The 72,089-nt window shown below is 40.3% G+C and overlaps 2 protein-coding genes and 2 non-coding genes across 5 annotated transcripts; 2 read left to right on the top strand and 2 right to left on the bottom strand.

Moving 5' to 3' along the window:
* Nucleotides 1-23,776: 23,776 nt before the first annotated feature.
* Nucleotides 23,777-23,849, top strand: TRNAR-UCG (transfer RNA arginine (anticodon UCG)). The gene has a single exon. It is a non-coding gene; the product is annotated as a tRNA-Arg (tRNA).
* A 5,458-nt stretch (nt 23,850-29,307) lies between these two features.
* TRNAI-UAU (transfer RNA isoleucine (anticodon UAU)) lies at nt 29,308-29,401 on the bottom strand. The gene is made up of 2 exons: nt 29,364-29,401; nt 29,308-29,343 (listed from the first exon to the last, which is right to left on the bottom strand). It is a non-coding gene; the product is annotated as a tRNA-Ile (tRNA).
* Nucleotides 29,402-31,694: 2,293 nt separating this feature from the next.
* GPX5 (glutathione peroxidase 5) lies at nt 31,695-41,102 on the bottom strand. Of its 2 annotated transcripts, XM_007973342.3 has the most exons (5): nt 40,883-41,102; nt 37,472-37,625; nt 35,096-35,213; nt 34,574-34,673; nt 31,695-33,028 (listed from the first exon to the last, which is right to left on the bottom strand). In XM_007973342.3, exons 1-5 carry the CDS (start codon nt 40,967-40,969, stop codon nt 32,822-32,824), a joined length of 666 nt encoding a protein of 221 aa, XP_007971533.2. In that variant the 5' UTR covers nt 40,970-41,102; the 3' UTR covers nt 31,695-32,821. The 2 variants fall into 2 exon arrangements, with proteins under 2 accessions (XP_007971533.2, XP_037861609.1); XM_038005681.2 differs by lacking the exon at nt 35,096-35,213 and having other exon boundaries at nt 40,883-40,971.
* A 10,309-nt stretch (nt 41,103-51,411) lies between these two features.
* Nucleotides 51,412-62,489, top strand: GPX6 (glutathione peroxidase 6). Its single transcript, XM_007973344.3, has 5 exons — nt 51,412-51,673; nt 55,084-55,237; nt 59,550-59,667; nt 60,163-60,262; nt 61,470-62,489. Exons 1-5 carry the CDS (start codon nt 51,479-51,481, stop codon nt 61,674-61,676), a joined length of 774 nt encoding a protein of 257 aa, XP_007971535.2. The 5' UTR covers nt 51,412-51,478; the 3' UTR covers nt 61,677-62,489.
* Nucleotides 62,490-72,089: the final 9,600 nt, after the last annotated feature.

The raw sequence follows: 72,089 nt of genomic DNA, 5'->3' as shown, positions 1-72,089 counted from the left end.
CCCTGAAGAAAACGTTCCTGGCCTTTTTAAGGGCTTACAACTCGAAGGGGTCCAAGTGAAAGGTTCGTGGTAGATTATGCAAGCATGGGCTATGTGACTGAGGGCTACATGCATCAGTGGTGGGGGCTAGCAGAACAGAACAGAAAGTTTCACAATGCTTCTCCATACAATGTCTGGAATCAACCAGCACTTAACTGCACAAGCAGTTAGGGTGGGGGTTAGTCTTTTACCTTCAGGCCTGGTCAGTAGCGTCAGTCAGTCTGGCCACTGACACTACTTCTATTATTTTTCAGCTTTTACTTCCTCCTTTGCAACTCTACCATAGGAGGCAGAGGGAAAATCCACGAAAAATGGTCTCTTTCCTCAAATACACCAATAGAGGTTTCACACAATGCTACAACTGTGTCTAAAATAAGAGCAAAGGTCAATACTTGCTTAGAGGCATTTAAAAACAAAAACAGGAGAAATTTGCATTATCAGATAACAAAACTTATTATAAAACTATAGTGCTTAAGATGTGATATTAAGACAGCAATCGATAAACCATTAGAACAGAGTAGGGAATCCAGAAACAATCTTGTGGATATAAGGAAACTTGGTATATAACAGAACTTTGCTCCTCAGTGAGGAAGAGGAAAAATTGATGGTCCATTTGGAAGAAAATGAAATTGGATCCCTGCATTCTAAATATTTTAGGTTTAAATGTGAAAGGCAAAGAGAATGCGTTTTTGAACCTGAAGAAGGAAATAGTTTCTTATGATGCAGAAACACAAACTATAAAAAAGAAATCTAGCTGTATTAAAATGATTAACTTCTGCCTACCATAAGACACCATCAAATGTGAAACCATTAATTAAAACTGGAGCGTATATCTGCAACATGTGCTTGACAAAGGATTATCATTCAGAATATAAGAATTACTATAAATCAATGAGAAAAAACAAGCAACTAAATAGAAAAATTAGCAAAATAGGCACTTCAGAAAAGAAAAAGTCTGAATGCCCAACGACATATAAAAAGATATTCGTAACCAGGTTGGGTGTGGTGGCTCATGCCTGTAATCCCAGCACTTTGGGAAGCTGAGGAGGGTGGATCACCTGAGGTCAGGAGTTCGAGACCAGCCTGGCCAACATGGTGAAACCCCGTTTCTACTAGAAATACAAAAATTAGCCGGGCATGGTGGTGCAAGCTTGTAGTCCCAGCTACTCGGGAGGCTGAGGCAGGAGAATCGCTTGAACCCAGGAGGTGGAGGTTGCAGTAAGCCTGGGCAATAGAGTAAGACTCTGTCTCAAAAAAAAAAAAAGATAGTCAAAATAATTGGTAATCATATAAATACATATTTAAATTACAATTAACACTCACCAGACTGGCCAAAATTAAAGTATCAAGTGTTGGCCAGAATGTGAATCAAACTCAAGCTCTTATACTCTGCATTTTATGTACACGTTGGTACAAGCATTTTAGGAAACCATATGACATTTTCTAGTAAAGTCGAAGATGTGCATGCGCTGCAATCTTACAAATCCACTCTTATTTACATGCATTGTGAGGAGCCATGTCTTTGAGTGCTTATAACATCAATATAGAAACCCATACTGGGAACAACCCAAATGTCCATTCACAGGACAGTTGTAATATATTTATTCAACAACTAAAATTTGTACTATATTCAACAACTAGAATACAGTAGTAAAAATGAATGCTTACTGAGAATTTTGGGGGTAATGAAATAGACTATATCTTGATTAAGTAGTGGGTATATATATATATGTAAATGCATATATGTCAAAAATCATCATATTATATAGTTAAAATGGGTGCATTTATTCTATGTAAATTACACATCAATAAAGTCAACTTTAAAAATAAATGACCTACATTTACATGCATCAACGTGGATTAAATTTAACAATACAATATTGGAAAAGAAAACCAAGTTGCAGAAGAATACACAAACATTGTACCATTTATGTTAAAAAAAAACTTTATAAAAAGTTTTATGTATGTGAAGAGACTAAACAGCATAAACTAGAGATGCTATGTGGTAAAACTATAAAGCAAGAGAAAGTCCACAAAATACAAAGAATTTTGGATAGGGATGATCTCTCTTGGGTGACAGAAGAAGGGAGGGATTGTGATTTTGGCAGAGCTACTAAGGTCATATGGTTTCTTAACATGGGTGGGGAACAAGGATATTCAGCTTATTATTTTTTGTAAATGGCTTGTGAATATGTTATAAATATTATTTTATCTGTTTTGGAAGTTTTAAATATAAAGGAATTAGTTAAATATAAATCTGACAAAATTATGCTGAAAGCAGAATAGAAAGATTAAAAAATAATGAAAGAAGCAGAGTTATCAAGGAGAAACCAAAGAGTTCCAATATCTACTCCTAAGGAGAGAACAGGGAGAAGTAATTGTCAAGATAAAGGATAAGAATATTCTAGAATTGATCAAAGTAGTTTAAACCATAAACACATATTTTATGTCACAGGATAAAGTGGTCTAAACATTATTTCAATGGCCCAGAAATGTATGTCACCAGGGACAGAGTGTTTTTGTCCTATTTTCTCTTCCTTCCTCCATCTGTTGGCCTTTGCACTCAGGTTCATCATCGGAGGTCACAAGTGGACTTTGTCACCCTCAATGTTAGCTACTCATAAAAAATCATTTAAGAATGGCAATGTCATAAGGCAAAAGAGCTTTTTCTTGGAACTCTCTTCCATCAATAAGGAAAAGTCTTTAAAAAAAAATCTCTAGTAGATTCCCCCTTCAACTAAGTTCCCATAATTGGCTCACATAATTTACCCTACACATCTTTACTTAAGGGCAATAGGATTGCCATAAAAAAAAACCTTAGAAAAATCATGATTCACCCCCTATGCCAGGGGGTGAATTTTATCATGCAGTAGGAATCCTGTTACCAAGAAAAGCAGAAAATAGCTCTCATGTTGGCAATCCTCCATGTCTGTCAACATTGATAAATATGAGGGCAAACATTTTCTGGATACTTGCTGGAAAGAGTAAATTTTTACAGCCTTTCAGGAGGATGATTTAGAAATAAGCATAGAAGAGTTTAAAAACAGTTGACCAAGTACAATTGTTAGAATTATATAATATAGGCCGGGCGCGGTGGCTCACGCCTGTAATCCCAGCACTTTGGGAGGCCGAGACGGGCGGATCACGAGGTCAGGAGATCGAGACCATCCTGGCTAACACGGTGAAACCCCGTCTCTACTAAAAATACAAAAAACTAGCCGGGCGAGGTGGCGGGCGCTTGTAGTCCCAGCTACCCGGGAGGCTGAGGCGGGAGAATGGCGTAAACCCGGGAGGCGGAGCTTGCAGTGAGCTGAGATCCGGCCACTGCACTCCAGCCTGGGCGACAGAGCGAGACTCCGTCTCAAAAAAAAAAAAAAAAAAAAAAAAAAAAAAGAATTATATAATATATATACAAATCTAATTATGACATTAAAACGTTAGGATAGTTTATGTTAGTCTAATCTAAGACAGAGAAGGAAACCATCTACACAGGCCAACTTTAGAGGAACTGCTTACTGAAGTAGTGTTTCTTTCATGTATTTAAATATTAAGCAATCCTAATAATAAAGATTAAGATACATTTTCTTCCATGAGAAGCTGGTCAAAATATTGTGTTGACTGGGAAAAGAAGATTATAAAACAGTTTACATAGTACAGTCTTAATTTGGAAATAGTATTCTATGTGTATTAAGAATATCTGAAAAATTATTTCCCAAAAATGTCAACAGTGCAAATCGAGACAGAGATACTAGAGTTTGCAAAATCATTAAGTGATGGATGAGTCTAATGAATATACATTTATAGGCTTAAAATACTCTAATTCAGCCAGGTGCTGTGGCTCACATCTGTAATCCCAGAACTTTGGGAGGCTGAGGTGGGCAGATCACGAGGTCAGGAAATCAAGACCATCCTGGGCAACATGGTGAGACCCTGTCTCTACTAAAAATACAAAAATTGACTAGGTGTGGTGTTGTACGCTTGTAGTCCCGGCTACTCAGGAGGCTGAGGCGGGAGAATTGCTTGAACCCAAGGTGGAGGCTACAGTGAGTCCAGATCACACCACTGCACTCCAGCCTGGGCGACAAAGTGAGACTCAGTCTCAAACAAACAATCAAACAAACAAACAAAATCTGTAATTCAACTTTGATTAAAATAAAATTTACTTTTAAAACTATAATTACAAGTTTAAAAATCTTGAAAGTGAAAGATGATTGTTGACTCAAGTGCTTTTGAAAAAACAGTCATTACTCTTTGTTATAAAGAAAGGGGAGAAGTTTGGAAAATGTTTGTATACTAATTGCCATAAAAGTATAGTGCATTTACCAGGTGAGGTTAAAGTCATACTTAAGTTTTATATATATAGTCCTCATGAAATTTAATTTCTGGCTAATTTATTTACTGAGATGAACAAGAAATTTTTCTGTAAAATTTAAAGATTTTAATATTAATTGCCTTCAGTATTTGTTAGTAAAATGTTTTATCACAGGAAACTGTGTTTGTTAAGGATACATGTTAAAGAATTTTTAGATTTTTCCTTAAAGTCATAAATTATGCTTTTTTCATGAATTTCCATGTTAATCCTGGTTAACTAACCCTCTGACTATGAACTTACTGATAGTAATATAATTAATTTTACTATATACAAAACCAAAAATTATCTTGTGGGTTAGGAAAAGTATACTGTCTAAACCCTTGACACAAATACATACCTTTCATTTTTTAAAGGAGAAGAAAATTTTCTTTGTGTTGAAAGAGAATAAGCTGAAGCAACTGTCACAGAGATGAAAATCTACTTCACAAAGAAAATAACTGTCATTATATGTGTAAGTGGTCTCTTAAAAAACCTCAAAATATCTGCCTTTTTTTTTTCTTTTTAACATGGATACTTCCATCATACCAGCATAAGAATTTTGCCTTGCCCTTATGATGGCCTATATTTTACCTCAGTGCAGTTATAGTTGCTATTTCACTGATTTGGGATCAGAGAACAAGGGAGGAATTGATAGACAAAAGAAGGTAATCTTGGCTGGGCACAGTGGCTTACGCCTGTAATCCCAGCACTTTGGGAGGCTGAGGCAGGTGGACCACGAGGTCAGGAGTTCAAGACCAGCCTGGCCAAGATGGTGAAACCCCGTCTCTATTAAAACTACAAAAATTAGCTGGGCCGGGTGGTGGGTGCCTGTAATCCCAGCTACTCGGGAGGTTGAGGCAGAGGATTGGAATTGCTTGAACCTGGGAGGAGGAGTTTGCAGTGAGCTGAGATCACACCATTGCATTCCAGTCTGGGCGACAGAGCAAGAGAGCAAAACTCCATCTCGGAAAAAAAAAAAAAAAAAAAAAGAGAAGGTAACCTTTCTCTGACTTGATGAGTTTGGAGTGTTTCCTGGGAAATTCAGGTCTCCAACCAGAGTCTGCATCATGAGTTTGGAGCTAGGGTGAAAATTTTTGGCTAGCATGAAACTGAATAAAATAATCTAAGAGAGAAAGTATGAAGTGATAGGAGAAATATTTCTAGGGCCAAACACTTGGTAACACCACATATAAGGTTCAGACAGAAAAACAGTACTCAAAAAAAGAAAAAAAAAGATATGGAGAAGAAAATGGTAAGAAGTCAGAAGACAGCTGGGAAGTAATAATTTAATGGTAGCCATGAAATGAGAGATATGCATGTGAGTAATTGTCAACCATACAAAATCCTTGGTAAGATAAAGTCTTGGTAAGATGGATCTAAAGTGAACTTGGATCAGTAATTCAGTAATTCTCCTGCCCTTCTGGGAACCCTTATTTTCTCCTATGTACCCCACCCACATCCTCTTGGATACTTTGGCAAGTACCTTGATCTTACACAAATCTACAGACCTGACCAGAATTGATTGTTTCATGTTGCACAGCTGATATAAGCTAGGCTTGTGATGGACTTTCAAGGATTTTGGATGTGAGAGCAAATAAAAGGATCAGGATACATTCTGTCTCTTGGCTTAAGCCAAGATGTAAAGCTTGAGAGTTTCTCTTTCATGTTAAGACAGTGATTCCGTAGAGAGTACAGAATAGAGATAATACAAGAGACAGAGTAAAGCCAACTTGCAGAAGGAAGTAGATATAATAGAAAGCCCTTGACATCACTAGAGTTCCAGGTTTCAATTGTCACCAAGAATCAGCTATATTCTTGTCCTTTCCAAAGTTCAATTGTTTGAATTTTCCTTGGATTCTATTAATAGGAGCTAGTAAATTCTCCTTTTTGCTTAGGTTAGTTTAGGATTTGTGCCATTTGACACCATAAGTTTTAATTAATACAGTTTATTAATTTGGTAAAAACAGAGGTCATTGATTACTCTGTTTAATTCAAAGTGGTTTCAGTGGAGTAGTAGAAAAGAAAACATTACAGTGAGTCGAATTATTAAGAAGTAAGAAAGAGGTAACAGCTAGTGTAGACAGATTTTAGCTTTGTTCATTTCCTTAATAAATATTTATTGAGGGCTTACTATATGACTTTACCAGGGACTCAGAATCAAAAAAGATGAGTATGATATAGTCCTCTATTCAAGAAACTCTCAGCTTTTTGAAGGAAGCTGATAAGATGGTATTTTCAATGCAGTGCCTAAGACTATGACTCAGAGAGGAAGGGGAGAGAGAGACAATGACAGGAAGAGACTGGAGACGGAAATGGGGATTACCGATGGATTTAGACTTCAAGGAGGCAAGTAAAAATAGAATTAAAATCACAGGTGGACAGATTTACCTAGATGATGAAAAAGGACCTTCTTTTGAAAAAGGAAGTCTGAGTCTAAGATGGCCTTTAAAAAAAAAAAAGGAAAAAAGAAAAAGGAGGGAAGCAAGGATACTTGGAATCCACTGAAGATCACTTTAGAGACTATATTCTCTGCAAAAGTTGCTGTGGTAATTCATCCTACTTTTATGTCTTATGAAATGGCTGTTCTGCTTCCTAAATAGACTGTCCTCATTCTTGTGAGCACTTCTACTCAGGTAGTTTGCCTCCTTATGTGCAAAGGGAAGGAGAGAGCGGAAAACACATATTGCCTAATATTCCAATACTGAAAACCAGGAATAACTTTTTCATATTCATATGACAGTATATTGTCAGCAAGAGTAGGATCTCATACTTTCCTCTACACCATCTATCACATTAGTAGCAATACCATTCAGTAAGCACTCAACAAAAATTTAATCTAGTGATATCCTGTGGATTAAAAAAATTTAAATAATACTGGTGGAATGAATGCCCCTTCTCGGAAATCTTTGTCTTTGCTGCCAACTTCCTATCCAGATGTTAGACTCAATTATCTGTGTGGAAATGGGTAGAGACCAGGGAATGGGGTGACGAGGGTCACAAATACACTGTTTCAATAGGATCATGGTTCTCAAAGGGTGATCCCAGATCAGTAGCACTTGGAAATTTGTTACAGATACAAATTCTTGGGCCCCACTCCAGGACCTAATGAATCAGAAACTGCAGCATCTGTTTTTAAAAGCCCTCCAGGTAATTCTGCAGCATACTGCCTTGTCTGTTCTGGCTGGTATAACAAAATATTTTTGGGTAATTTATGAACAACAGGAATTTATTGCTCATATTCTGGAGGCTGGGAAGTCCAAGATCAGGAGGCCAGCAGATTTGGTGTTTGGTGAGAGGCTGTTCCTCATAGATGACACTTCCTATGTGTCCTCATATGATGGAAGAAGCAAACAAGCTCCCTCAGGCCTCTTTTATAAGGGCACAAATCCCATTTATGAGAGTGGAGCGATCATGACCTAATCACTTCCCAAAAGCCCCATCTCATAATACTGCCACATTGGGCATTAGATTTCAATATATGAATTTTGTGGGAATGCCAAAATTCAAACTATAGCACATACCAAAATTTGAGAACCACTGGTTTTGGGCAGTGATTCTTAACTGTAATGGGTGTATGAATCACCTGGGAGTTGTTGAAATGCACATTCTGATTCTTTTGGTCGGGATAGAATTCAAGATTTTGCATTTCTAACTAAAGTACTCAAATGGTGTCGACATTTATTTTCCACAAACCATGCATTGAGTAGCAAGACATGAGGATCCCGAAGTGGGGAGGGCAGTTCAAAGCCAGGAGTAGTGACAAGGCAGCTGCTCAGCAGCAGCTGAGCTACCTATTGGCTTTATGCAAAGTTGTCTAGCAAGGTCTCAGATGGGGATGCAGCTGGGTGTACAAGGGGACAGCTGCCAAAACAACCTTGTTTTTATTCCTGTTAGTTAACTGCAATTCTGTTTATTATCCTTTCTTCTACTCCTCATCCAAGACACATATCAACAATAATGTTGACTGAATTTCCACAGTACCTGCACTAGCCCAGTTTATCAGTTTGCAAAACTGACACTCATATTTTCCAAACTACAAGCTTAAAAGCCCCAAAATTGAGTATTTTTAAACACAGGGAGATGAAAAATGGTAAAAAGAGTCTGGGTGCAGTGGCTCATGCCTGTAACCAAAGCTCCACTCACGAACAAAAAGGCCATCATTTCTTTTCAAACATTTCTACCCTGGAGTATGTTGGTAAGAATTAATTATTTTGAGAACTGCCTGTGGAGAAATTTCCTAGAACCCAATTTTAATAAATGTCATGTTGCTATTCAAGGACTTGTGTTTTCAATGACAAATCGCAGTGTTGGAAAAGAGCCCCAGATCCTGTGTTTCAAAAATGGATTTAGATTTATTTGAGCATCTCTGAGCTCACTGTGTTTGCATGGCTTTGCCCAGCTGCTGTAGTTCTTGGGCCAACTATGGTTTAGTAGTATTTTTTATTTATTTTATTTCTTTTTTTTTGTGAGACGGAGTCTCGCTCTGTTGTTGCCCAGGATGGAGTGCAGTGGCGCAATTTCGGCTCACTGCAAGCTCCTCCTCCTGGGTTCACACCATTCTCCTGCCTCAGCCTCCAGAGTAGCTGGGACTACAGACGCCCTCCACCAAGCCCGGCAATTTTTTTTTTTTTTTTTCGTTTTTGTGTTTTCAGTAGAGACGGAGTTTCACTGTGTTAGCCAGGGTGGTCTCGATCACCTCACCTCAAGTGATCCGCCCGCCTCGGCCTTCCAAAGTGCTGGGATTACAGGCGTGAACCACCCGCGCATGGCCTTCATTTCATTTTTGAGATGAAGTCTCCCACTGTCGCTCGGGCTGGAGTGCAGTTGTGCGATCTCGGATCACTGCAACCTCCTCTTCCTGGATTAAAGTGATTTTCCTGCCTCAGCCTCCTGAGTAGCTGGGATTACTTGTGGGTGCCACCATGCTTGGCTAATTTTTTCCAGTTTTTAGTAGAGATGGGGTTTCACTATGTTGGCCAGGCTGGTTTCAAACTCCTGACCTTCTGATCTGCCCGCCTTGGCCTCCCAAAGTGCTGGGATTACAGGCGTGAGCCATCACTCCTAGCCAGTAGTATTTTTAAAATTATCTTCTAAGAGGCCATTGATAATATTCAGTCCTATCCTGTACCTCATTTGGGTATCCAGGTGGCTGTTGTCAAATCAGATTTTAGCATTTTCCCCCAAATCTTCCATGTCATGTTCTATCAATAAAAATAGGAACCACAATGCCACTACCATTTGTATTGGCATCTGTGATTCTAGAGTATTATAACAAGATCTGAGTGAAGAAGAGTTTTTGTAAAGAAAATCCTAAACATACTATAGGATCTGGGCCTCTTTATTTCTCTGATTTCATTTTCTACCCTCCTAATTTATTTCACCCCAAACTCATTGTCCCTTTGGGGTTCCTTGAACACTGCAGGCTCATTCCTACTTCAGAGCATCCTCACTTTTCCTCCCTCTGCCTAGAATGCTCTTTTCTTAGATATCTTCATGACTGGCTCCTCTATTTTTTTCAGTCTTTATTCAAAAAATCATCTAAATGAGGCTTTTCCTCAATCACACTAGATAAAATTTCAAACCTCTCAACATATCTTGTCCCTCTTTTCTGCCTTTTCTCGTTAGAATTTATTACTATTTAACATAATATATTTCATTTTTATCTGATTTGTTTATGGTGTCCTCTCCACTAGAATATTAGCTCCATGAAGGCAGGAAATATATCATTCACTTCACCCTACTATTGTATCTTTACTGTCTAGAAAAATGTCTAGCACATAGTTGGTGCTCAATAACACTTACTACTGAATGAATATATTAACTGAAAAAGTAAGGTACAGAGAAGTGTAAATAGCACTCTATCATTTGTGTCAATGTGGGGAAAATAATATACACATTTGAATTTATATGCCAAAAATTGCCCTGTAAGGAGACACCTGAACCTGATACTAGTCATCTGAGGTCTTAAGAACCCGGGACTGGCAAGGGCACTGGGGTAGGGGTGAGAGGAAGACATTTTACTGAATATTGTTTTACATTAGAAAAATTGTAAACTATATCATATTATCTATTCAAAACATTGAAGTTAAAAACAGTAAGAAAGAAAATAATTTCCCTGGCCAGGTGTGGTGGCTCATGCCTGTAATTCCAGCACTTTGGGAGGCCAAAGCAGGAAGATCACTTGAGCCCAGGAATTTGAGAGCAGCCTAGACAATGCAGTGAGACTCTGTCTCAACACAAAATTTAAAAATTAGCCCAGTGTGTGTAATCCCAGCACTTTGTGAGGGCGAGGCAGGTGGATTGCTTGAGGTTAGGAGTTCAAGACCAGCCTGACCAACCTGGTGAAACCTCATGTCTACTAAAAATGCAAAAATTAGCCCGGCGCAGTGGCGGGTGCCTGTAATCCCAGCTACCTGGGAGACTGAGGCAGGAGAATCGCTTGAACTCAGGAGGCGGAGATTGCAGTGAGCCGAGATCGCGCCACTGTACTCTAGCCTGGATGACAGAGCGAGACTCTGTCTAAAAAAAAAAATTAGCCCAACATGGTGGTGAGTGCCTGTGGTTCCACCTACTCAGGAGGCTGTGGTGGGAGGATCGCCAGTGCACTCCTGCCTGGGAGACAGAGCAAGACTCTGTCAAAAAAAAATAGATAAATAAGACAGAAAGAAAGAAAGACAGAAAGACAGAAAGACAGAAAGAAAGAAGGAAAGAAGGAAAGAAAGAAAGAAAGAAAGAAAGAGAGAGAGAGAGAGAGAGAGAGAGAGAGAGAGAAGAAAGAAAGAAAGAAAGAAAGAAAGAAAGAAAGAAAGAGAAAGAAAGAAAGAAAGAAAGAAAGAAAGAGAAAGAAGGAAAGAAAGAAACAAAGAAAGAGAGAGAGAAGGAAGGAAGGAAGGAAGGAAGGAAGGAAGGAAGGAAGGAAGGAAGGAAGGAAAGAAAATTTCCCTTTGGACTCAATATACTACCCTTTGATATGTAAGAGAAGAAGAGATTGTAATAGATTATTTCCCCTTTACTTTTTTTACTTTAAATTTTTAAATTTTATACATAATAGATACCCCTGTTTTCAGGATATATGTGATAATTTAATACCATTCATATAATTAATAAAGATCAAATCAGTGTATCAATTAATTATTTTACAAAATGTGTTCCAGAAAACTTTTTAGTAATCTCATAGCAATAAGAGTGCCAGGACCAGCACAAATGAGAAGATAAGTCTCAGCAACCACATCACCTCACCTTCTATGTCTCAGATAAGCCTCAGTTCCTGAGACATTGGCTGAAGGCTGTGGTGGGAACCTCTTTGACAGTCCTGTTTATTTACTCCCAGAGTGTGGGAGAACTAGGGTTATGCTTTCTCAGGAGGAAAAAGAACAGCACATTATTCTCATAGGGCAGGGCAGCTGATTCAGAGGTGGTTTTTGCCAGCTCCTCTGTGTTTCATCTGAAAAGGGGGTGGCATATCAACTGACTTCAGCAAGACAACTCTCTTTCATAAGCTACTTTCATTTCGCTCCAAAATTACTGATCACCTGTTATGCACAAGAAGAGGACTTCATCTCCACAGGCATCAAATAAAAGGGAAAATGATCCTACCCTTTGTAGAGTTAGGGAGCTGAACTAAGATAACTCAGATTCACACACTGTGGCTGTATTCTCAGAAGGAGGCTGAAAGACTCCTCCTACAGACTTGATTCTGATCCAAAGTCAGAACCTTTTCCATCAAGCTGTATGGACCCATACTAATCACTTCAACTTTCTGCTCTATTTCGTTTGCTCTCCCTTTCGTTTTTTTTCCTCTCCCAGCTTCCTTCTCTATTATCCATTACTTATTTTTAACAGTTAAGATCTAGTCAGAAGACAGAAACCGCATGGCAATTTGAACAGGAAATATTCAACTTAAAGAAGGAGTAGAGAACTCTTCGGAGCAGCCACGGCCTCTTGGCCTGAGGCAGAGCATCCAAGACAGGAACAAAGCGGGAAAAGCACTTCCCACTGCCATTGGCTGAAAAGTTCTCCGAGGTGCCATACGCTGGAGCTGGCACTCAGGCAATCACCCATTATTAGAGTGTGGAATGAGCTCTCTGGGGAGCCGCCTGCTAGGGCTTGTGTAAAGTTCGCTGGAGAGTCGTCGGCCGGGAGTTTCACAAACTCGCGAGGGATGATCGCCCTGGGTGTCCCACAGCCCACCCCACACAACAGTGTTATTGACCTGGTTTGTTCTGCCCGCGCAGAGAAAATCAATCACTGTGATAAACAGTTTGTGAAAAAGAGAAAAGATTTATTCACGGGGCAGCCCAGGGAGGAGGCAGAAGAGCAGCTCTCAGATCCGTTTCCGGAAGAGAAGGCTTAGGGATAATTACGAGTGAGGTAAGTGGGGTGGTCTAAGGTGTGGGGAAAAGTGATTGGCAGTGAGGGAAAATGAAGTAACAGGCTCGTTCTGCGCAAAAGCTCACGGTATTGCATTGGACATAGTGTACAGAAAATGACGGCGTTAGTATGATCTGAGGGTGGAGTTTTTGGACACCTCTTGGGCACTTGCGCAGGTCCCGTTGAAGGGTCGGTGGTCTCAACCGGTTTAAACTGGACAGGAGTTGCCCCAGGTTCCTGAAAAACAACTGAGGCGACCGTTACCATGGCGACTTACAGACATTATCTACAAGGTCGCCGGTAAGGGTTAAGTTCTAATGTTCAGCGGAGCGGTCCTCAGCTTCATGGGGGAAAAAAAAAAATCACAAAATGACAGCGGCCAAAAGCAAACAGGGCAGGCTAGGTTTGGCATACCCGATCAGATTAACACCTTGGTTTCAGTAGGAACAAGCAGAAAAATTACGGAGTCCAGAGGCCCCTTCCTCTTGCAGTGTACTCGCCTAGCACAGCTTAAACATTACCATTTGGCGAAACAAATGTTTTCAAGGTCCACCTCCAGTATCATAGAGCAGGACAAGGAAGGGGCGATTTGGAGCTGGCAGCCAATACATTGATAACTGGGCACACTGTCTTTCCCTTTGTTCCTCTTTCCTCTGTTTTCTTTCTCTCTCAGCCCTCTCACCCTCACTTTGTTCTCCCTTTCCCTCCTTCTCTCTCTAGCTCCTGGCCTTCTCCTTCTTCACTCCCTTGCACTCTGGCTCCAGTCATCACTCTTACTATCCTTCTGTGTCCTGTTCTTTCACTATCTCACCCTCTTTTCCTTTATCTCCTCCCTCTCTCTTCGTTTTCCACTTTGATATCGAAAGTTTGTGTTTCACCTTGACCCTCCTCCTCTTTTTTCTATATGAGCTTACAGAATTAAACGATAATCTATTGCACTTCACCTGTTCAACCCTCCTCCCCTTCCCACAAACCCCTGGAAATCAAGAATCATTTAACTCTCTCTGTAGATTTGCCTTTTTAGAAGCTCAATGTCATATAATTGGAATCATAGTCTGTAACCTGTTCAGGCTGACTTTTTTTCACTTAGCAATATGCACTTATGCCTTTTCATGGTTTTATGGCACACTTTTAAATTTCTGCATAAAATTCCAATGTATGAATGTACCACAGCTTGTAAATATATTTGCCCATTGAAGGACATCTTAGATGCTTCCAGTTTTTGAAGAATACTATGAATGTTATGAATAAAGCTACTATAAACATTCATGTATAGGCATTTTGTGTGGACAAGAGTTTTCAAATCAGATGGGCAAATATCTAGGACTGTCCTTTTTTCCATTGAATTATATATTTGCTTCTTTGTCAGTGATCCCATGGCTATCTTTGTGTGGATCTATTTCTGGAGTCTCTATTCTATTGTTCGATGTGTCTGTTCTTTTACCAATACCATACTGTCTTGATTACTGTAGTTTTACAGTATTTCTTGAAGTCTGGTAATGTGAATCTTCTTACTTTTTTATTCTTCAATATTGTATAGAATCTTTAAGAGCTAAAGGGAATGATTTACCAAACAAATCTTTGTTTCACTTATTTTCAATTTTACTTTTGAACGTTGTAGTTTCTGAAAAGCTCCCAAAGATGAGACAGGAATCCACACAGGTGACTTCCTGGTGTTTACCCAACTCAGCAATAGGAGGTAGGGACAGCAGCGATGGGGAATTCAGCTCCATGGGATAGGGCAGGGGTCGGAGTGGGGAGGACAAGGGAAGGTATCTCACTATTGTCCTATTCAAGTGGTACCTATGCATCAGGAAAAACATCTAGGACACCTTGTGCCTTAGAACTACAACTATTCTTCCTCTTCCTTCTCTTTGTCTTATCTCCTTGTGTCAAAAATTTTTTCTTTCTGCCCACTGCCATTTCCTCAAACCGTGACAGCTTAACAAATATGACAAAGCTAGTTTATACAAGAGAAACTAACGTTCCTATACAAAAGTTCTTTAAAACATTTCAATTTGATACCTCATCTCTTTTCTCATAAACCCAGATTCATCTTTATAACTTTGTTTGCTTATAATCAATATATTTGTTGCTAGAGCTGGAAGGTGACTTATAAATCAGTTATTTTAATATCATCATTGCATAAATGATAAAACAGAGATAATGTTAGCTACTCAATGGTATCATCTCCTGTCATATTAAACAGAGTATATCACTCAAGAGAATATGTGTGTGTGTGTGTGTTACATAAGTAACACTTGCTTATTCTTTCCTAAATCCACAGCATGTCTCTCTAGGGCCACCCTTTTAGAGGCAACCATATTCAGCAGTTCCTTGGTTTTCCTCTCTGAGATTTTTAAGTTATATATTAAAAAGTATCTGGGTATATATAAGCCCCCAAAAGATTCTGCTTATTGCTTAAGAAGATAAAAGTAGAAGGGCTCACAATATCTGACTTCAAAACTTATTATAAAGCTACAGGTAGAAAGTTAGGTCACTGATTTGACATCTTTCTTCTTTTTTGATACAGGCATTTACAGCTATAAATTTTCTTCCAAGCACTGTTTTATCTGCATCCCATAAGTTTTTGTATGTTGTGTCTTCATTTTTATTCATCTCAAAGTATTTTTTGGTTTCCTTTGTTATTTCTTATTTGACCCACTGGCTATACAAGAGTGTTGCTTAATTTCCACATATTTTTGTGTCTTGCACATTTTTTCCCTGCCATTGATTTCTAATTCCATTACATTATGATTAGAGAAAAGACATCACATCATTTTTACACTTTTAATTTTTTGAGGTTTGTTTTATGGCCTGGAATGTGGTCCTCATGGGGAATGTTTCATGTGTACTTAAGAGGTATGTATCTCTGTTCTAGGCAACTCAACAGGAGAATGTCTGTACCTGCCAAAATCAGTCTATAAGATTGGAAGTTTTTCTTCCTTCAAATGCACAGACACCAGTGCAATGCCACACAGATCATGAAGAATTAGTCAAACACAATTTCACTGAAGAAAACTATTAATGCTTCAGTAACTGAATTGTAAGAAATAAAGATCTACACATTACCTGATAAAGAATTCAAAATAAAATCATCTGAAATAAGCTCAATAAGCTATAAGAGAATGTATATAGACAACTAAATGAAAACGAGGAAAACAATGCATGAACAAAAGGAGAAGTTTAATAACTAGAAACCATGAAAAGGAACCTAACAGAAATACTGCAACTGAAGAATACAATGACAGAATAGAAAAATTAAATCAAGGATTTCAACAGCAAACTCAATCATGCAGAAGAATCAGTGAACTCAAAGACAGATTATTTGAAATTTGCCAGTGGATCAATTGTCTTGATCCATTTTGTGTTGCTATAACAGAATATCACAGACTGAGTATTTTATAAAGAAAAGAAATTTTTTTCTTACAATTCTGGCAACTGGTAAATCCAAGATTGAGGGTGCCACATCTTGCATGGGCCATTGTGCTGCATTATCTCATGGAAGAAGGCAGAAGTGCAAAAGAGTATGCATGTGAATGACAGAGAGTCAGACTCACTTTTATAACAAATGTACTCTCACCATAATGAGCCCATTCTTGCAATAATGAGCCTACTCCTGTGATAATGACACTTATTCATTCATGAGGGCAGAGCCCTCAAGACCTAAACACCTTTTATAGGTTACATCTCTCAACAGTAGTGCACTAGGAACTTAAGTTCCCAACACGTGAACTTTAGGGGACACATTCAAACCATAGCATTCCACCCCTGAATTTCAAAATTTATGTCCTTCTCACATGCAAAACACATTCACTCCATCCCAATAGCTCTAAGATCTTAACTCCTTCCAGCACCAACACAAACTCCAAAGTCTCATCCAAATAAGATATGGGTGAGACTCAAGGCATGATTCATCTTGAGGCAGATTTCCTACAGCTATGGGCCTACGAAATCAAAACAAGTAATCTGCTTCCAAAATACAATGGTGGCCCAGGTGTAAGATAGATGTTCCCATTCCAAAAGGGAGAAATAGGCAAAAATAAAGGAATAACTAATGCCAAGTAAGTCTAAAACCGAACAGGAAGAACACATTAAGTATTAAAGCTCCAGAATTATCTTCCTTGACTCCATGTCCCTCCATCTGGGCACGATGGGGTGGTGGTTGGGTCCCAAGGCCTTGGGCTGCCCCACCCCTATGGTTTTGCTGGGTGCAGGCCATGTCACAGCTCTCACATGTTGGAGTCTCATGCTTGAAGCTCTCCCAGGCTGGAGTTACATGCTGGTTGCTCTACACCTCTAGGGTCTTGGAGGCAGTCCCACAGCTCCACTAGGTTTTGATCTAGTGGGAACTCTCTTTGGTGGCTCTAACCCTACAACAAATTTCTGTCTGGGCCCTCAGGCTGTACATTTGAAATCTAGGTGGGGGCCCCACATCTCTTGTACTATGCATGTTTGCCAAATCAGCAACATGTAGACATTACCAAGACTTACCGTTATGCCCTCCAGAGCCAAGGCTGGAGAATCCAAGGAGCTCTGTGCCAGAGTGTGGCAAGCAGAGTCCTGAAGCAGCCTTGGGCAGCAAATGCTGAGGTCTCCAGGGCATCTCTCTGGAAATTTTGCCCTCAAGGCCCTGCTCTGTGCCTATAACGGGAGGACAGAATCTTCCACGTGTTGGGAAGATAGCACATCCCAACTTCATGGGAGGGAAAGCTCTTGTGCTCTGGACCCTTTCAGATCACACCCTGTTTATCTCTTTATCTGGCTGTTTGTTTGCATCCTTTATTATAACCTTTATAATCAACCAGTAAACATAAGTGTTTCCTTGAGTTTTGTGAGCTGCTCTAGCAAATTAATCAAACTCAAAGAGGGGGTCATGGAAGCCCTAACTTGAAGCTGGTTGATTGGAAGTTCTGGAGGCCCAGACTTGTGACTTGTGTCTGAAGTGGGGGCAGTTTTGTGAAACTGAGCTCTCAACCTGTGGGATCTGAAACTATTTCCAGGTGGATAATGTCATAATTGAACTGGGTTGGAGGACGCTGAGTTGGTTTCTGCTACAAAATTGATTGCTTGTTTGGTGTGTGAGGAACACCCCCCCTACACACACATTTGGTCACAAAAGACATTGGTGTTGAGGCCGTTGGGTGAGAGAATAGAAAAAACAACACTTTGAGTGTGTTTTCTTTTCCACTGACAAATACAAAGGATTGTAATACACTACTATCAATAATTATATGCCAACAAATTGGATAACTTAGAAGAAATGGATAATTCTTAGAAACATACAACCTACCAAGAGTGAATCATGAAAAAGTAGAAAATTCAAACAGACCAATAACAAGTAAAGAGGTTGAAGCGGCAATCACAACCTCCCAACACAGAAAATCCCAAGACCTTATGGCTGCACTGCTGAATCCTACCAAACCTTTAAAGAACTGGTACCAATCCTTCTCAAACTCTTCCAAAAACTCAAAGAGGAGCAAATACTTCCAAACGGTTTTTATGAGGTCAGCATTGCCCTGATACCAAAGCCAGACAAGGATACTACAAGATAATTGTAGGCCAATATCCTCGATGAAAATAGATGCCAAAATCCTCAGTAAAATAGAGCAAACTGAATCCAACAGTACGTTAAAAGGATCATGCGCCATGATCAAGTGGAATTTATCCCTGGAGTGCAAAGGTAGTTCAACATATACAAATCAATAAATGTGATATATCACATTAATGGAATAAAGGATAAAATAATATGATAATTTCAATAAACGTAGAAAGAATATTTCACAAGATTCAATAACTTGCATGATAAAACTCTCAGTAAATTAGGTATAGGAGGAATGTACCTCACCATAACAAAGGCTATATATGATAAGCCTGGAGCTCACAAACTCAATGGTGAAAACTTGATTTTCCTCTAACATCAGGAACAAGCTGAGGAGGCCAACTCTCATCATTTCTATTCAATATAGTACTGGAAGTCCTAGCTAAAACAATTGGGCAAGAAAAAAGAAATAAGATATCCAAATCTGAAAGGAAGAAGTTAAATTGTCTCTGCAGATGACATGATCTTAGTATTTTTTTTATTTCAATAGGTTTTTGGGGAACAGATGGTCTTTGATTACGTGGATAAGTTGTTTCATGATGATTTCTGAGATTTTGGTGCATACATCCATCACCCAAGCAGTGTACACTGTAACTGTACCCAATGTGTAGACTTTTATCCCTTATCCTCCCCCAACACCTCCTGAGTCCCCAAAGTCCATTATATCATTCTTATGCTTTTGCGTCTTCACTTAGCTCCCACTTATAAGTGAGAACACATGATGTTTGGTTTTCCATTCCTGAGTTACTTCATTTAGAATAATGGTCTCCAACTTCATCCAGGTTGTTGCAAAAGCCATTATTTCATTCCTTTTTATGGCTGAATAGTACTCCATGGTGTATATTTAATACATAACACATTTTCTTTATCCACTTGTTGATTGATGGGCATTTGGGCTGGTTCCATATTTTTGCAGTTGCAAATTGGGCAGCTATAAACATGCGTATGCAAGTGTGTTATTCATATAATGACTTACTTTCCTCTGGGTAGATACCCAGTAGTGGGATTACTGGATCAAATGATAGATCTACTTTTAGTTCTTTAAATAATTTGCCTACTGTTTTCCATATTGGCTGTACTAGATTACATTCCTACCAGCAGTATAAAAGTATTCCCTTTTCACCACATCCATGCCAACATGTATTTTTTTAAAATTTTTTTTGTTATGGCCATTCTTGTAGCAGTAAGGTGGTATCACATTGTGGTTTTGATTTGCATTTCCCTGATTACTAGTGATGTTGAGCATTTTTCATGTTTGTTGCCCATTTGTGTATCTTCTTTTGAATATTATCTATGCATGTCCTTAGCCCGCTTTTTGATGGGATTATTTGTTTTTTCTTGCTGATTTGTTTGAGTTCCTTATAGATGCTGGATATGAGTCCTTTGTCAGGTATACAGTTTGTGAAGATTTTCTCCCACTCTATGGGTTGTTGGTTTACTCTGCTGATTACTTCTTTTGCTGTGCAGAAACTTTTTATTTATCTTTGTTTTTGTCACATTTGCTTTTGGGTTCTTGGTAATGAACTCTCTGCCTAAGCCAATGTCTAGAAGGGTTTCTCCGATGCTGTCTTGTAGAATTTTAATGGTTTCCGGTCTTAGATTTAAGCTTTTGATTCACCTTGAGTTGATTTTTGTATACATGATCTTATGTACAGAAAACCCTAAATACCCCACCAAAAAACTGTTAGAACTAATAAATGAATTCAGTAAAGTTGCAGAGTACAAAATCAACATGCAAAAATCAGTTGCATTTCTATGCACCAACAATGAACACTATCTAAAAAGGAAATTAAGAATCCCATTTACAATAGTATCAAAAAGAATAAATGCTTAGGAACAAATTTAACCAACTATCGACATTGATGAAATTAATTGGTGAAGACACAAATACATGAAAAGATATTTCACGTTCATGGATTGGAAGAATTAATAATGTTAAAATATCCACACTATCAAAAGTGATCCATAGATTAAATACACTTTCTTATAGGCTGACCTAAATGTGAGGCAGATGGATAAAAGAGAATAATAGGTTTTGAAAACTGTTAGCAAACATTAAAAATCAATTTACTCTCTTTATTTTAATACCCAGTAAAACTTGTGCAAATATATGCCAAAAAAAAAAAAAAGGCAAGTCCAAGACTTTTCCTAGAGGTACGGTTTACAATATCCCCAAATTGGAAACAACCCAAACATCCATCACCAGCAGAATGGGTAAACAAACATAAAAAATTGTTATATTCATATTGCAGAATACATCCACAGCAGTGAGAAAGAACAACTGTTAAATGCAACAACATGGATGAATTTCACATATTCTTGCACAAAAGAAGCCAGGCATAAGAGAGTATTTATTATATAATCCTATTTATATGGAGTATGAAAATATGCACAATTCAAAGATGATATTAGATGTCAAGAAAGTGGTTATGCTTATGGAGAATGTGATTAAGAGGGGGCATGAGGGTGGCTTTTGGAGGGACTGATAATTTTCTATCTCTTGACACAGCTCAAGTGACAAAACTTAGTTCTAGGATCTTATTTGATGGAAACAGTGGCAATACATTGAAACAGAAGACCTGGGTGGGAGTTCAAAGATATATTCTCTTCATATACATTCAATGATCTATATATGCTTGTATTTGGGCACTTTTCTGTATGTTTCTTATACTACAATTAAAAATTTTCTTAAAAAATATGAAGCCACATTAAGAAAGACAGCATTACCATTATTTCAGAAACTCCATTTACCCCACTCTGTAGTATACCTCTCTCATCCTCATGCTGAGATAACCACTATAATAATGTTTGAAATAATCATTCTCTTGCTCTTATTTGTTAGCTTTACTAATTATATTTGTATCCATAAACAATAGATATTTTAGAATGCTTAGTTTGTACTTTCTATAAATGAAATTATGCCATATTTTTGTGTTTTTTTGTTATTGAAATATCAAAATATCTGATTTCCTGTGACTTCTAGGGTTTTTTGCATTGCATGTCATTGCTTTTGTAAATTGTTATGGCAATCAGGAAAATGTGTTAAGACTCTTAATAATTATAATAATTTAATTTTAAATTTGTTAATTTTGTACACAAACAATTTGTTAAAGAAAAAACAGAAAGAAAAGATAGTTCTGTTTCTTCCTTTCTGAGAATTATAACTTTTTTACTTTCCTTTTGTCTGGGAAGGAATGGAAGTGGTAATTCCTAGTTTACCATTTGTAGTCCCAATCTCAAGTAAAGTGTTTTAAACTTTTTACCTTTAAGAATTGTTTTCTGTAGATTATTTTTCTCTTTTAAAAATTAAGTAAAAGAAATTTCCTTCTATTTCTAGATTGTTAACAGTTGCATCGTGAGCAGACATAGAAATTTAATGTTTTTCTGCCTCTTTTGAGGTGAACATATTTTTTTCCTTTAATTTCTTAATGTACTGAATCATAACACTGTTATTCTCATGTTAAATTGACATCCTGCTTTTGGTATAAATCTGGGTTTGTTATAATTTTTAAACATTGGTGGATTCAGCTTTTTTTTTTTTTTTTTTTTTGATTTCTGATTTTGTGTTCATGGATGAGATTGACCTGTGATTTTTCTTTCTCTCACTCTTTTTGTCTGGTTTGGTATTAGGATGAAGGTGAAAATGAGGTGAAAAGTCTTCCCTGTGTCACTATGTTTGGAAAAGTTTGTGTCCAATTGAAATTATTCTCCCTGGATTGTTTTGAAGAACTTTCAGGTGAAAATATCTGGGTTTAGGACTTTCTCTGTAGGACAATTTTTGACTATTCAATTTATGTGAAGTTACTTGCTATTTCGTCTTGAATCAAATTTCATAATTGATAACTTTTGCAGAATTTGCTGTTTTAATTTTCAAATTAATTGGGCAAAATTCTTTATACCATTGCACATACTGATCCATCTTCTAGATCACCTATTTGTTTTTTTTTTTTTTTTTTTAAAGAGAGAAGAGAGAGAGAGGTTTCGCTGTGTTGCCCAGGAGGGTCTCAAACTCCTGGCCTTAGGCAATCCCCACCCCCCACCAACTCCCCCCCCAACTAACCCCCCACCCTACGGCGTCTTGGCCTCCCAAAGTGTTGGGGTTACGGGCGTGAGCCACAATGTGCAGCCTCTTTCTGCACTTTTTTTTTCTTTTAAAACTAATTCTTTCTCATCTTTTAGGTCTCAGAGTAAGTTTCGTTCCTAGGTGTTCACTGAACCCCTTCAGGCTGGGTTAAGAACAGATCCCTGCAAGCTGACACTTTGACCAGGTGGGTGAGAGAATCTGGGTGGTGCTTTCGTGGAGGGCAAGAGAAAGAGAGCACAGCCTCTTCCGGGTGCAGTTGCTGGATAGAACTTTTCAGTAAATAAATGTTTCCCCAGCCCTTCTGGAATGTGAAAAATCTGTGTAACAGACTTTGGGAGAGCCGGAAGCCAGGATGATGAGGCAGGTCCCATAGAGGCTCTCCAAGAGTTCTCAGTAATGGGGGGAATGAGATCACCATATGCGCCCAGTTGCTTTCACCACGCCCCCGGCACCCACAGGAAGGGGTCCACACAGGCGTAGTTCGTTCCGTGGCCAGGCCTCGCGTGCGCCTTTCCTTCCTGTGTGTTTCCCACCGGCACATTACTAGTGGGAGGTTAAAATCCTGCGAGTCAAGGATGGCTGGGTCAAATGAAGAATTGAAATGAAAATACACAACCGCTAAGAAGTGGTTCGAACCTCAACTTTCCAGGCCTAAAGCGCGGCTCCTGCCTCCCGAACCACACAGCGCCACCACCGGGTGGTTGCACAAGATGATAGGTATTTTCTACATTATTCTCTAAGTGACCGCTAGACTCTTGGGCTTTTAACAAACGTCTCACTAGAGAGTATTCAGCAGGGTCTAGTTTTGATTACCAGGCGGAGCCAGGCCTAGGAAGATGTCTCTATTTAATGCTAATTGTAGCTGTTGCAGCTGAATTGGACGCCCAGCTGAGAAGGTCGCCTGAGGGGGTCTTTCTCGTTCACCTGGTGATTTTCATTTACTTCCAGAGGGTTTCAACGCTGAATGCAAATTGATCATGTGTAGTAGTGATTATAGAGAGACATTCAATCCTTTTCCTTTTCTCTTTCTTTACAGCTTTTTGTCACTGGCTGAGAGAAGCAATGTGGTGCATGTGCAAAATTTGGTGTAACATTTGGTGTCAAGTTAAGGGTAGGAGTTTGGAGAAAATCGAAATACTCACTTTGTATTACCCTGTTATTGTGTGACACTGGAAAGTTATTTAGCTCTTGTATTATTACACTATCTTTGAAATTAGGTTAACAACAGAAATTATGTCATGTAAGTAGAACCATACTATATATATAAAATCCAGGTTAATAGCTAAGACTTACAACATTTCTTATATTTTTTGCAACTTGGAAGCCATAGGACCACGTGGCCTAATGGATAAGGCGTCTGACTTCGGATCAGAAGATTGAGGGTTCGAATCCCTTCGTGGTTGATTTTCCCTTTTTCACTTTCCCATCCCTAACTTTCAAGCAACACTGCGCAACCTCCCACACCCCCAAAATATAGCATTCAATTACTTTCGGAAAGTGACCGTGAATTCTCTGCAGTCCTTTCCCGAGGAAATGGGAAGTTGAATCACACACCTCTTTGGAGTTGCGAGTGATTCAGGTGGGGCCAGCACACCACCTTTCAGCTGTTTGCACTTTGGAGGAAGCGCCTGGCCAGGCTGGCACACAGGTGCCTGGAGTCCGGGGTGGGATGGGGAGAACGTGCGCCCTGGTCCAGATGCATCCTCTTCCCGCCTGTTGAGTGGGCTCAGTGAGCTCAGCTGAGTGCATGTTAAGGAGCTTTATTCACCTGGTCCCGCAGGCGGCGACCATCAAGTTTCCACTGGTGCCGGCGCTCGGTTACAAGTTTGACTCGCAGACACACAAAAGAATGTATCTTGAGAGCCTTGTATTTTTGAGGTCAGTTTAAATATCGCCCCCTTTCGAAAGGAAAGCTTCCCACATTTTAGAGGAGCTGAAGAAACACACGCCTTAAAACCTGCTCCTGATTCAGGTGGATGTGGTCGTTGACCGGAAGCGTTCTTTCTCTGCCGGGGCCCGCTCCCGGGTTCTCCCTCACATCGCGGGGCGAATTAGACTGTCCGCAATATCTGAGGAACCGAGGTGTTAACAGAGACCTGAAAACAGGAGCGGCGAGCCAGGAAAAGATCTTGAAGAGGAAGCCGCTTCTCCAAAAGGCGAAAGAGATCCTTTGTAATGCCCTTTATAATAAACCAGTAAAAGTCAAAACAATTGCCTGGGCAGGAAGATATAAAAAAAATAGAACAACAAAAAAAGCCAGTAAACGTTAAAACAAAACAAAAGGGGAAAGAATCTGGCCAAATACATTTGAATACTTATATGAAATGGACAAATTATTAGGACAGCGTGACTTATAAAGTATGATTAAAGAACGGAGAGTAATAATGAATAGTCAAACTACGAAATAAATTGAATTAGCTGTCAAACATCTTCCTACTGAGAAAACCCCATGTCCCATCACTTATCCGGGGCTTACGAGGTGAGGAGATCGAGACCATCCTGGCCAACATGGTGAAACCCCATCTCTACTAAAAAAATACAAAAAATTAGCTAGCTGGACGTAGTGGCGGGCATCTGTAATCTCAACTACTGGGGAGGCTGAGGCAGGAGAATCTCTTGAACCCGGGAGGCGGAGGTTGCAGTGAGCCGAGATCGCACCACTGCACTCCAGCCTGGCAACAGAGCGAGACTCCATCTCAAAACAAAAAACAAACAAACAAACAAACAAAAAAATCCAACGAGACACGATCTCTTCCATAGTATAGAAAAAAGAGAGGGAAAAGACCCACAACTATACTCGCAGAATGGCATAGACATATTTTTCCAGACAATGTACTCTAAACAGTTTTATTGTGGCATAATTCCCAGGCAATAAACTGCACAAGTTTAAACTATGTGTAAGTTTTACACATATATATTCATATATGTGTAATATGTGTAATCATGAAATGACCAGTACAATAAAGATAATGAACATAGACATCACCCTGAAAAGCTTCCTCCTGCACTCTTGTAAAGCCCTGTTCCCCTCTTACAACCAGGTATGCTTTCCGTTGTTGTATGTTCATAGTTTTCAGAATTTCATGGAGTGGGATCATACAGTATGTACTCTTAAAACAATTCTTTAATTCGTTATCATTATTTTGAGGTTCAAGCAATTCTCCTGCCTCAGCTCCCGAGTAGCTGGGACTACAGTCGCCCGCCACCATGCCCAGGTAATTTTTGTATTTTTAGTAGAGACAGGGTTTCACCATGCTGGCCAGGCTGGCCTCGAACTCCTGACCTCGTGATCCACCCACCTCAGCCTCCCAAAGTGCTGGGATTACAGGCATGAGCCACTATGCTCGGCACTTTGCCAGAGACTTTTAAATGGTTGATTTGAAAAAAATAATTTTCACCAGTTTCACTTGGGAGCAGGTCTGCAGGGCTCTTTTCACTTCATGTTGAAAGTCAATCTCTGGAGGTATCTCATACATTACTCATCCCTCCATATATATTTCTCCTCCCTCATCCTTCCTACTTAGTTTCATCGTAATTCTAAATTCAGAGTTTATTGGTTATAAAAAATTATTCACAGCTGTGCCATGTAGTACTATGATTATATTTTGTATCTTATGTGCCTTTTAGTTTTCTGCAAAGTTATTAACTGCCTTTTACTTTTTCTTTTATGATCATGTAACCAATTCATTCTCAACTGATTTTCCTTGAATTTAAGCAACTCTCAATATGGTGAAATACCTCAAGGAACTTATGAATTTTAATATTTTTCTTAGTGGTCTCCTCTCTGGAGCCTTCATCCCCCTGCTTCAATCTAGACTGGTTGTTCTCTAGGCATGTTACACAGGTGTCTTCCTGGGGTTTTTCTTCCAACGACCTGGGATATACTTTGCCTTCTTCCTGTTTTTGACCCCTATGTTTTCCTTTTTTTTAGTGTTGTATCATTTTGATGGAGAATAACCTCTAGGAATTTTCTGAGAGGGTGACTATGTCTGTAAACGGCTTTATAACATACTCAGTTTGTTTGATTGATAGTTTGACTAATAAATTGGGAAATTCTGTCATAATTTATGACATTGTTCAATTGTCATTTTCAACTCTTCTATCAAATGCAACATTTCTAAAGAAAACACACAGATGCTGCTTTCTGTTCAGATTTAGTTTAAAATCCGAAACCAAAAAAAAAAAGTTTTGCCGATTCTGGTATCTTGCCTGGTGGGAAGGTACTCAGGAGTATCTGGAAAAGAGAACTGTACACCCTGCTTCTAGCCACCATGATGATAAGTATGTGACACATAAGAATTGTCTGTTATGGAATTTTCTTGAAAGAATATTAGGCAAACTGTAAACAAGCTACCAAGTATGACTATCTGGCATCTCTAAACTACTATAATTATTTAAAATTAAATATTCAAATGTTTCTCAATACGGATATCAAACCCTTTTCTCTTTGTCATGGGTGACAAGGCAAATCAGCACACCTACCAAAAGGACAGCCAGCACTAGGAAAATGCAGCTAGAAATAACTGTGGACTCTGCAGTTTAGTTTACAAAATCAGGCAAGGACTGTGGGACACTCTATCCAGTCATACCTCAACTCACTCCAGAGATCTGGAAGCTCTGGGTCTTTCAGAGCAGGAACCCTGAGCTTGGTACAAGGACACAAAGAATCAGAAGCTTACTCCAAGGATCAATTTGAACAGCCCAGGATTCCAAATGATTCTGAAGTTTCCGTGTTGTGGCAAAAGGAGAGAAGACCAACTTCTTGGGGCAATGAGAAGATCCCCCAAAATCATAACTCCTAACTTACCCTAGGCACTTACTTTGTGCTCAGAAATACGCTTACTGCTTATATCCATCATTTATATCTATGTAACAAATCTTACTCAAATTTAGCGGCTTAAAACAACAATTGTTTCTTCTGTTTACAATTCTTCAGGTCAATGATTTGAGCTATCTTTAGCTGGGCAATTCTTTTGTTGGTTTTGTCTTGGATTGCTCGTTTGATTGTGGTCACCTGGCAGCTTGACTGAGACTGGATGGTCCGTGATGGTCCCACTAACATGTGTGGGGTGTCAGCTGGACTGCCTGGGATGGCTGAGATGGCTGAGACTCTCTCTCCATGTGGTCTTCCACCTCAGATGCTCCATGAGGTTTCCAAACACAGTGGTATCAAGGTTCTAAGAGGTAAGTAACAAGGTTTCTTGAGGCCTAATCTTAGAACTCCTACACCACCGTTTCTACACCATTTCACAGAATTCTATTAGTCAAAGCAAATCACAAAGTCAGCTCACATACAACAGGGAGGGAAACAGACGGCCTCTTGATGAAAGCTGCTGCAAAATCACATTACAGACCTGGTGTGGTGGCTCATGTCTGTAATCACAGCACTTTGGGAGGCGGAGGCAGGTGGACCACTTGAGCTCAGGGGTTTGAGAACAGCCTGGGCAATATAGCAAAACCCTGACTCTACTACTATAAAAATACAAACATTAGCCAGGCATGGTGGCGCATGCTTGTAATCCCAGCTACTTGAGCAGCTGAGGCATGAGAATCGCTTGAACCCAGGAGGTGGCGTTGCAATGAGCCAAGATCGCACCACTGCACTCCAGCCTGGGGGACAGAGCCTAACCCTGTCTCAAAAAAACAAAACAAAACAAACACACATACACACACACATTACAGAGGGATATGCATACAGAGATGGGAGGAACTTGCGGCCATTAATCGTTAATTTATTATTGCGGCCATTAATCGTTAATTTATTATCAAACAACATGGTGAATAGCCCTCCTATTGATATGTTCATTGCACATCTTGGTTAAGTAAATTACCCACTATCACTTTTTTTTTTTTTTTTAAACCAAGTGTTAATTCAAGTTGGTCTGTAGGTGTTGTTTTGAACCCACTTTTACCTTGTGGGCAGTTCAGGATGGGACCAGGGAGAATGTAAATACTTCAAAATGCAGCAGCAGCTAGAAAAGAATGGGTAGTGCTGAGCATTTGCAAATGGGCAGTCATAAATCTGTGAAGAGGGAGAGCTGTATTGTGTCTCCAGGATGTCTCAGATGTTTAAGATGCAGAAGGTGAGATTGGTGGCCCACATACAGGCTTCCTGCTCAGCTCCGAGGGTGTACTGGGTCGGTTTATTTTTTGAGACTCAATACCGGCGTCTCTGTCATAACTACAGACATCACAGATTCATTAAGAATCCCAGAGGAATGAAGAAACTGAGGTAGGGAAAGCAGATTCAGAGACAAGAAAAGTCCCACTTATACAATGATTTTAAAACCTAAGATCGTCCTTGTTTCACAGAGTTGAAAAGTCACACAGAAATACTTGTCATGAAATTTTATATATGCCTAATCTATCTGGGCCTGAGACTGTGAAGGTCCGGTTTCTTTGAGACAGGGTCTCACTCTGTCACCCAGGAACCACAGGCGCGCACCACCACGCCTGGCTAAATTGTATTTTTTGTAGAGACGGGGTTTCATCACGTTGCCCATGCCTGGTCTTGACCTCCTGGGCTCAAGAGACCAGCTCTCCTCTGCCTCTCAAAGTGCTGTAATTACAGGCGTAAGCCACCATGCCCGGTCAGTTTCTTATTGAAATGAATACTGTGAAGAGCTGTTTTAGCGACTGTCATACACTTGTTCCCCCATGTTTTGGACAAAGGCAAGCATCAAAAAGGACCGTGTGATGATGTTTATCACCCATGACCTTAAGCAGGGAATTTAAAATCAAATCACACGAGGGTTCTGAGTACAGTGTAAATCACAACGGTACATACATCGCTGAAAGGAATCGCAGATGGAATAAACTCTCCCCATTTTCGGATTTCTACAGGTCAGAGAATAGTAAAACTGCTCCAGGTGAGGCTTGAACTCACAACCTCGGCATAGCTCACAGGTGCACTGTCTTATAAGTACCGCGCGCTAACCGATTGCGCCACTGGAGCCACAGAGATAATATGGATTTGGAAAGGTTTAAGAGAAGACGCTGTTACAGATTGAAGATGAACTCTTTAAACATTGTTTTTTAAGGTATTAAATAATATGAGCTTTAGGCGCCTTTTAATGCGGGACTTCCACGAATAGGATTAAAAGCAACAACCAAGGGAACCCCGGAATTAGCTGATCCGGAGCCCTTTTCCTCCCAACTCAGAGATGCCCTGGGGACTCAGGGTTGCCTTCACCGGTACCTTGAATTTCTGCTCAGATTTTCCCACAGCTTCTCTAAAGTCAGACAGTAATTTAAAAACATTTGAATGAAAGGCACATCGGTTCACCAAAAGCAGCAGGAAGCGAAGATGGCTGCATGTAAAATAGACGTGTCAATCACTACCTTCCGAGCGAAGTTTCCACCAAGAAGTGCGTATACCGCCTGCACAAAACCAGCGAGCGCATTTTCCATTGTTTCGGAATCCCGCGGGCTATCCATCTTCCCCATTCTAGTTCCTGTCTCTCCACTCTGCGTTCGGCTACACTATTTGCTACTTTAAATGAAATGCCAACCTCCCACTCCCATCCAGACACTCGCTGATTTTAAATCTAATGTTAAAATGCTTTGCTACTCGGAAACACTCAGAGAGCGAATATTTCCTTTACAAAATCACTGTTTTCGACGTATAGATGCAACGCAGGCTAAGTAAATACAGAAAAACAGTAATATAATTATTTAAAAATTTGCCAAAGTCTCATATCTTGAGAAATCCATTGTTTACATTTGTTATATTTCATGTCAGGCTTTTTCTATGAAGGTTCAACAGAGAAAGATTAAATCTTTTTAAAATTTTTGTTAAAGTAATTGAACAACATAACAAAATGGCCCCTCTCACCAGCACATTCCTTTTTTGTTTTTTCAAACTGAATGTCCTTTGGCCTTCCGGTGATGTACATTTATCTAGTGGGGTTCCCAGCACTGCATGGTAAATCACTTGAACCCATCCACTTTTCTGAACTTTTGATCCCCTATTTCTACCACCTGCTGAAACAGTTCTGGTGTTTCCACCACATTGAGAGAGAGACATTTTTCCTTTTTTCCGAGTAGGAGCCATCCGAACAGTGTGTTGGGTTCTTGACAGAGGGTAAAAATTCTGTATTCAAGGAGAGCGCTCCCATATCAGTGAAGTCTCCTTATCTAACTTGACGTTGCACTCCCCTTCTTCAGGTACTCCGAGAACCTAGTTCCATATGAGGCAGATTCTGAGTGGGAGCAGTGGCACATAATATTTGGCCAGAGTCATCTGCATTGTTTTCAAGCAAGAAGGATATGCTAACCCTCAATAAGAAGGGGTGGGCCACTTCTAAAAGTTTTGAGGGTCCTGGAAATTTTGGGGATTTGGATATTCTAATACCTCAAACCAGATGTCTCCATGTTGAGCCTCAGCTCACTGCAGCAGCCTTGACTTCTAGGCCCAAGTGGTCTTCCTACCTCAGCCTCCCTAGCAACTGGGATCATGGGTGTGTGCCACTATGCCTGGCTATGTTTTTTATTTTGCAGAGATGGGCTTTCCCTATGTTACCCAGGCTGATTTTGAACTCCTGGACCCAAGAGATCCTCCTGCCTCTGCCTCCGAAAGTGCTGGGATTACAGACGTGAACCACTATGCCTAGCTGGAAGCTAACTTCTTTTAGAGTTTTACATACTATTCCTATGATTAAGTCTTGAGCCTGAACTTTAGATTTTGGTGCTCTTAAGTTGCAGATAGGAGAGGTCCTTTATACATCCCATGGAGACACACTTTCACAATTAGCCTTAATTTAATAATATATCATCCTCAGTTTTTAATTATCACTCTCCAAAACATCTATTTCCTCTGGCAACGACCATCCAATTCTATTGTAATAATTACCATTCCCCTCATGTTTCTTAAGCACCTGAAACTTCATGTCTGCTAGTGCGTATTCTTCCGCCAGTTTACCATACAAGTTCAGGTTTGGCAAAAGTTTTGACAACCGCACTGCTACTTGTGCTGGTGGTTGTTTGTGCTCCACCCATCTCCTCATTGTCAACCAGACAGTGAATAATTCAACTTCAAAAACCTCCTCTCAGCATCTTCTTTCTCAGATCATATTTGGTACCAACAATTACTGGTTGGATTTCCTAGAAAGTAGACTCTAAGATGGATATTTGCATTCAGAAAGTTTACTAGGGCATTAACTGAGAATCAGCATGGAGGGTTGGGAGGGTGGCAAAGAAGAGAAGCAGAATTTGTCAGAGGGAATCGGGGTACAGTGCAAGCACAAAATGCCACCGGCCTACCCCTTGTGCATGTCTAGAGCTAGTACGGCCCTTCAAAGTTGTGCTAAGTTGAGCAGTCAGGGTTTGGCCTCTATGCCTATCGGGGACCAGTAACTGGATACAGGCTGCCCTGGAAAGGGGACAGACTTAGGTTGAGGCAATTTCTGAAGAGGAATGACAACTGAGAGGTATCGGGTGACAATCTTCCAAATGTAAATCTTTCTGTCTGGGGGGGCTCAGGTCATGTGGGCAATACATCATTTGTGACAGAGTAAGAAAGAGGAGGGAGATAAAATGAGTTCAAGGACCAGACGGGATTTTAAAACCACCATAGAGATCATCGATGCTGCAGAAAACATTTTATTGGAGACAGTGGCAGGGCTCATTCTGAAGCTGAGGAATCCAGGGTTGAGATGGGAAATCCCATCCTTCAAAAGATAAAGGGCATTCCTGTCCAGGTGCCGTAATCTGAATGCATTAAAGATCAGACAATAAGGAAAACTTTTTTAGGGCCGAACAGAGACAGGTTCTGGGTCCCACCAGCATGGAGATGCCCTCTCTTCTTGTGAAGCAATGTTCTTGCTCCCACAGGAGAATGGCTGGTGGGGGGAGGTGTCATGGATGAAAACTGAGCCAAAACAGTTGGAAACTGATGATACATGTTTGTCCTAGGAGACAAAAAATGTTATGAAGTGGAACCTAAACTGTGTGACTATGACCCCATTGCTATTTCTACACCTCTAGGGTGGAGATAGATGGAAGCATCAGAATGTCTAGGAATGTTCTTCTTCAGGATGTGATGGCCGATGAACCATTGTCGTGGAAGGATGATTTCCCTCTGGTGGATACGAATGATTCAACCTGTAACAGAGGTCTGGGGATTTTAGGTTTCCATTTTTTTCAGTCTTCACCCACATACTCTTGAGAGGCAAAAGAGCAGTATCCTTCCAAATATAAATCTAGTTTGTGGAGAGTGGGAATTCTGGCAGTATGTGGAGGTGATTTGCTCAGTTGGAGCCCATGCAGGAAGAGAGTGTGGTGAGAAGATGGATATTCCTTTTTTGGGGGGAGAGGGGGAGCAAGTCATTAGGTGAGAAGTAGAAGTAGGATTGCTCCTGCCCTTAACTCCACCTTCCTATTTGGTTTTGAATTGCTTCAAGTACGCCAGGATGTCTGTCTTTACTGAGCTGACGGTAGCCTGGTGGGACCAGCGCATGACAGGGATTCCATCAGGCCCCACCAGGAACTTTTCAAAGTTCCAGCGGATGTCATGGACCTTTACAGGGTTCCAGGATATAGATTTGAATGTGCCCAAAATCTCAGAGGGATGAGGACAGGAGTGCTAAAGCAGAGAGATGGAAAAGAGAAACAATATTATTTCTGCTCCTGGATGATCCAGGCTATTTTTACCCACGGGTAATCCACCCCCTCCTATACCTAGATATTTTAACTTCCTGTTATTCCTAAAAATCTCCATAGATTCTTGAATCACCACTATGCCAACTACCAAGAATATTATAGATATTATAGCAAAATCTGCTCTCTTTCAGTTTCTCCCCATAACCCTATCACAAAATTTTGCTGCCATGGATAAGACATGTTACCTTTCATGCTTTTGGTTTCCTTTTCTTCAAAGTAAATAGCTTGGATTGGAATATGGTTTTCCAGGTCTTAGGATTCCATGGGCCACTAATATTTCAATAATTATCTTTTGGGACCAACACTGAATTACTAATATTTTGTCAAAAAACAAAAAATTTTAAAACACCATCATTTATCACTTAATTTAAAAAGACCATTGGAAAAATAAACTGCATGTGGGTCATAATTTGTGAATAAAGGGAAGCCGTATAAGTTAGATGAGTTGAGTTCATAAAAAAACTTCTTACACGGTTCCTTTTTTTCCTTTTCTTTATTTTTTTTTTGAGACAAAGTCTTGCTGTGTCCCCCAGGCTGGGGTGCAGAGGCGTGATACACTGTTCTATTGTCTTCAACTTATTGAGGATATATAAAGTCTTAACATGGACTAGTCTTGGTTCACAGTCCAGCATTTAGGAACAATTCACTTTGGTAATCTTTAGGGTTCTTTCAGCTCTGGCATTCTCTATGTCTAAAAAATCAGTGTTTCATAAAAGGTACCTACTACCCTGTATCATACCTGTTGGTTTGTTATTTTTTTTGTTTTTGTTTTTTTGAGACAGTGTCTTGCTTGGTTGTCTAGTGTGGAATGCAGTGGCACAATCATAGCTCACTTCTGCCTCCAGCTCCTGAGCTCAAGCAATCCTCTGGCTTCAGCCTCCCGAGTAGCTGAGACTACAGGTACATGCCACCACACCCAGCAATTTTTGTATTTGTTTTGTAGAGACAGAGTCTTACTATGTTGCTCAGGCTGGTCTTGAACTTCTGGACTCAAGCAATTCTCCTGTCCTGCCTTAGTCTTCCAAAGTGCTGGGATTACAAACATGAACCACCACAACCAGCTAGATAGCTAATGGTTTCTAACTCTCTCTCCACTATAAACTCATCAAAGGTAGAGACTGTGCCTTATTCATCTTTATATCCTTATTATTTAGATTGCTTTATAAATAGCAGGCATTCATCAATTGTACCTGGAATGAATGAATGAATGTCAACGAGCAAAAGAGGGTGGTCCTAGTAAAAGTTGCCATTCCACACAACTCTCTTCACCACACAAGTTAGAGCCCCACAGATACTCACAGATTAATCTCCAGATCAGCTTGTGGAATGTGGAATGCTGATCTGGAGATTTTCTCCAAAAAGACCAATCCCACCTCCAGGCCAGAGCCCTGGATCCGTTTCTGCCACACCAACTCTATGCTAGGAATATTAGAAAAGAGGAGGCGGCTTATGCCAGGAATTTACTCACCTTCAAGAAGCTGAAGACTTTCTGTTCTTTTTCACCATTCACATCCCCTTTCTCAAAAAGCTGGAAATTAGGTACAAATCCTCCCCCTGGACGGACATACCTGCAACAAGTCATAATGTTCCCAGGAAGCTCCAGGATATGCAAGTAAAGGTTATAATGGGATACTAGGATTCGAAATCATGAAAAAGGGGAGAAAGAGGAAAGTATCATTGTGCATAGGGAGGAATACGGCCGTGTTTTGGCTTTGGGCTCTCTGACTCACTTTATTTCTCTCTATCCCATGACCCGTCTCTTTTCCTCCATCCCTTCTGTCTTCCATAGTCCAAGTCTCAGCCAGGGATGGAGAGAGAGTCTCTGGAAACTGCCAGACGCTTATCAGGGTAGGCCGAAGTTAAATGCTGCTTGCAATGCCCCTGAGCCTATTAATCCAAACCTCCCCAGAAGTTCCTGAGCTTGAAGGGCCTCTGGAGACTGAGGAAAGGTACACAGGCACCTCCTATTGGATTTAAAGAAGACACTTACTTGAGCCCAGGAAGAATCTCTTTGTTATCTCCTGGTTCTTGCTTTCCAAATTGGTTGCAGGGAAAGCCCAGCACGACTAGACCATAGGGCTTCAGCTCCTCCTGGAGTGCATTTAGTTCTGCGGTTAGAGGAGGGACAACATATTGGTCTGGGTGGAGATTCTGCCTTGTGCAGGGATCTTTCCCTGGGGTTACCCATTTTACAGAGATGGAAACAGAGGCCCAGGGAGGGAAACAGATGTACATCAGAAGGGTTGTTAGTGGCATAGCTGAAGTTAGAGGCCGGATCTTCAGACGTGCACTCAAAAGCCTTTTGTTACGGTGCAGTGTTTCCCATACCTGCAGCGCATCAGAATCAGCTGAACGCCCTTCCCTAAAAATAGGGATGCCCAGGTCCCATTTCAGAGAGTTTTCTGTTCCTCTGAAATGGGGTTTAGTCATTTTTATTACTCAAAAGCTCAACAGGTGATTTTGTTTGTTTGTTTGTTTTGAGACGGAGTCTCATTCTGTCGCCCGGGCTGGAGTGCAGGGGCGCGATCTCGGCTCACTGCAACCTCCGTCTCCTGGGTTCAAGCGATTCTCCTGCCTTAGACTCCCGAGTAGCTGGGACTACAGGTACGTGCCACCATGACCAGCTAATTTTTTTTGTATTTTTAGTAGAGACAGGGTTTCATCATGTTAGCCAGGATGGTCTTGATCTCCTGACCTCGTGATCTGCCCGCCTCGACCTCCCAAAGTGCTGGGATTACAGGCGTGAGCCACAGCGCCCGACCTGAATCTTTCTTTTTTAAAGGAAAAGACACAGATAATGAGGACTGAGCTCCTCTCCTCTGTGCAGCCTGGCTCACCCTGAGTGGAGTGGAAGTAAAATTGACAAAGGCAAAGAGAACCAGAGAAATTTGAAGTCAACTATCCTAACATTTTTCAACAATCCTCATGATGCTGAAGATGCATTCTTCCTAAAAATACTCAGTGATATGCTGAAACACAAGCTTCAGCTGCCTTCGTCCACTACCAGGAAATTTTCCAACTTGTCTGCTCAGACTTTTATAATCAGCCTCTTTGTTAACCCTTTCTGAGCCAGATGCCTTTAGTCCCTTGACAAACACTAACCAGTCCCACTCAGATTCAGCTCAGCCAACTGGCACCTCCTCTAGTCCTTTTAAAAGAAAAAACAGAGATTGCCATCCTGTTTTCACAGGGTTCCTCAGTACCCCTCCCTATATCCTTCCATTGTCTGTTATTTGCAGGGTGGAAACTGAATAAATCGATTCTTAAAGTCCCTATAAACTGGGAAAATAAATTATGTTCCAATAAATATTATTCAGTCTTAAGAAAGAATGAGGAAATGATCTGAACTCAAATGTATTTTATTAATTAAAAAATCAAGGCAGCAAATAGTATTTATAGTGTGTTATCAGCTTGGGAGGGAGAAGCAGAAAAAAGAATATCTATGTATTCTGTAAACATGATAATTTGGTCTACTGAAGGGAGGGGAAGAAGGTGGAAACCTTTGGTTCAAATTTTTTTTCCTTTTGAACTTTGAGACTTGTGAATATAATACTTATTCAAGACATAATTAAAAACAAAAAATGAAGGTCTTATACTTCAAATATAAGAAGTACATTTGTCTCTGGTATAATCCATCCTGTTTGTTTTCACTGATTTTTAAACAACGTGCCCTAAAATATGAGAAAATTCTTCCCTGAATAATGTACAAAAAGGGAGGGAAAACTACATCCTAAAAAGGGGTTGAGGTTGGAGAGGGAGTATTTGCTTCTATTACAGCCTCATCTGCCAGCCCTCTCTCTAATCAAATGCAGTTCCAGGTATAAAACTCCTTTTTCTTGTCATTGTAAGTTACCTGTAAAACCTTGCAAAAGTCTCAAAAACATGGGTCTTCTGTCCTGTATTTATCAAGAAGACTTTTGGAATCTTCTGAGAGGCTCCTAGTTCTCAAGTACATATTGATTCCCCTGGAAATCTCAGGGAAAAGCAGAGGCAGGGCATGGGGAAGGGGTTAGCACATTTTTCCTGTAAAGGGCCAGATAGGAAATATTTCAGACTTTGTGGGCCATATGGTTTCCGTCACCACTACTCCTACAACTACTGACCTCTATTTCACAGCATGAAAGCAGCCATAGGTGATGTATAAATGAACGGGGATGACTGCATTTCAATAAAACGTTGTTAACAAAGCCAGGCTGACCAAATTTGGCCTGTATGCCAGAACTTGCTGACTTCTGATATGGGGGATGAAGTCACTTGATTTATGAGTATTTATTTTGGTACATAATTAGAATTAAACTGTAATTCAAGTATAATTTAGGATATAATCAGCTGGAAAAGTTAGTCCCAAAGAGCTATGAATTCTTACCAGGATATTGCGCTGTCAGACCACAGTAGGTGGCCACGTTGACGAAGAGGATGTGCTTGCCCACATACTGCTTGAAGGGAACATATTCGTTCTTATTAAGTGCGATGGCCTCATAGTCATAGATGGTGCCTTTCTCATCTTTGTGACAATCCATCTGGAAGATTTTTTTTTAAAGTGATAATATTGGTAACAACAATTCCTAGCATCTGTGTAATCTTTCAAAGAAGTCAAAGAATAGGTACATTCTGACCAAGACCTAGAAAACAAATAAGAGTTGTCTAAAGTATCAATGACAAGACTGAAACTTGGTTCTTGTAACTTGGAAATAAAAAACCAAGTCTCATAAGCCAGGCAGAGAAAGACAAGCATTGCATTTTCTCATTTATTTGTGGGATCTAAAAATGAAAACAATTGAACTCATGGAGATAGAGAGTAAAAGAGTGGTTCCCAGAGGCTGGAAAAGATACTAGGAGGGTGGGAGGAAGGTTGGGATGATTAATGGATACAAAATAAGATAGTTAGAAAGAATGAATAAGACCTAGTATTTGATAGCACAACAGGGTGACTATAGTCAATAATAACTTAATTGTGCATTTTTAGATAACTGAAAACATATAATTGGATTGTTTATAGCACAAAGGATAAACGCTTGAGGGGATGGATACCCTATTTTCCATAATGTGATTATAACATATTGCATGTCCATATCAAAACATCTCCTGTACCCTATACATATACACACTTATTATGTACCCTCTCTGCACCACACACACATAAGAATCAAGTTTCCTATTATTTTGAAAGATGTGAGATACCAGGAAATGCATGGATAATGGAAAAGGGTGTTGATTCATAAGCTGGGATGGTAGGAGCTGGAAGTAAGTGGGGCTGAAGAGAAAAGCACGCTTGCCTTACATGCTTCTGTAAAAGAGGCTACTCCTTGGCTCTGGATTGAAGGCCTCCTGCCTGGACTCTCTGAGAAGGGCATGTTTTAAATTGCTGAACTATTTTTAGGATAACTTAGTTACTTCTCTTTCCCCAGATCTTCTGACCTCTTACTCCACTCATCAGCACATAGAGTAGAAAGAACACTGTCCTGGGAATCAGAAGCCAGCTCCATTGTTAAATTCCTCTGTGAATCTGGGCAATTCCCATCCCAGGCCTTCAGTTTCCCCATGAGTAAAATGAAGATATTTACCTAGATTCTTACTAGAACTCCAAGTGGGCTTCGATGTTTAACATTCTAGATTCTAATATTATCTTCACCTTGAATAACTTTCTCGTCACTCTCCTACTAATATGGTGGTCGTGTAAGCCAATACTGTGAAATCCCAGCTGTTGGTAACTCTCAAGAAAAGAGATGGAGAACCCTAAAGTCCATCTGCAGGTGAGTCCCTGAAATCTGTCCGGCAGCATCCAACCCGCGACTCACCCGGCTCTTCAGTCCATTGTGCTCCAGGTGTCTAATATCCACCTTCATCCTCCGTTCCACCTATCCCCTTCCTTCTCAAATCTCATGAACATATTAATATTTGAGCAGACTTCCACGCAACATTTGTTAAGTTCCACATAACATAAATTAGTCCTGCCTGAAATTCTCATCACATGTTCTTTTATTAAATTCCTCTACAAGGCAGGTCTCATTTTATTCCTCCTCTGTCTCTACCCTTACAGGGTTCATGCAGTACCCAAAGTGTACTGATGCCACAGTACTCACCAGCACATGCTGATCCCTTTTCTTATACTGGGGAAGCTGCCACAGACTGCTCATGGAATACAAAACATATATGACAGGAATATGAAAAGGAAGCTATATGTCCAAACCATCCAGTGAGAAGAAGGTGGAAAGGAACTGGCTGAAGAAAATAAAGAAGGGCATTATCTGATAAGGAATGTCCAGACTTAAACTACGATTAAACTAGACTTCTTGGAAATGCAGTAGTCTAGTAAGGATTTTGGTTGAACACCATCTGCCCCCATTCAGAGAAGGAGTAATGCAAAACAAAACACAACTTTTCGAATCCTGTAATCCCACTGATTTTATCACTAGCATACTAGGTTGTAGCTACTCAGTTCTTACTCTTGAGGAAAAAGATGTTTTTCTATGCAGGTTTTTACACCTTTCCCTAAATTTATACACATATACGTGCACTAGCAAAATTGAGGGATCTATAAAGAGAATATTGTGTGAAAGTATCCATTCTTATCTTCATGTTGCCTAGTATCAAGTAAAACATTTGCAAGAATTTACCTTTTTGTTTCTTTTGCTACTGCAATGACAATCACTCACAGTCGTGTTGGGTACCAGGATGCAAGAGCTTAGAGAGACTCTCAGTTCGAAGACTCCTTTTAGTCCAGTTTACTTCTGATATTGACTGCTGTTTCAAATTTATTGAAGTCTATATGCCATGTCTCAATTATCTCTAAATGCAGCTTTTATTAAGCAAATTCTGTAGCCCAGAGTCTCCATACTCAATTAAGCACCACAGGTAACATAAAAACCGTATCAATTCTCAAAATAGAAGTTCACCCAGGAAATTATCTAGTTAATTTTAGAGGCGAGGGATGGGGAGATCTTATTAGAACTGCATTTTGTAGAATGTATTATACACATAAAATTGTTGTTCACCCGCCCACAAGGTAGTTACTGTTACCCATAAATTTACAATGAGAAAACAGAGGTTAATTTGTCCAAAGCCAAAAGTGGTAACCCATTACGTAAATGAAAGTTTGCCTTTACCTAACTTCATGATTATTTTTTGCCTCCAAGTTAATCGCATTCATTATTATCCTTTCCTGAACTGCCCCTTCTGCTGCCAGACACATGTGTCTTATCAAGAAGGTAACGAGCCATTAATTGCGCATAGAACAGAGGCCAGAATCCAAGATGCCTGACCCCAAATCCAGTTGTTTTAGGGCTCTGATTCTTTTTTTTTTTTTTTTCATGTTTTATGTTTCTCTGATAACTCTGACTTTATCCATCCTTAAAACTTCCACATTTGTTTTTTCCTCCTCTTCAAGGAGTTCTTGCTGAGTTGTGTCTGAGACGAGTCCACTCAGCTTCTCCTCCAAACCCCAGTCCCCACCTCCTGTAAGGCCCATCGCTGTCCCAGCCGCAGACCCAGCTCTGAAGCAGAGACTGATGTGGCCGGAGAGGTCTCCAGGGGGCCTCCACCTGAAGAAAGGGAGAAAGGACTACAGTATAGAGACCCTTTCTTCCCTAGTCATATTCAACGCAAGGAACACCCATCCATAGGAGTGAAGAAGATTCAAGGAGAAAAAAAGCAAGATTTAGGGGAACAGGCAAAGAAGAAGAAAGCAGGAGTTGGAGTCTTACAAGAAGGACTGGAGGGCAGGGTCTAGAAGTAGGACAGAAGAGTAACTACCATGCCCTCTCTGGAGCTCACTCACCTTCATCGTCTCCTGCTTGGGACTTGTTTGCACAAAGCAGGCTAGGAGAAGGGGAAGCAGATGGACGACCCTTAACTGTGTAGTCATGACTAGTGTTTGTAGATTGCTAGTCTGGGGGCCTGAGGTCCTTGCCCACCTCCACAGTCTTTTGGTATCTTGGCAGGGACTTAGCCCAAGCCCCCACAGGCCAATCACAGGGCTGCAAGGATTCTGGACGCATGAGGTCGGGGTGAGGATCACAGAACTCAAACCACATCCTGTCCCACACACACCCCCGTGAGCACTCAGCGCTCACCAGTGCAATGAGGACCTGGGACTCACAAGTTCTGGGAAAATTATAAATGGGTGATGGCAAGCCCTCTGAGGTCCTTAAAGACTGGTGTCTGTTTTTCCTCAATGTATGGAAGTGTCTAGATGCTGATGCAACCTCCCAGTAAAGTCACTGCAAAAGGGTTGGTCTAGACATTTCAAATGTTATTTCTTATATTATTTGAGCTTGAAAAAAATCAAAGGATGGGCCGGCCATCTAGTATCTCTCAAAAAGAGTTAGGAGGAAACTGGCCCGAGGAGGGGAAATAGTCACAATGTATGTGAAGGACAGCAAATTAATACAAATGCTTGGAAATGATTTCAAGTGCTTATATAGCAGTAAGAAAAAACTACTAGACCAACAGAAAAAAATGGGCATGAGATAGAAAATCAAATGGCATCTATGTTAGGATACAATGTTCTCTCTCACCAATAATCAAAGAAGTATAAATATGAAAAGACACATTCCGCACTTATCAGATTGGCAAAAGTTAAAAGGAATAGTGGTTCCCAGCCTGGGCTCAGTCTGGTATAGGAGGCTCTCACACGATGGGTGGGGGAATGGGGAATACTAATGTTGCCAACTTTCTGGACAATAATCTGACATTCTGAATGCAGTGCTTTAAAAAAGTAAATAACTTTAAAAAATAATTATATAATTACAAAAAATTGCAAGCATTCCTCTTTTTTTCTATTTTTTTTTAACTTATTTTAAGTTCAGGGGTACATGTGCAGGTTTGCTATATAGGCAAACTTGTGTCATGGGGGTTTGTTATACAAATTATTTCATTGCCCAGGTATTAAGCCTAGTACCCACTAGTTATTTTTCCTGATCCTCTCCCTTCTCCCACCCTCCACCCTCTAATAAGCCCCAGTGTGTGTTGTTTCCCTCTATGTGTCCGTGTGTTCTCATCATTTATCCCCCACTTATAAGTGAGAACATGTGGTATTTGGTTTTCTGTTCATTAGTTTGCTAAGGATAATGCTCTCTAGCTCCATCTATGTCTCTGCAAAGGACATGATCTTGTTTTTTTTTATGGCTGCATAGTAGTCCATGGTGCATATGTACCACATTTTCTTTTCTTTTTTTTTGTTTTTTTTTTTTTGTTTTTCGAGATGGAGTCTCGCTCTGTTGCCCAGGCTGGAGTGCAGTGGCGTGATCTCGGCTCACTGCAACCTCCGCCTCATGGGTTCACACCATTCTGCCTCAGTCTCCCTGGTAGCTGGGAATACAGGCACCCACTACCACGCCCAGCTAATTTTTTGTATTTTTAGCAGAGACGGGGTTTTACCGCGTTAGCCGGGATGGTCTTGATCTCCTGACCTCGTGATTGGCCCGCCTCAGCCTCCCAAAGTGTTAGGACTACAGGCATGAACCACTGTGCCTGGCCACCACATTTTCTTTATCTAGTCTGTTATTGATGAGCATTTAGGCTGATTCCATGTCTTTACTATTGTGAATAGTGGCAAACACTCCTCTTAATAGCCTGGAAGCCCAGAGCCCAAGAAGAATCATGGAAATGAGACAGAAGTCCCTTCAAGAATAAAGTTGCTTTGCCTTTCAACTGGCATACAAGCCCCATTCATTCAGCAACAGTTCCCAATGACCTCTCAGTAGTCTTGGCTAAAATTTTAGAATGTGTGAATTGAGGAATGCAGGCCTGGAGCCCCTGGAATTGCTGGGTTTCTCACATAAATGACATAGTTAATCCCTGCTGACTTCACAGGAGATGGACCAAGACATTCTTCCCTTTTGGCTACCATACAGTTTTGATGTTTGGACCCCTAGCAAACATTAATTAATGTTTAATTAATCATGCTTCTAAGTTCATAATCATTTGTCCTTGCAAGGCCCCTGTCTTGTTTTATTTATTATTTATATCCTTTGATTCCCAAACTCCACTCTCCTTCACCTCACTATCATAAGTATATTTAATATGTTTAATATGCATATTATTTGTATTCTTGAACAATTTATATATTCCTTATTAGATTATTAGCTCTTTAAAGTTTAAAAAATTGGTTACTCATTTTTTTCCCCCATTTGGACCTCAGTTTCAAAGGGTTGAGTTAAACTCTTAAATTTATGGCATTTATCATCATTAGGCTGTGCAGGGATTCTCTCATATTAATTTAAATTTTTTTTTTGTCCCCAGTCCACTGCCATTTTCCTACCTTTTGGAGAGAAGGAGTGGCTAAGGAACAGATATTACAGACTGGAAAGTGTTGGTGCGTTACCTGTTTCTAATGCTTTGAAACTACAAGAAAGGAGTGAATTCAGGAACAAATGGGCTCTAATGAGATAAAGAGATGCTGAAAAATCTGTGGATTAGTGAAGAGGCTCAGTGTTGTTTCCCTTACCGCTCTTCCCACACATCTCCCGTCCTCCCACAGGATTGGCACTGCCAGCCCAGCTTTGCTGAACTTTCATGTTTAGGAAATGATAAGTTCTTCCTCTCCAGTTCTAAGTTTGTCTCCAACCAGCCCCCTCCACCAGCCCTGCCTCTTCCAGGTTCACACAAAATCCTGCCTCTGCCTCCCTGTAACTGAAGTCTGAGTGAGGTTTAATTCTTGAAGTCTTACTGGGTTTAATTTTCCACCAGTCTGGGGGAGTCTGGGCATTTAAGAGCTCTCTTGAAAAACAGAAATTTTTTGTTATCTCAGATTTCTCATCTCTTCTTAGAGCCCTCTAATCTAAGGGAAGGAGCCCATGCAATGCCTGACCCAGCCACAAAACACCCAAAGCCCTTCAGGTTTCCTGCTTTGTGGCACCTCCTGACCCCAGATGCTGACTTGCCTGCCCTCCTCCCCTCTATCACAGTTCAAAGAACTGTGGAGATTAAAATATCAAACCTCATTCCTTCCCAAGTTATGTGACTTAATCTGCTCTCTGTGCCTCTGGCCCTCATCTGTAAAACTGGTAGAACAATATGAACTTCATAGGGCTAATTTTAGGGGGAAAAAAAGAGATTAGTTTAAACTTAGCACTGGACCCAGCCCAAGAAAAACACCCAGTGTTAATTCAACAGGTGAACAAACTGGTGCTCGAATAGAAAATCCGACTTACCCAAAGCCTGTGTTTAGTGATGGCTGCTCCCCGCTTGCTGTTATAAATGCCTTACTTTCCTCGCCATTTTATCTTTGCTGGTCACACGATACCTTACTTCTAGAGCAGAAGAGAAACTTTCATCATAAACTATGCCTCAATGGTCAGATCGAATGGCCTTCTCAAGCCCCTTGTTCCATTGTTTCAGTTTCCCTGGAGGCAAGAACTCTGTTCAGGGAGCTCATGCTCAGCAGGAGGCCACATGGAGGGACTTGTCATCTTCCCCTGACTGTCTCACATAGCAGCTGCCTCCCAGCCAGAGCCCATATCAAATCCCTGTTGCCTCTTTTCTGGAATGCTGAAATCATCTCCTCCTTGTCTTCTGTCTTCCAGACTCTTCCTTTCTATACTTTTTCCTTTTCCCTATTGCCACTAGAAACTCTAAACACCTATCTGATGACATCTCTCCCCTTAAAAAGAGCCAGCATTGCTAACCAGTTTATTACAGCATCAAATCCAGAATCTCCAGCAAGGTATTCGAAGCTCCCCTGATGTGCTCTTAACCTCCTAGTCTTCACTCCTACTAGCTCCCTATGTGAATCTCTCAGACAGCTATATTCTTTCCATTCTTCAAAACACACCTCTTTGGATTTAAATTTTTAACCTTGGGGGTCAATTGTGCTGAGAAAATTGAGATCCCACCTCCCCTGGCCCAAATTATATACATTATGCAAATTATACATACATATATGTAATCTGACAGGAGAAGGAATTCCCACTGAAAGACAGGAAATACAATTTTATCAAATTTTACCTATCTTTTTTTTTTGAGACACAATTTCACTCTTCTTACCCAGGCTGAAGTGCAATGGTACGATCTCGGCTCACTGCAACCTCTGCCTCCCGGGTTCAAGAGATTCTCCTGCCTCAGCCTCCTGGTTAGCTGGAATTACAGGTGTCCACCACCATACCTGGCTAATTTTTTGTATTTTTAGTAGAGACGGGGTTTCACCACGTTGGCCAGGCTGGTCTCGAACTCCTGACCTCAGGTGATCCACTCGCCTCGGCCTCCCAGAGTGCTGGGGATTACAGGCATGAGCCACTGCACCTGGCCTACCTATCAAGATTTTAGGTGGAAATGTTTATAGCCTGAGCCATAGATTAAAGCTAAAAAGCCAATCCAGGCCTAAATTAAGCTATAAGATCTGTCACTTCCTGACTTTAACAATCCTGTAATTATAAGCAGTTCATGATCTTAAACGTGGTGGGACACCTGGGTGGGAAAAACCAGTGTCTCAATCGCTGCCTAATTTTCCCAACCGGACTCTAATTTTTCCTTGAGAATTTTTCCTTATTCTTATGAGAATAAGTTTCTTGCCCAAGGTCACGTAATTAGTGAGTGGCATTTACAAATTGAAATGAGGCCTTTCAGACTCCCTGTCCTAGTTTCTGGTAATGACTTAATCCTACCTGAAAGTCAACATCAGATTTTTTGTTTTTAGTTCCTTTGATTATAAAGGAAATAGGTTTGATTCCTTCTCAGGGACAGTACACTTCTTTATTCAGATTCAAACCACAACCTCTGAAACCACCCAAATCTGACTTAGAGATCTCTGTCCACCCTTTGGTTTTACTTGACTATTTTCCGTGAATTAGAAAATCTCCCTTGGCATCTGGCATCTCCATTCAGGCCTCCAGGATTTTCCTTACTCTAGTTTTGTAAGCATGAAGCATAGGATCTACTCCAAGTCTGCCATTTTAAGTTACTCTCACTTATGTTTATACAGAATTTATAGTTTACCAGCCTCTTTCACATCAAGAATTTCATTTAGCCCTTACAATCAACCAGTTACAGAGGTAGGATGGGCATCTTCAGCTCGAATTTGCAATGGAAAAGTAAGTTCAGAAAGGAAAGGTGACTTGGCCAAAGATTCACAATAGTGTAAATGGACCATAAACTTGAGTTTCAATTTCAAATCCACTTGCAGCTTCACCCTCAAGGCTCAATTACGCATAATGTATGTGTTTGGAAATGGAAGCAAATTCCAGAGAGACCACTGAATGTCCTTTGGAATTTAATCTTCATTCTCACGTGTTCTTAACTTTCTGATCTTCTTCCCCAAACATGATGAAGTTTGGGACTCATCTATGGTTGAAGCTGGCTGTGGCCCTAAACCTCATCTTTCACTGAGGCAGCTGGCCCTGACACGCAGACTTCCTGAAGGGTCTGTTGCTAATGCCAAGCTTTCCTCCTCCAACCTGCTCCAGGAAGAACTCTGCTTCTTGGAGGTTGGGGTGGGGACGTGGTGAGAGAAATAATGTGCACTCCCCTAGACAGTGTTCCTATTACTCCTGCTTTAACAGATCGGGAAGGACATGGGGGAGAGAGCACTGTGTCCTTGCCCACACACAGGAATTTGAGTGACCCACACCATTCAAAACCAGATGCCCTCCCACCTGGAAATTCTGCAGTCTATGACTCAGATCCTTACTGCTCCCCAGGAAAGAATAAATATGCCTTACATCACCAGCACACACTGCAGACCATCACAGTTCTCAGTAGAACTGTGGAATATGGAGAACGCCGCTCCTCTACAGGCCTGAATTTACCTATTTGCACAAAGCGGGAGTTGGATCAGAAAAACCACTGAAGTCCCTTTTAAGGCACAGTTTAGTTTCTCGGCTTTTCAGAGATTCTCATCGTTGGCACTTATCTGACCAATTCTTACTCCTAGAAGACTGGGAAACACGAGTAACAATCAATACATTTTGAGTTCAAACATATGTCTTATAGGTCATGTTTTTCAGGCCACAACAATATTCATAAGAAGCAGATGCTCAGTAAAGTTTAGAGATTGTCTCATCCAAGTCACAAGGCCTAGGTTAGATAAATCTACAACTGTGCCCCCACAACAGTTGCAATCAGAATCTGATTTAGAACAAATTAAAGGCTGAGACAGTTTGGCTTCTCCTTTCCCGCTCTGCAATTCCTCAGCCTGTGGCAACTTGTGAAAGGCATCAAAGCTAGTCAGAAAACACCAGGTTTTGATATAGAAACACCCTGTAGACATCCCAGAGATATCCCAGGGACAAATATTGGCTGTTTTCCTGGCTCTAATCGGAAAGGGCAGACAATATTTGCAGGTGAAGTGATATGTCATTTGGAATTTACTTCCAAATAATTCAGTGAGGATGGGTATGTGTGCAAGGGTGGGGGCTGTGGTGTCAAGCTTTTTCAGATGTAAGTAAAATGAAATTGGTGGTGAGTTGTGTTGATCATAGATCATAGATGCAGTGGGCAACAGGTATGTGAGCCTAATTATACTCCTCTCTACTTTTTATATATGTTTGAAATTTTCCTTAATAAAAAAGTTGAATTAAAATGTAATAAGCTGGAGATACTCAAGGTTGGGAGCTTCTTTAACTGATGAATAGAAAAGGAATAGAGCAGATAAGAAGATAAATAAGAGATAAATGGAGCAGGAAGGAAAATGAAAAAAGAAAGAAGAAAAAGAAATAATGGGAACTTATATCAGCATTTATTGAGTTGTTACTGTATGTGCCAGGCATTTCCAGATATAAATAATTCTTACTTAATCTTTATTTTAGAAGTCATTACTGTTATGTTCTTTTACAAAAGAAAAAGAACTTGATACACTGAAAAATTAAATAACTTGCCCAAAATTGTATAGCGAGAAACAACTTAAAGCCAGGATTGTTTAAATCCTGAATCCAAACTCTTTTTCTTGTACACAATGAGGAGAGAGAAAAGGATAAAGCAATGAGAGATGGCAATGGGTAAAAAGTGTAGAAATGAAAAAAAAAAAAAAAAGAAAAAGAAAAAAGTGAGATTCAGTGAATTCAGAATCAGGGAAGCAGTTAAGAAGCCTTCCAAAGCTATCACTGGAATAGGAGGTAACTAGGGCTGGCATTGCTCAAACCTTGACCCTTCTGAGGGATGATTAATCTTTCATAGAAGGCAAGTTAATAGAAAATTCATTACATGCCTTCTGCCGCGCTTGCTGCTGGGAAAGAAGAAATTTTATAGTGCCTATCTTCAAACAGAGGCAACAACTAGGAGGATCCATGATCTCCCAAACATTTGGGCCTCCCCTCTGATGGCTCTGCACTGGCTTCTTGTGAGTTTCTCTCTCTGTGTGTGTGGGTGTGTGTGTGTGTGTGTGTGTGTGCTCAAGCTAAATTATAACAGAACAGGAATAAGGAAGAGGTAATACATAATTTGAGTAAAATGGTAGAGTGTTACACCTTGACAGTGATAAAAAGCTATGTTTTTAACACATCCTTTGCTTCTTTCTTCTCCAGTAAGAAAAATACATTTTTTAAATTTGAAAGAAGAAAAAAATGTAGAACAAAAAGGAAATTTAAAGTTAAACCTGAGATATTAATAAAAGTCATCTACTTGTTCTATGTGAATTTGTTGACACAGCACAGCACAGACAAGCAGATCTCAAGATAAAAAATTAAAACCTTATGTTGCCTGTATTGGTTCTGCAATCAAAGCTGACATTAAAATATTTAGCAGGGCTGGGTGGGATAGCTCACGCCTGTAATCCCAGCACTTTGGGATGCCTAGGTGGGTGGATCATTTGAGATCACCACTTCAAGACCATCCTGGGAAACATGGCAAAATCCCATCTCTACTAAAAATACAAAAATTAGCTGGGTTTGGTGGCATGCGACTGTAGTCCCAGCTACTCAGGGGGTTGAGGTGGGAGGATGGCCTGAGCCTTGGAGTCAAAGGTTACAAGTGAGCCGAGATCATACCACTGCACTCCAGCCTGGCTGATAGAGCCAGACCTTGTCCCAAAATGTATGTGTGTGTATATATATATATATTTAGAAGTATGCCATGGGCACAACCAATCAGAACAAATCCTGGGCTCCAACAACTGCCGTGCATATTCCTGTGTATACACACTGAGGACCATCCCTGCCTGCAAGCACGAATGCTAGATGTCTTGGTAGACATGCAAATGTTTTGACTTTCCAAAGTAAGGGAAATAAACTTCAGAACCTAAGAAAAAGCTCCACTTGGGGCTTCTACTACCTTTTAAGACATATTTTAAACAAGTGACTTATGAACATATGTGAGTACTGATCACTGAATGGAAACATAGCTTAACCAAAAATCAACCACAAGCATCTTGAATAAGAAAGAGTAAGTTAAACTCTAGTCCTGGGCGGAAACTTCTGCGTTTGACTTTTTTCTATCCTATAAACTTTAATGTATTTGGTGGAAGATGCAAAAGATATGCTAATCAAATGTGTAGATCATTAATAGATGATAAATACAGCTAGTCTGATAGATGACAGAATTCAGATTTAAAAGATCAATTGCTTGGGTGGATAGACAATAGTAGGCACCAACATTGCAGTGGCAATTCATATAAACTTTGATGTTTATTTGACCTTAAGTTAAAAGTGAACCAATAAAAATTAAAAACTAAAATTAGTGAACCAACAATGTTTCAAAGATACTAGAGAAAATAATGCCATTGTGGACTCTACTGATTAGTATCCAAAGAGTATGCTCTTGATTGATGAAATCAGACCTGAAATAATGTTTCTATCTGTGGACAGAATAGGTTTTAAAATGTAAAGTAATAAATTAAGTCAAATTCTGAGGAGGAGGGTGAGGATGTGAACTGGCTCCTAATATATATTAAGGCCTGGTCAAGCTCACCAGAACCCTGATTTGTGACTCAAGTCTCAGAAAGTTACCTCGGAATTCTTCTTCAATAAAGCCGTATCCATCATTTTGAATAAAAATATGTAATTTGTATATCATAAAATCTCTCAGGAATGATCCCCAAAGTAATTGCCAAGATTTGATCTAAAGTCAATCCCAGATAGGTGGACTCTGATGATGAAGACAGTTCTATCTGCCACAATCAGAACATTTCTGGAGGGAAGGTTACATCAGGGAAATCTGGCTGATGTCAAATCAGAAAGGACCTTGAGTGCTTCATGGGATAATTTCAAACTAAAAGTATAAGAATTCAGGAGGAATTGGGGCACTTTAACTTGAGCGAGATCAACAAACCTGACCTTTAGTAAAGTCATAGAGGCAGAGTGTGAAGGGAATAGGGACTGGAGAAGATCCTGGAAGTGAGGAGACAGCTAAGGGATGAAAGCAAAATTCCTAGAAGGAGATAACATGGAACCAAGGCTCTGAAGGAGGATGGGTGAAGGGCAATTGCAGCCCCATGATACCTTTGGGTGGACCAGGGATATGAAATGTTCTTTGTTTCCTCCTGTTCAGTGTGTGCTCCTGTACCTTCACTTCTCATTGCTGGAGGCAAGTACCCAAGGTACTCAAAAGTCTATCAAGAATGTGGGAACACCAAAATCTATGAAGTTGTGGTTTTAGGCCATTTGACCTACTGATGAGGTCTATAATGAAATGTCTCCTTACCTCTCAAGGGCTCATTACTACAAGGTGAGCAAATGTAAATTGTCTCAGATAGTAAAGATTTCATCACAATAATTATGATCCAAATGGAACCAGAGCAAGAGATGTGGAGTAGGAAGCAGAAGTTGCCCTCATTTCACTGTTACCCACTCTGTGACTTTTTATGTTATCTCTGTCTCTCTCTGAGCTTCAGTTTTCTCATACATGAAACTGTGAATACAGTTCTAGTTGTTTACCATTGTCAGGCCATGTGGTAAGTGCTTTATAGTTATTATTACATTTAATTGTCACAGCAGCCCTATAAGGTAGATAATATTATTATGCTGATTTCACAGATGAGAAAACTGGGGACAGACACATTAACTTTTATTTCAGAGTCAAGGAGCTAGTCAGTTGCACCGATAGGTATTGATTTCAATGGTCTTTATAGCCTCGTAGTCAAAGCTTCAGCCATTTTTTTTGAGCTAAAAGCAGAAGGGTAAAGAGCTTGGGAATGTGTGTAGGTCTGTTCCATAAGAGGATAGCATCTGACCTGCTGCCCTAAGGAGCTGCATAGCTGGATCAGGTATCAGTGATTAGGACATAGATTATAGGCTTTTGAAAAGAGCTCAGAAATCTGAGATAACTAAAAGCTTGTATTTCAACAGAGTTCACAAGAACTCAACCTCACCCAGACTTTAGTTTCAAAAGGCAGAGAATGCCTTTTGTGTGAAGCTGGCAGAGGCAAGGCAGGTGGAGCAAGCTCGATGGTGAGGGGTTTACAACTGAAGAAGAAGGGGGTGTGTGTAGGGAGTGGAGGTGGGTGTGTATGAATGCCACTCTGCGATTGGAGGGTGGTTCTTCAAACTGGTCCCTGCCAAGGGTTCAAAAGGGGCTGAAATCCTGGGGACCTCAGAGTCGACTAAAACTCCTAGCCATGATCCGGCAGTTTCAGGCCTGCTGTCTTGTCCTGCTGTTCCTGGTTGGCTTTGCTCAGCAGACCCTAAAGCCTCAAAATAGGAAGGTGAGCATGGGGCAGGAGATCCAAGCTGATTCTAGTACATAATGACCAACCGGGCTGCCAGAGTTGTGAGGCGTTCTCTCCTCTCTCCTTTCGAAGGACAAGATCTGCATTCCCAGCAGATCTTCACAAATCCTGACATTGCTATCCTTAGCGGGCTCTCCCTAAATCCACTGTCTCTTACTTGCATCTTTTCCTCTGCACCTAGTGGCTCTTTGAACTGAATGTATGTGGAGTGGGCTTGGGGGCTGCCTCAGCACATTCGCCTTTGCCACTTCCCCCTGGTGGCCCCTTGATAGCCTAGAGCCTGTCCCCTTCATGCTTGTCTGTAACTTGGGGTAGCGTTGTGGATCCCAACAAATGAGGCATGAAGTAGCAAATGGATTGGCAGGGAGGCTGCCCTTGCTACTCCTGCAGAGGCTGCTCAGCCAGAAACCCAGAGGGAGAGCTGAGAGAATCTGGTGTTGGGATCTGCACCAGGAGTTTCAAGGTCACGGAAAGAGGAGCTCCCCCTACTCCCACACCCCTAGAAAAATAAAACACACAAGGCCAATATGGTTGTCCGCCAATATTAATTTTAGAGAGGATCATGAGGTGAGGTAGAGACAAAGCTCAGCTCAGAGTAGGCTTTGTTCTCAGATCTTGGTGTTGCTCCCAAATCTCCTGATGCCATTTAGAAAAGTTCTCCCACTGGATGTCAATAGCCACCCCTGTAAAAGATGTGTATATATGTCTTAGGATGCAGACTGAGCAGATCACTTGAGGCACCCGCAAAGTTTAACTTTATAATCAGATGAATTTATTCAAAAGCAGCCTCAGTGGTGGCCGTATGCCAATTATATATCTTTTGTTAGTTCCTTTTTCTCCTCTATAAAAGGTGGGGAACAATGCCCATCATATAATGCAGTGATTCCCAGACTTGAGCTTACCTCAGAGAGAGCTGCTTAAAGCACAATTGCTAGGCCCCACCCAAGAGTTTCTGATTCAGTAAGTTTTAGGGGGAGCCCAGGAACTTGCTTTTCTAAAATGCTTCCAGTTGATACTCATGCAGGTCTACAAACCTGAAGCTTTGAGCTTTAATCTCTGTTATTGGGTTCATATGAAGTGTAAGATGGTGTCTATTAAATGCCGTAAGACAGCTTACTTACTTACTTTCAAGAAAGGTAACAGATTACTTGAAGGGACAACCTCCGAGGGTCATCCAGATCTATGTCAGCCACTGCTGCCTGGTTGGATGTGGAATTTTCTATGTAAAATATCATCTTGTGAATTAAGAGCTGTGTTCTAGGGTATTCTGTCTTCTTCAAACAGATGTAAGCAAACTAGAGCAGAACTGGAAGCTGGGTAGGAAAGATTGAGCTCTTCGAGTCTGCAATTTTCTTGGGATTCTGCATCTCATTTCACAGAGTGACATCCACATGAGAAGCAAACCTTTGGAAGGTGTCACACTCAGAGCTAAGGTAGCATGAAGGCAAGAAAATGGAGGCATACAAATGACAGCTCACATGGTGATTTCTGTGTGACTTTTTATTATAGTAGCAAGAAAGACAAATGTTGGAAATTATTCAGCTCAGAGGTAAGGTGTCATGAAGGCAAAGAGAATGCAGGCACATAGATGACAACCCCATCATAGTGGATTTCTTAGGCTAATGTTCCCAAATATTGTGACTGATGTATATGCGCAGATGTGTACAGAAGTATGGACTCAGAAGGGAAGGGCTTGTCCCTAGGTCAAGCCTCCTTCTCTCCAAGGATAATGAAGGAGAAGCTATGGTCTTGTGTCCTGGTGACAGACTCCGAAGATCGTAAAGAATTTCTTGCCCCACTTTCCCCACAGTAGCTCACCCATAGGCAATTCCTTCACTGCATGGGGTATGCCTTTAAGGACTGAGATCCTGTGAAGCCCAGTTTAAATTACTCTAAAATTCTATGACTTTTCGTCATATGGCCAGGAATATAGCCTCTCTTACCACATAACATCTTAGCCTTTTGTTCCAGGTTCTACATGCCTTTTATTCTTGGCATGCTTGTGGGTAGAAAGTTTTTCCGCTCTGTACTTTCTATTTTATGAACTTTAATTCATGAGCAGTCCAGGATGTTTCACAATATAAAGATGAGAAGTGGGTGTCAAGAATGAGTTTTGAAGGTACCAGTGAAACCAGAAAAGTTCCCTCGTCCCTCTCAGAGGGCATGCGATGGCAGGTGTGGCTCGCTTCCTTAGTGCCCCACTGCTCAAACCTCTAGGGGAGCAGAGAGGGAACATACAGAGAGGCAGGTTGTGGGGCTCCTACCCCAAGGCAGTGTCTAGGGGTGAATGTTTACAGCTGAAGCCCTAGTGGGCGTGTGTTACTGGGGGCTCTTAGTTCAGGCATCCATAGGCGACTTGTGTTAGCTCAATTAGTTCCCTGCCTTATCACAAAGACAGAGGGCTTTCTATATCCCAGGGATCTTGCCGTGGGGTACAGGAAGAATCGGATCACACGTGGACTTGGAGAATGAGTGCAAGGTTTTATTGAGTTGAAGTGGCCCTCGGCAGATGGGGGAGCCAAAAGATGGATGGTTTTTCCCTGGAGTCCGGGCTCTTTCCCTACCTCTCGGCCAACCTCCTTGTCCTTCCGCCCTCAATGGCCTTACGGTGTGCTCCTACCCTCCTGCGTCCCTCTCCGCGTCCGGCCAGTCGAGTGTGTTCCTCCGCACATGTGGTCCTCTGCACGTCCAGCCTCTGTGTGTCTGCCTGGTAGGGTCTCAGGGTTTTTATAGTCACGGGATGGGGGCGGGGCAGGCAACATTTGGGTGAGAGGCAGGAGTGCCTGTCCTCACCTAGGTCCGTGGGCACAAGCCTCAGGGTGGAGCCCTGGTCAGGGACCCACCTTTCTCTACCCAGCACTTTCCCGCTGCCCCTCCCCGCCATCACCAGTGAATACCCCACTGGGAAGCCTGGAAAGGCCTTTCAATGGCATCTGGAGAAGTTATGGGCCTGATTTTGGGGGATAGGAATTACAATATAAGAACATATAGATGAGAAGTTTGTGCAAAACTTACTTATGAGAAATCTTGCAAAAAATCTGTTAAGAGTATCTGAGAGAGGACGGCATGACTTGAATGGGCTGTTAGGATGTCGGGGGAGAATGCAATGTCAGGGAACAGAAGTAAATGGTATGAATCTTCTAGAAACAGGAAGAATATTATGAAATGCTTGTCTTGCCACCCCCACACAAAAAATGGATTATAAGTTAGAAGACATAAATTCTAGCTACGGCATCAGCTCTAAAAATTTTACTTGGAAATATCCCTTCAGTTCTTAGAATTTCAAGATGTTACATGAAGGGTCTTTGAGTGTTTTGAAAAAGTCCACAAATGTTGGAAATTATTGTTTATCTTATATCGTTATGGTTATTTTTGTAACATTCCAGGTGGATTGCAACAAAGGAGTGACAGGCACCATCTATGAGTATGGAGCCCTTACCCTCAACGGTGAGGAGTACATCCAGTTCAAGCAGTTTGCAGGCAAGCACGTCCTGTTTGTCAACGTAGCCACCTATTGAGGCTTGGCAGCTCAGTATCCTGGTAAGAACTCACGTTTCAACTCTTTTGGAAACAGCATTGCCAGATAACCATATTCTAATTCCAGAAGGTTTTACCAATGTGTTATTAGAGGATGCAGTGGGAGAAGTGATCAGGTGACTCTGCCTCCCTAAATGCTGCTCCTGCTCTGCTCCTTAGAATATCAAGATAATTATTTCCAGGTTTGAGAACTAAGACTTTCCCAAAGACTTAAAGACCACCAGGAGCACACTTGTAGTTGAACAAGTTGAGTGTGTTACTCGGTGCCCTGAAGGAGAACATGTTCTGTAGAGAACCATGGGGCTTCTTAACATGAAAGTATTAGAAAGTACTTACTATAGAATCTGAGCTTTTGTTAGGTGATTTGGAGACGAGTTCAAGGAATTGAAGTTCTGTTCTGAATTGGATGCCATCAATAACTGGGAGCAGTTATATGATTTGGTATCTTAATCAATTATATCTACATGGGAAGATAAACTAAGGCTAAAGTTGTACCTGGTAAAGAAGCACCAGTCATTCATATTGGCAAGAATAGGGTGGTACCTGGTCATTGCTGTGATTTGGACAATGTTCATGCTTTGTCTATGTTCAGTTACAATTATGCAGTGACCTTGTTTTTGTCTTGATTCATCATGATCACATGTTATGTGATATTGAAGTTCTATGAAATTGTTTATGTTTTCTAGGAGAGTGCTAAAGCCTAGCTGTGACTCCCAGGCCAGATACCTGGCTTTCAAGCACTGATTTTATGCTTCTTAGCAGTTACTTCTGATAAAAACAGGAGAGATGAGTGATCTTTGACATTCTGGAAAATGCCCTTGGGTTCTGTAGGCAACTCCAAATGACAAAGAGGGAAATGAAGTTTTCTGTCTGGGCAGCCTTTGATTAGTGCAAGAGCTGTGTAATGTGACTGGCAATGTAGAAGAATGCTCCATCTCGCCAACCTTGGCCTAACCTTCTGTGGTAGCTGAGGTGTGTTTCCATTTTCTTTGTGCCCTTAACAGAGAAGAGTTTGGTATTACTGTTGATCCAAAAAAGATTATTTAAAATTCTAGATCAATTATACTAGAGATAGATACAACTTTGGACAGGCCAAGAACTTTATTTTATGCTTTTAAAAAAACGGTTCAAGATAAATTTAAAATATTTATTGCACCAAATGCCACAGAGAAATGGATCAAAATAATACATGAACAAATTTTGTTTTGTTTTGAGACAATCCTGCTCTGTTGCCCAGGCTGGAGTGCAGTGGTGTGATCTCAGCTCACTGCAACCTCCGCCTCCCAGGTTCAAGCGATTCTTGTGCTTCAGCCTCCCAAGTAGCTGGGATTACAGGCATGCACCACTATATCTAGCTAATTTTTTTTTTTTCTTTTTGCATTTTTAGCAGAGACAGGGTTTTGCCATGTTGGCCAGGCTGGACTCAAACTCCTGACCTCAAGTGATCTGCAAGCCTTGGCCTCCCAAAGTGCTGGGATTACAGGCGTGAGCCACTGCACCTGGCCTATACATAAACAAGTTTTAAGAAAAATTTTCCACATGTTGACACTGTTATCTATTCAACTGATCAAAAATATATAAACCCTATCAATTTTTCTTAATGGATTTTCAATAATAAAAATCCCAGAATTGTATCCCTTTTAAATAACACTTAAAGTCAAACATATTATAATCTCATGTCTAAAAGATCTGGCTCACCAAATTTTGACATTTTAAAATTAACATTCAGAGGATGCTTTATGATTTAAGCAAAAATTCTAATAAAATGCCTGCTCCTCTGAAGTACAAATGGCTTACATTTACCAAGAGAAGCTAAATATTTTTCCAATTTAATGGTAAAATTATGCATAAAAAGATACTCTCAAAAGTACATATTAGGATAAGAATCACACTTTTAAAATAATTTGGGGTCACTTTATTATTATTGTTATTTTTGAGACAGTGTCTTGCTCTGTTGCCCAGGCTGGAGTGCAGGGGTGCGATCTTGGCTCACTGTAACCTCTGCCTCCGGGATTCAAGCTATTCTCTTGTCTCAGCCTCAAATAGCTGGGACTACAGGTGTGTATCTTCTCGCCCAGCTAATTTTTTTTTTTTTTTTTTTTTTTTTTTTTTTAAGTAGAGACTGGGTTTTGCCAGGTTGGTCAGGCTGGTGTCAAACTTCTGGCCTCAAGTGATCCACCTGCTTCAGTCTCCCAAAGTACTGGGATTACAGGCATACGCCACCACATCTGGCCTCAGTTTATTTATGTACAATCAAGTCTAGGGAAAACCTGAAAAGCTACAGACTAAATTTTTATTATAAGAGCCCAAACAATGATTTAGTATCATTTAGTAAGTGAGAAAGTTAAAAGAACTTGCCAAATGAATAGAATCAAGGTCCGCTAAGTGTATCTACTATAGGACCTCAGGACCCGGGTATTAGAGCCCAAACAACAGTTTTGTATCATTTAGCAAGCAAGAATTCTCCTCCCTTCAAAAAGTTAAATTTGAAAAATATGGTAAATTTTAAAAGTTGTGATGTGTAAACAGCAGTTCCATGGAATATGAAGCTGCTCTTAAATTTGTTTTAATTTAATTTAATTTTACCTTAAATTTGCTACATATTGAATAGGCAATATACTTGCAACATTCAAAATTCAAGAGATATAAAAAGGTTTAACAGTGGCACTTGCCATGTTCCCTTCTCTTTAGGCAACCAGCATTATCAGTTTATGGTGTATATTTCCAGAAATCTGTTATGCATATACAAGCAAACATTTCCCTTTCACTTTCTTTCTCTCAAGCACATACACATACACAAACATACACACGGAAATGATTATGCACATTGCTTTTTCACATATATCACATACCTTGGGGACAGGAGTGGTGGCTCATACCTGTAATCCCAGCACTACGGGAGGCCAAGGTGGCTGGATCACTCTTGAACATCAGAGGTTTGAGACCAGCCTTGCCAACATAGTGAAACCCTGTCTCAACTAAAAATACACAAAATTAGCTGGGCATGGTGGCACATGCCTGTAATCCCAACTACTCAGGAGGCTAAAGCATGAGAATCTCTTGAACCCAGGAGGCGGGGGTTGCAGTGAGCTGAAATCCTGCCACTGCACTCCAGCCTGGGTGACAGAGAGAGACTCTGTCTAAAAACAAAACACAAAAACATGGTGAGTTTCCTTATTCATTTTAAGGCATAGTATTCCATTGTGTTGCTGTGATATAATTTATTAAATTAGTTCATGAGAATTTAAAAGAGCATCTCATTCAAATTTTACTCCAGATGAGGAAATTGAGAGAATTAAAGAAACTTACCAAAGGAATAGAATCAGGGTCTGTTAAGTGTGTCTGCTATAGAAAGGAAATACTCTTGATGGCCAAAGATAAGAGAGAGATGAGTATTGATAGTAACCAAAGAACTGTAGAAAAATAGGAAGACACTCTCTATTTAAGAAGAGGTTCTTAGGGGACATTCCAGCAGGCAGAGCTGAATCTGAATAAGAACGGCCAATACAGGTTCTGAGGTCTGAATAAATCTGACCTGAAAATAGCTGAATATGGAAATTATTGTTCAAGTCTAAACACACAAGTTGGAAGGTTCCTGACAGTGGTAAAGAGCAGTTTGGAGTTTGTGGCCTGGAGTCCCAGGGAGTGTTCTAGGGAATGTTCCAGCATCAGTTAGGTCACTGGAATTGAGGAGAGGGTACAGAATACTGTAGAGATAGCCTTGGAATTTCTCTGTCTCTACCACTCTCAGGGTGGAGCACCAAGGAGTACTCCTGGGAATGTAACTGGCACTGGAGTGTCTGGTTTTGTCACCATGGGACATTGTATGAGTAGGGCCGGGGGGATGCGGGGATAGGTGGGTAGTATTTCCATTTTGTTTGCTTTTTCCTTACAAATTTTTTTGATCAGTTCACCAACTAAATTTTTTTGATCAGTTCACCAACTAAGACAGTGGCACTCAAATCTGACTTCTCTTTAGAATCAAACAGGACCCCCACACAAGGCTACCAATGTGTGTGTGTGTGTTTGTGTTTTTTTAAAAAAATAAGAGTTCTCATTGGATGGTAAAGTATAGCCAGGCATGGCTTACTGTACAAGAAAAACAGCAGCCATTTAGATGCATTTCTGGAAACATGTGCTCTAGTCTTTTTTTTTTTTTTTTCTCTCTCTACTCCTTTGATCTCTGTAATCTTGAATCTTTCCCTTCATAGTCCTTGGTTTATTCATGGGATAAATGGATACATTCGGTGATCTTTCACTGCTTGAGGTAGGCCTCCTGACCAAGTCACCAATGCTATTCATTCTCCACTTACAGAACTGAATGCACTACAGGAGGAGCTGAAGAATTTTGGTGTCGTTGTGTTGGCCTTTCCCTGCAACCAGTTTGGAAAACAAGAACCAGGAACAAACTCAGAAATACTTCTTGGACTCAAGTGAGTGCTTGCATGGGACTCTGCAGGTGCCCTGTCAGGATTTCCATTCCTCATTCCACCTAGATGCCTGCCTATTCTGGAAACTTCTGGGATAGGACATAGATACATGGGTTGAAGCATATCCTTATGATGTTTTGAATTCAATCTATTCTATTCGCAGTGCTCAAATATTCTCTTTACTTTTGAATTATTCAATGATGAGGCTAAGGAAAGATTGAATGGAAAAGCAGCATAGAGGAAAGAAGGGAGTATAAGAAATGGAAATGAAGCAGGAAACCTAAGCTCAAAATATTGCCTTCCAATTTTCTTAGAATTCTCTATTGGCTCCATAAAGCCTATTGCATGAAGTCCTGCTTCCCACAGACTATCTTTTCTTATCTTCCCTATGCACAGCCTCTTCCCTTTATCTTTAATTTCCTGTGAATTGGTGGTGGTCATTATTTTCCATCCATGTCTTAATTTGGATCTTGCTGGGAACACTTTGATTCACTGCAGGTATGTGCGTCCAGGTAGTGGCTTTGTCCCTAATTTCCAGCTCTTTGAGAAAGGGGATGTGAATGGAGAAAAAGAACAGAAGGTCTTTACTTTCCTGAAGGTGAGTGAGTATAAACCTGTCATGGATTGGTTAGCTAGAAATGCTCTGAAAGCAGTGGGGCTCATGTCTAGGGTTGTGGTTGGACCCCTTGGAAAACAGATGCTCAGGTAAGTTCAAGGCTCATGGCAATATCTGCTGTGAGGCTTTAGCTTTAAGTAGAGGAAGTCCATGATGGACAACAGCTCTGATGTGGACTAGCCTCCTGTATTGAATGGTAATGATTCATTCATTCAGCAATCATTTATCAGATCTCAGTATGTGCCATATAATGAGTTAAGAAACATTAATAGGGCATAGTCTCTTCCCTGAAGGAACTCACATTTAATCAGGAGACAGACATGGATGATACAGAATACCATGTGCTAAATGCCTTTAGAGTCACAGAGTGTTAGAACTACAGAATACCAGGATAGAAGGACCCCCGAGGATCTCTTTGTCTACTCAGCCTCAAATACTGGTCTGCAGAACAAGACTGGTCCTGCTGAAATTTTCACTCATCCACAGCAAACAAGGGAAAAAAGACAATGCACAATTTTTCATACAGCTCAACTTATTGAATATAAGACTGACATTTATTCTGACATTAAATTACTATTATGTTTACCCATATAAATTGCCCTTTACTTACTCAAAAATGGCACTATAATCAATTTTATGTGGTTCAACATGGTATTAAAAGTCCTTTAATTTTTAAATTTATGCTTATAGTAGACTTTTAATTTTTCTTATTGGCAAAATGAATATTAGTGATTGCACGTTAATCTCCAAGGAAATAGTTATTGAAATTTTACTGGCTTATGAAGCCTAGGAAACCCCAAATTCTGGGAGCCACTACTCTAAATCAACCTATCTTTTTTTTCTGCTGAGGAAACAAACTGTAGAAATGATATGACTCACCCAAGGAAACAGAAAATAGTCTTTTACTGAATTGCCGTGATAAAATAATGGGAATAGAGGAAAGACAGGGAAAGGAGGAATGCTTTCTATTTACCATTATACTCTCTAACTCTCGGTTGTTTGGTAGTTGGTGTATTGGTATTGATACATTGCAGTGTCTGTGATTGATTGGAAGCATGCAAAGTAGTTAATATATTAAAATACATAATAGTGAGTAGACTCTGTAGTCTGGAGATAAGGCTGTACCACACAGAAGTAGAAATAAAGTAGAAATAAATGTATGTTTCTACTTTCCATATCTCTGCTCCAGAACTCCTGCCCTCCAACCTCTGATCTTTTGGGCTCATCAAGCCAACTCTTCTGGGAGCCCATGAAGGTCCATGACATCCGCTGGAACTTTGAGAAATTTCTGGTGGGGCCCGATGGAGTCCCTGTCATGCGCTGGTTCCACCGGGCTCCAGTCAGCACAGTCAAGTCAGACATCCTGGAGTACCTAAAGCAGTTCAATGCCCACTAGGAAGGGTTAGCAACTGGCAGAAGTAACTACCGTGTCTCCCACCTGCAGGAATGTCTAACAAAGTGTCCATCTTCCTCCATCTTTGCTCCACACTCCTGCCTACCCAGCCTCCTGATGACCAAACCATCTTGTACTACCCAAGCAGCTGCTTAGCATGTGTGTGTAGCTGTGTGTGTGTGTGTGTATGGATATGTAGAATTGTATTTGTTGGTATATGCGTGGGTGTTTGTATGTGTGGTGTGGGCGTGTGTGTGTGTTTGAAGATTAAGGAAAAGAACACCTATCTCCCCAACTCTCTGATCCTGAAATATCTATTCCAAAGGAAAATCATATTTTAGGGTAGATGAATCAGACTATCTTGTGTCCCTAAAAAAGCAAACCCCAGAAGTTGTGACGTCTATCCTTTCCCCTTCCTGAAAGTTTAAAGAAAGCAGGAGCTGGCCGCAAGACTCTAGGCCTCCTTCATAGCCTCTCTCGTCTAAGATAGGCATGCATTGGTAAACTCTTCTCTCCTTAATTCTCCTTTATTCCCCTGCCACCCGGTAGTTCTCATGTAGGACCTCTGAAGGCAGAGTGAGAGCAGAAACCCCACTTCACATGAAGGGAGGGGCATCTCCATGACGGTGGGTCCCAAAACCCCTCGGGGTTGGACCTTGCCAGAGCCTTCCTTGGTGCCTGTCCCTTAGTGCATTCAGGTCATGGCACCTGGGCTGGATGTTCCTGTATTCTGAATGATGGGCTTTCTTCTCACCCTGAGGCTCTTCAACCTTAAACTTATTCTGATCACTATCTCAAATTAAAAAATTCTGCAGCAACCTGGCTCTGTGTGGTGTTTTCCCAGTCCCATATTATGTCCAGAGTTATACTTCTTCTTTCTCTGTCACTTTGTCCCTGCTTTCTTGATTCCCTTGCCTTGTTCTTCAATATTTTGTTTTTCTCAAAAATGCTCTAGAACTTTCCTGGGCACATATAAAAGAACCAGCTGGAACTGGTTGCTCAGAGCTGCTGTGTCTGTGAGCACAGATCAGGTCCCTCTGTACCCTCCCGTTCAGGTCTCTTGACCGGGCCCCTACATGACAGTAATCCTTGCCTCTCAAAGAATCTTCTCTCTCTCTACAACAAATATGCATACATTTCTGTTTATAAAATTAATTCATGCTCACTGTTAAAATCTGAAAGCACATAAAAGTAAAAAAGCATAACAAAACAAAATGGAACAAAACCCACTTCTAATCAGAGGTGCAAAGGACCTGCTAGGAAGCCCTATCTGCCCCGTGCCGTTTTATAATTAAAATACAGTGTTTTATAATGGAAGTAGATTTCAGAAAACCAGATATTAAGGAAAGAAATTAGATAAGGAAGTAAAATAAAATCACTGTTTTCCTTTTCACAGATTACTTGGAACATAGGTACTAGCACTTAAAAATATTTTTTGCATAAAAAATGCAGGAAATTTAAATATCAGTGAGTAATTTCAAACATTGTAGGGATCATAATCCTGCTGTGTACCTAACAGAAATGTAGGCTGGGCACAGTGGTGCACACCTGTGATCCCAGCACTTTGGGAGGCCAAGGAGGGTGGATCACCTGAGGTCAGGAGTTCACAACCAGCCTGATTAACATGGTGAAACCCTGTCTCTACTAAATACAAAAAAATTAGCCAGGTGTGGTGGCGCATACCTGTAATCTGAGCTACTTGGAAGGCCGAGATAGGAGAATCTTTTGTGCCCTGTAGGTGGAGGTTGCAGTGAGCCAAGATCGCACCATTGCTCTGCAGCTTGAGTATCAAGAGCGAAACTCCATCTCAAAAAAAAAAAAAAAAAAAAAGGGAAGAAAGAAAAAGAATTGTGATCCATGACTTAATCTTTATTCAGCAACATGAAAATTGACTAAACCAAAAATTATTAGGAAAATGATTCTTAAGACCTTAAAATTCATAAGTGGTGGATATTTAATACATGAAAAATGGGAAATATTATCAAAATATTTGGATGTTTTCTTTTCTTAAACTTAACCTCTAGTAAGAAAAAATGAATTTTAAAAAATCTGGCTTTCCTTGGCTGTAAACCATAGGATTTGAGATTTCCATAAATCTTTTACTAACCACTATGGAGGTTGTGAGGGCAGTGAGGAGATTACAGAACCAGCTACCAGTGGTGTTAAGAAATAACGTTTCATTTTTTAGCTTCTTTTAAATCTCTGAAGAGGTTGAGTACTTCTGGGACTGTAATAGTCTTCAGAAGGGTTCCAGACCTGGAAAGATCTGGATAACCAAGGTCCAGAAAGTAGGTAGAGGAGGATGAGCTGACACAATATCAAATTCTCTCCAGTTACCGGTTCAGCCTAACCCAGGAACCTGCGGTTGCTTCAGGTGACCAACATTCCTATAGTAAGGAAGAAAGAGGACTGCAGCCTTCAGCCTGAATGCATTGTGCCTGAGTATCCAGGAAAGTCTTCATCCTGCCACTGCTCTGAAAATCCAGGTTCCATACTCCTAATGCCTCCCAGTGGCTGTCCCTGAAGAGAAAATAAACATTGTTCTGGAGAGAGCCAAGACCACAGAAATGAGAAACAGAAATGTCCTTGCAGTGGGAGGTGGGCATAGGTGAGGGGTAGGTTTAGGGGTAGCAATCCAGATCAAAATGTCACAAATGATGATGATGACGATGGCAATAATAATAATGTAAAATATAATAATCATGTAAAATGTCTTTATAAAGAGAGGATCAAGACATAAAGTTTTCCACTTCTCTCCTCAACCAATCCCTATAGCAGAACTTAGTCCCCAAGGAAAGTCACACTTAGAACCTTCTGGAAGTGGGTGGACTTCCCAGCAGTGCCTCAGGAGCTCCAGTCTGTCATAGTAGTTAAAAGTTTACTATCAGGTGATTATCATCATTACCATCACAGGCACCATTATTGCTGTGGAATTTTTTTCGTCTAACCAGAAGGTCCCACAACTTATTATGCAAATCAGGTACACTAGAGCTAATTGGGTCCATAAAGCCACTACCCCACAAACAACCTACCAGGCATCTAGAATCATTAAGGCTCTGCTGATCACAAAACTTTTGGAAAGAGTTATCAGGCAGGAGAGAAAGATTCTAAGGTCCTAAAAAACCAGGACTCAGACCCTCTCTAATCACCCTATTCCCAGATTTGCAAAGCAGCCCATAGCAGGAGGTAATACACCACTGTGGTCTCCCCTGTGGCAGTTAATCTGTGGATGTAATATCTTTTCTGTGGACTGTGTGGACACAGGTGGCTCTTAGCCTTGGAGAGTGCCCATGTCAATTCTGGGAGGTGAAGTCTCAAAATACGAGAAGTAAGACACAGTCTATCCCAGAGCACATAAAATCTTGCTTCTGTGGTCTTATGAACACCTCTTGACTTGACTTCTGTTCTCTGTAAACAGAATCTGAGACAAGAATTGAGGCACATATAACTTATTGAAAGAATGGTCTCAGAAGAAAGGGAATCTGTGAAGCAGGATAGGGCCAGGAAAAAGAGAGAATTAAAATGCAATTTCTGCTGGAGTTCAACTTCAGAAAAAATCATGCTATAATCAGTCCCATCTTGAAGGATGAGACATAGCCTACAAGGTAGCCCATGTGAGTCAGTCATTGGCTTATGGGCCCACCCTTGAACTCTAGAGGCATACACTCCCAGGTGAGGTGGCTCCCTTTGGCTGAAGAAAATTCTCTGGAGAAGGTGGCCACTGAGAGTAATACTCTGAAGGGGCAGCTCTGAGCCATTAGCAGCCAAAACTCAGAGCAAGTGGAGATGCAGGCACTAGCCCAGTAAAGCCCATCTGGGTAAGGCTGTGGAGACCACCTATCACCCTCCACAGATGAGTCACTATTGAGGGAAATCTCGAGTAGAGGCCCTGAGAAAAGGACATTGGCAATCCTTCAATCAATCATCATTTTCCCTTTCTTGACTTCTATCTCTAGGAAATTGGTTCTCAAAGCATAGTCCTCTGGCCAGTAGCAGTAGCATCACTTGAGAACTTACAATGCAGTTTTCAGATCTATCCTGGGCTCACTGACCCAGAAGCCCTAGGGTGGGCCCAGAAGTCTGTTTTCAAAAGGCTTCCAGTTGATCCTAATACATGCTAAAGTTTGAGGACCGTTGCTCTAAGGAATGGAGAATTTGCAGAAAATATTGTCATTTTGACATAGGATGAGTAAGGAGAACTCTTGTACTTCATGTGGCTACTGACTCCTCTGCACAGTCAAGCCACACTGCCTCCCACTCAGCCCTTAGGTGTCCCCAGGGTTAACATGGACAATTCAGCCATGCCCTTGATTTATTAGTTTCCTCAGTCTCTGATCCACATCATCTTCATTTAGGTCCAAATTCAAGATGTGTTATCTGACAAAGACTCCCTCCTTGACCCAACTTTAATCAGGGTTCTCTGAACCTTTGTGACATCATAAGAAATATATATTTGGTCTTTCCTCCCAACTCCTGGCACAGAGCTTCTAAAATCCTTATGACTTCCTGAGTGATAGGGATGATAAGAGGTTCTTTTGTTACATTTGGTCTTAGTCCGTGGTTCCCAACACAAGAGCTTTTAAGACCCTTGGAATCTCCTAAATAATAACTGTCTTTGTGTATGTTAATGAGATGACTTGGTGGCTGAAAGTCCCCAGATAGCTTCAGAGTGAGGTCTGGTTGCCAGAGAAACCATCCATGGCGATTAAAGATTTGGAACTTTCAACACCCCAGCCCACTTCTGAGGAAGGCAGAGGAGCTGATAATTGACCCAGTCATCAAAAGCCAATGATTTAATCAATCATGTTTGTGTAATGAAATCTCCATAAAACTCCTAAACAACAGAACTCATAGAGCTTCTGGGTTGGTGAACACATGGAGTTATTGGGAGTGTGGTGCCCCCAAAGAAGACACAAAAGCTCTATATTCCTCCCCATACCTTACCAAGTGTATCTCTTCATCTATATCCTTTGTCATATCCTTTATAATAAACCAATGAACATACGTAAATGTTTCCCTGAGTCTTGTGAGTTGTTATAACAAATTGCCAAACTTCCGGAGGAAGTTGTAGGAACCCTCAATTTACAACAGTTGGTTAGAAATATGAATGACAACCTGGGACTTATGATTGACATGTGAAGTGGGGGGCAGTCTTGTGGAACTCAGCCCTTCACCTGTAGGGTCTGCACTAATTACAGGTAGTTAGTATCAGAATTGAGTTGCAGTGTCAACACCCAGTTTGTGACTGCAGAGTTGGAGAATTGCTTGGAGTGGAAAACCCACACATATGGTGTCATAAGTATTGTGAGAGTATAGAAAAACAGTCTTTTCTTTTAGCCTTCTCAAGTAGGCCTTGGCTTTTGACTGCCTTCAGCAAGACTCCTATCAGTTTATTGAGAATCTCCCCAAGTCTGGTATCTGCACAGATTATTAATCCTCTACCCTTAATTTCTAAGTCCTTAGCCTACCATTAGCAAGAATCCTGTTAGGCCAGTTTAGCAAGAATCTTCCTCCCTTTGATATCTGTGCTTAGTAATTTTCCATCATCTACCATGCCTTCACTCTGCCTGTTGGCTGTAAATCTCCACTTGTTCCGATTGTATTCAGAGTTGAGTTCAGTCTCTCTCCCTAATTGCAATAGTCTTAAATAAAGTCTTTACTAGCACTTTACCAAGTGCCAAAATAATCTTTCTTTAATATGTATTTTCAAATACTTTGTGATTTGGAGTAAAATAAAAAGTTCTCATTTTCTCTTCTTTCTTTACCCCTTCCCCTCCTGACCACCACCTGGCATTGCTCTGATTGCAAGTTTTCTCTTGCTCTTTCAAGTGTTAGGTTACAAGTGTTATTCTCTTCTTTGAATCTCTGTGAAGTTCCCGGATAGGGATTCCATGTCCCTCTAAAATTTTCTTTATAAAACCATATTGACTGTCTACCTTTTCTTGATTCCTTGTAAAGGGAAGAGCAAACTAGTTTTCATTCTTTCAGACTCCTTTTGGCCTTTAAAATACAGTGGGGTCAGGAGTGGTGGCTCATGCCTGTTATCCCAACACTTCGGGAGGCTGAGGCAGGAGTTTGAGACTGGACAACATAGTGAGATCCCATCCCTACAAAAAATAAAATTAGCCAGGTGTGGTGACACACACCTATGGTCCCAGCTACTGAAGAGGCTGACATGGGAGGATTACTTGAGCTCAGGAGGTCGAGACACCAGTGAGCAGAGATTGCACCATGTACTCCAGACTGGGTGACAGAGTGAAACTCTGTCTCAATAAAATAAAATAAAATAAAACACAGTGGCCGCAACTCACCATATGAACCATTTTATAACCTCAGAGTGCCACCTAGAGTGTATGTAGAGCTTATACCAATTTTTAGATTATAACTTCAGAGGAACTAAGGCAAAGATAACTCAAGGATCTTCCCTTTTTCCAGGTCTTTATTCTTTTCTCTTTTTCCAATTTCCTCTGTATTTCTTTGCCTCCAGCCAGACAAGTTAATAGAAATGGAATTATCACCTAATAAGTTATGTTTGAAGACATTCTACACCTGAGAAAGATAGCTTTATCTTTATCTGTAGAACCTCAGAGTCATTTCTATCCAGAATACTGACTTTCTAGGGCTCCTGTTCCAAAAACAAAGACTTCTAAGTTCAGTGGCTCCTGAAATATGAGTTTGCTGTATGATTTTATTATATTCAGATATAGGAAATAGGAAAACAAATTGGATGGATAAAACCAATACAGATAGTACATAAACTAATAACTTACAAGCTAAGGCAAAATTCACAAGATGTGTTAACTATAGATAAATTAGTAAGTAGCTTGTGATACAGAGGCAGAATTCATAAGTTGTGTTAAATGCACATACAAGTACAATAGTAACAAGGAAGATATGTTATAGACAGCATAAATAGAATATATAATGGAACAAACAATAGTGTTATTTGGAAAGGAGCAGAAAGATGAATGATAATCAAAACTAAATGACATTCAATTTTTCTATTCTCTTATTAGAGAAAAATTGAGTCCTCAAATTGTAACTTCCTACCAAAGGAGGAGAGGAATTATTAATGGCTTTAATAATCTATTTTAGAAGCTTAATATAAAGTTTAAAAAATTGGCCAGGTGTGGCGGCTCACACCTGTAATCTCAGCGCTTTAGGAGGCCGAGGCGGGCATATCACTTGAGGTCAGGGGTTCAAGACAAGCCTGGCCAACATGGCGAAACCCTGTCTCCACTAAAGAATACAAAAATTAGCCAGGTGTGTTGACGGGTGTCTGTAATCCCTGCTACTTGGGAGGCTGAGGCAGGAGACTCTTGAATCTGGGAGGTAGAGGTTGCAGTGAGCCAAGATGGCGCCACTGTACTCTAGCCTGGCTGACAGAGTGAGACTCTGTAAAAAAAAAAAAAAAGTTAAAAAGTTAATTTGCATCAGTCACTGTGAGTTCTAAGGGTACATGGGTACCTTCTGGTTTCGATCTATATTCATAATTTGCAACATTATGTAAAAACCAAGCTCTCCATGTCTGCTATCAAGGACTTCTGAAACCAGCCACTTTATGCCTTCCTAAACCAGCACTGCATTTTCACAGAGCCTATCTAAGTCCCAAATACAAACAAACTTTAAACTCCTTATTCCAACTTGTCTTCTCTCAATTTAAGAGTGAACGGACAATTGATGTGGACTCTGCATTATATGCATGGGGTATAAGGCCCAGGGGGAAAAAAAGACTTCCAGATCCTCCATAACTGGGCCCCTTGTCAAGAACCAAAGCTCAAACTCATCCTACATTTTAAGGGGCCCCATCAGTTAGGGGACAGAAGGGACAGAAAACAGCATTAACGTGGGGATGAAAAGCTTGTCTCAGAATTTGGAGGTGCTGTGGAGATTACAGTTCAGCTCTGCTCTTGATGGTCCAAACTAATCAGGTCAATGTTCACAATTCCCTTCATGCAAAAAAGAATACATTTGGCATAATATATTCCATTATTTGTGATTATTTCTCATAAGGTTTTTTTTTTTTTTGGCAAATTTAACTATCTCTTTATGCCAAACTTGATTCAGATTTTTTAATGTGTGCATCAAAACATCAGGTTTGTATCTCTCTGTTTAGAATAAAAGCTTCTCTAGAGACAAAACAAATATCAAATTAAAAAATAGAATTTTACATTTGGCATATTTGACTGAATAGCAAATAGTTAAAAAGAGTTTAACTGAATAGCAAAAACTCTCAATTCCATGAAATCATGTTTTCACAATAGCAGGTTCTGCTTAGAATATCATACTAATTGCCGTGGCTAGTTACAGAAGGATCACTATTTGAATCTAAAGAGCAGTGACATCATATTCATTTGAGGAAAAAAATGCATGAAGGGACAAAGAGAGTCATGTACAATAATCACATAGTTTTCAGTTTAACAGAATAGGTTGTGGTGCTATTCAAAAGGAAAAGCAGTAATAGGAGGAACTTGATGAGTCCAGAGTGTCTATGAGATAGTAAGGTGGAAATGTCTTATAGGCAGTGGCTATAATCATATGGTATTCTAAAAACGTCTATGTAAGATATTTGGAAGTTATCAGTATTCCAAATATGCAAGATATTTGAAAGTATTTTGGAAGGTTCAAATATATGAGTGTATGGAATATTCCTTTGAATACCATCTCAGAAAAAAGGGCAACCAAACATGGAACCTAGAAAACATCAACATTAAAAGGTTGAATCTTCCACTTGCACTAGATTTTCAGGTTGGAAACATATTTTACTCAAGCCCCTGGGAAGTTCTTGGCTAGAATCAGAGATTCCATTCCCACAATTTCTCTATAGAGCTACACATTTGACATATTCAATATCCAATTACAATGCTCACTATGACCACATAAACCGTGGAAGATTAAGTATTTCTTAATTAGGGTTTTAAAATGCTATGAAAATAAAAAACTAGTCTTTCTGAGCTCTTTGTTCCCTGCATATACCTCGTCACATAGCCTCCCCACAGCTTGCCACTTACACATAGGCTTGGAAACAATCCGGAAGTTTGAAAACAAAGAAGAGACAAAAATATCAGGCAAACTCACAAAAAGAAAGAACTCAAGGACTTAAAATCATGTGAGGTGGGATTTTGGACAACACTTATTAAAAAAAAAACAAAGAAGGGTACTGCAAAATGCTAAAAATTATAGTTTAAGTGGAGATAAAGATTTTTGTTTTTTTGATATTCATCCTCAAAATAAAGCAGCAACTTTCATTCAGCAGAAATTCAGCGGAGACCCAAGTGGAAAGGCAGACACAATTTAGTAATTGACTTCAATTTATTGCGCTCAGTTCAAGAAATATCAGTGGACAAAGAAATAAGTAATATTGTAAGAGACAAATAAGAGTAAAACATTGACCTGATAGATACCATAACATTCTTTATAGCGAATTTTTAACTGCCCTATTTTAAACTGCCCAAGAAATTCGTGAATTGACTATACAATGGTCCAGTAAGAAAATATCAAAATACTTTTTAATTTAGAAAATTCATACTGTACTAGAAAATAAAGATGGAAATCAGCATCAAAATATAATCAGAAAAGTATAAAATGTTATACTTTAAAAATGTCAAATGCTTCTAAAATATCTTGGCTCAAAGAGAAAATTAAAACTAAAATTACAGGTTAGGTAGAATAGAATGTCAATAAGACAACATATATCATTACCTGCGGAATGCTACAAAAGCAGGTCAGAAGAGAACATTTGTAACTTAAGTGTATCTTTTAAGTAAATTAGAAAGATTTTAAATGACTGAAATACTGGTGAGTATTTCATTTCAGAAACAAATAGAAGACCAACAAAACACACCAAATGAAAGCAGAAGAAAGGAATTAACAGGGAAAATCTGTTTACATGCTAGGAGAGCTAAGAAAGTATTTTCGTAAATAAAACTGAAATACAAATCTGTGGAATGTCTAATCAAGGGAAAATATAAAATTAGAATTCAAAATTAGTGATGAGAGAAGACATTTATAAATAGAGAAGAGATAGGTGTCTTAAGGGAAAAGCAAATATTATTTACAACTTTATATCTCTATGTCTGATAATCCCTGATAATCTAAACATAGTGAATGAGATAGGATTTAGGACAATATAAATTACCAATATTGATGTGACAATAAGAATAACATTGATGGAAAGCTTGAATGGCCCCGGCATCATACTAGAATGTTATAAGCAGTAAGTCATTTAATCTTCAGTATCATTATCCCTCAACAAATAAGAAACTGAGAATCAGAGACACTCTATGACATACTCAAGTGATACATCCTCATAGAATAAGAACCACAGAAATAGATGAAGAGGCTGTCAAAAGTATTTCTATTTCTAAGCCCCATGAAAGGTCCTCATTCTCTTAGGCAAGTGCTGTCAAATTGTCA

The sequence above is a fragment of the Chlorocebus sabaeus genome, chromosome 17 (assembly GCF_047675955.1).
Source record: "Chlorocebus sabaeus isolate Y175 chromosome 17, mChlSab1.0.hap1, whole genome shotgun sequence".
Classification (NCBI taxonomy): Eukaryota; Metazoa; Chordata; class Mammalia; order Primates; family Cercopithecidae; genus Chlorocebus; species Chlorocebus sabaeus.
This window is presented reverse-complemented; position numbering and strand designations above follow the sequence as displayed.

Bases quoted from the DNA above. Each gene is read 5' to 3' on its own strand.
- GPX5 (XM_007973342.3), bottom strand. From the start codon at position 40,969: ATGACTACACAGTTAAGGGTCGTCCATCTGCTTCCCCTTCTCCTAGCC. The intron at 37,626-40,882 runs GTGAGTGAGCTC...AAAATCTTCCAG, and splicing joins CCAAGCAGGAGACGATGAAG to ATGGATTGTCACAAAGATGA. The intron at 34,674-35,095 runs GTAAGTGTCTTC...GACTTGTTGCAG, and splicing joins GAGATTCTTCCTGGGCTCAA to GTATGTCCGTCCAGGGGGAG.